Source organism: Arachis ipaensis, chromosome B2 (assembly GCF_059453495.1).
Source record: "Arachis ipaensis isolate K30076 ecotype BB chromosome B2, ASM5945349v1, whole genome shotgun sequence".
Classification (NCBI taxonomy): domain Eukaryota; kingdom Viridiplantae; phylum Streptophyta; class Magnoliopsida; order Fabales; family Fabaceae; genus Arachis; species Arachis ipaensis.
Window position 1 is genome coordinate 4,967,377 of NC_142437.1, and position 71,861 is coordinate 5,039,237.

Below are 71,861 nucleotides of genomic sequence, written 5' to 3' on the forward strand. Positions count from 1 at the left end.
TTTTTGTCATGCCCGAGAGACTTGAGAGGAAGATGTGAATGACACCACGGCGGAACAAAGCGAATGTTTCAGAATGGCGCGGGCCGAAGATCGAACATGGCAGAGCAGAGCAGAACACGATGCGAGAAGAAGCACATGACATGAGCAGAGCAGAACGTGATGCGAGCATAGCAGTGAAGAACACCACGACGGCGAGAAAGAGGAACGCAGAAACGCGAGTCAATTTACATTACCCCCAATTTCTCATATGCAGCAACACTAATCATCCAATTAAAAGAGAAACTAAAAATCATAGTGGCGTTATAAACCTCCATAATAAACTAAAACGCCACAAAAATATGAAAAATTATGGCAGAGGCTAAAAATGCCAAAATTGGCCAAAAAAAGGAAGTTTTGTGTAACCACCATAAAACTATTGTCATTTTAATTCATTTTTTTTGTAGTGCCGGAAGGCTATCGCCGTTAGACGAATCTGTCCCCTATTCAAATTTGCCTGTTAGTGACCGACGAAAGTTGTCTGCGTAGAGTGTTAACTATACACATTACCGTTAAGTGCCACGTGTATCAAAGCAGACATTGTAGTCCATGTGCTTATGTCAAGAATGACACCGTTTTTGAGTTTCAAAACGATGCGTGCAAATGAGTCAAACCCTATTATAATCGTTTCTTCTTGTTGCTTTGATAAAAAGACATCAAACCCCAGTCCCTCCATTGGGTTTTATGGAGAAAAACCATGGTGGAAGTCTGATTCATCTCCTAACTCAACACCTTCATAAACTCCATTAGCAATATTAATCCATCTTTCCCATTACCGACAGTGTTGTCATAACTCTGGTTGAAGTAAAAGGAAAGAGGCGAGGAACTTTAACGAAAGTTGTTGATACTCGACGTTGACAAATATTAGAAAATAATTTATTTGACTTGTAGATTTTCATGTGACCTTTGATAGCATTCTATAATTACTCCATTTTATATTTATGGTCCCACTTGAGTATTAGGATTTCTATTTCTATAGAACACAACTAGAACCATTAGGCTAATGTAGTATTAAAATATGATTGAGCTTTTTCATGGAAAGTGATAGTTTTATTAGGTGATATGTTAATATTAATGTGATCATATACCATGTAGGATTTTTAGTCAATGTTGTTAATATTATTGTATCCAAAATTTTAACAGATGGATGATTTTGTGGTCTCTGCTTTTAATCATGGAGTCATTTTTTATGGGATAACAAAAATGTGCTTGTATATATTGATGGAAAGGTTGAGATATTTTTCAAGATGGATATTAATCATATCAACTTCTTTGAGCTGGAGACCTTATTTAAGGAATTAGGCTACCATGATTATAAAGTCATGTACTGGTTTGACAACACTGCATCTGACTTGGAATCTGGACTGCATCTTGTTAAAGGAGATGTAGAAATTAACGAATTACGGGAGAATAAGATGATGAACAAAGAGACAGATGAGTTTTATCTGTACTTTGATTACCTTATCTTGGATGCTTCATTGTCTGATTCAGACTTTTAACATTGAGGATGATGATATTGTTGATAGATCTTCAAGTGATGATGGTTATGAGAGCACAGAGGACAAGCCATACAAACCACCTCCACCAAGATTTGAGGATAATGATGACAGTAAAAAAGATTGTTATTGTTATAGAAAAGAGTGCCCAGAAGAGTTATGTGGACAGGAAGTGTAAGGGGAAGGCACCCAAGAAAACTGTAAAGAAAAAGAAAAGCAATCACATGGGTGGACCACAAAGTGCTGCAAGACCCGATTTTTCTGGGTCTAGCTCTCGTACAAGGTCTAGAACTGGTGAACCATAAAGTGGTGTAAGGCCCAGTGCTACTCGGCCTATTTCTGGTGCAAGTTTCAGAGATGGTTGTGGGCCAAATTCTACTCCAAGGTTCACACCATTTTAGTCCAATTCTGATCTAGAGTAAACACTATCTGAGCTAAATTCTGGTAGATCAAATCCTCGTAAGCCAAGTTCAGTGCCAGAAAGTGTTAAGAATGATGAAGGAAAGGATGGTGAAGAAGAAAAAGAGGATCTTATCTTTGAATATGAATCTGAAGAGTTGCTGACCCCTTAGAGTTCTGAGGATGAGAGAGAACATTATGAGTTTCCACAATTTAATGAAGGAACTGATTTTGGAGAACTATATTTTCAATTGAGATAGAGTTTTCAACAATTGAAGTTTTCAAGATTGCACTTAAAGACCATGTGATATATGAAGATAGAAAGATTAGGTATGTTAAGAATGATCAGAGGAGGGTAAGGTGTGATTGTGTTCATGGAGTAGAAAGAGTAAAGAAGCTAAGAAAATAGAAGAAAGACAAGGAATGAGGTGACTCTATTATCTCAAAAGAATCTAATGAGCCTACATTCACATAATCTTGAGAATTGTGCTAATATTGATCATGGAGGGAATGGTGAAACTATTCCCGAGAAGGCTACTGATGCCTCTATGAATAAAGAAGGTTTTAACTCTACCAATGTTAAAGCTTCAAATGATCAAAGCTTGGTTGTACATGATGGAATTGGAGGAACTCAGCCTCCCAATACTCACAATGTGCGAAAAACTACGATGCTACATTATGAGAAGGATGACTAAGTATAAGATGGTTTTAACAACACACACATGTACTGACTTAGCACATGTGCAACAGAAGAAACTTGATGATCTTGTGAAGGATGTTAGGTATTGGTTTCCAATTTGGGTTGGTGATGATGAGCGCAAAATTTTTGAGGTTCAACAGGGATATAAGAAGTTATCCATACACTTAGGCCAAAATAAAGGCACATGCAATAGTTGGAAACTCACAGGTCTTCCTTGTGTTCATACCCTTACTGCCATTGCCTGGAGAGGAGACTGCCTTAAAACATATGTTCACCCCTTGCTGAAGATGGGTGAAATTAGAGCCACATATCAATATTGTGTTCAACTCGTTAATATTGAGGAGTATTGGATTAAGACAGGTTTAATGAGTCCAATTTCACCAACCATAAAAAGGCCTGTTGGTCGCCCAATACAGAGGAAAATAAGAGATCCTAGTGAAAATGAGGCTGATAGAACAAAAACTAAGAAGAGATTTAGAGTTACTTGTAATAAGTATGGAGAATCAAGACATAACTTCAAGACTTGCAAAGGAGCTCCAGCCCCAAGGAGAAAAACTGCAAAGTTGAAGAAAAGAAACACAAATAAAGGGGCAGAGGAGATCCAACTAACACAATCTGCCCCACAACCACAGGTGATCATTCTTTATTTTAGTTTTTGAGATTCTTGTATTTTTAAAAAGTTGACGGGGACTAAATCTAGGTTTTTAAGAAATAGTTGGGGATTAACTTGTCTTTTTTAAAAGTTGATAAGGACTAATCTGGTTATATTTGACATGTTTATTTGGTTGCAAAATGGAGTTTCTAGTGGTTCCCAGCCGCACTCATCTGCTAATACTGGAAATCCAACCCCTAATTTGGTTAGTTTTATGTACATCATACAATAATACGTGTTAACCATAACTCTAGATTATAGGAGATTGCTTGACTTATGTTGTACAATGCTTGCATTGTCTTTTAGAAAGCAACCACCAACGTTAGACCCATTGTTCCAACTATGCCAATATTGGAAATATCAGAGGGCTAACCACTAGTTTAGTAAGTTTAGAATGCCTTTACTCAAATTGCTTTCATATGCTTCTTATATAGTTACAACATTTGAGATATTATCATTGATGTTGCTTTAATTTACAATTTTAGCCCACTACAAGTCATAGCAAAACAACCTGTTGTGAGGCCACACCAACCTGGACCAAACTTTTCACTAACTACTTCTGGCACTCCACCACCCATCTTCCCACTTAATTCACAGGTTCAGCAACACCATGGAGTCTCCATAGAAACAATGACTACTGCAAGCAAGGGCACTGCCTCCAAGATGTTTCAGTTCATTCCAAACCTAGGATTCAAGCACCCAAGAAAAAAGTAATCTACCTGAAAAGTCATCTAGCTGTTGATTTTATTTTTTGAAAAAAACTAAGAACATATTTGTCTTTTATGTGTTGTGTTGCTGGATGTGATTGGATAAACTTGAATTTGTTTTTTGATGAGAGATGTATAGTACTCTCTTAGGAGTTCATGCACTACTGTATGATTAACTTTGGTTGGCATTTTGATTGTTCATCCAGTGAACTTGTTTGTTTAAAACTTATGTTTAGGTACAAAACCTTTTTAATGGTGGTTGATATCTAATTTGTTATATGTGTTACTTTATCTTTTAAAAATTTTTCGTTCAAATAAGTTTCATTTTATTCAATACAAACAAATAGCAACCAAACTAGACATTTTCAACATTATTCATTCGACTAAATCTAGGCCCCTATATCACTTACAAAACAGCAATGGCTACTGCTCGTGTCAATATTAACACTACAAAGACAATAATAACAAACACTATACTAGTACATATATTCTTGCATTCAATCTTTGGGGCACCATTTTCATGAACATCTAACATGTCAACTCTGCTTTGCAGCTCCATGAGTTTTTGTTGCACTTCATCAGCAGCAGTACACAACGAACTAACATTAGCAACATCAACACCACCCAACATAACATCTTCCACAGCACCATGATTATTCTTGATATTAAAAATCAGGTCAACCCATGCAAAGAACTTTTAGTGAGAAAGCTTTTCCTGTTAATCACATGAACAACTCACTCGAACAACTTACTTATACATGGAAATCAACAAAAATTGAAGCTGCAATTTACCTTGTATAGCGGGCATCCGGAAAACAACCTCCTAGGATTTTCTAAAGTCCTTGAAATGGTGATTACAATATATAAACCACATAGGCATTTGGGGTATTCTCCTTTTGTCAACGTGCCCGAAATCACTACAGTTAGAACCACCATGTCTTCCACGACATTCGAACACGATGAACTTCCTTTGTTTGGAGTCATTCGACCTGAAACTGGGGTTTTAGAACCATGATGATGATGATGAAGAACAAATACGGTTTTAGCAGAGTACCTTAGGCTATCTTCCGCACGACTTGGAACTAAAAAAACGGTATCGTTCCTAACATAACCATAGGGACTGCATTGTCCGCTTCGATACACATGGCACTTAACGGCCACGTGTATAGTTAACGTTCCATGTAGACGACTTCCGTCAATCATTAACAGGCGAATTTGAACGGGAAATGGATTCATAATTAATTGGGTATTTAAAAGGCTCAGGGACTAGAGTGTTCATTGTAAAAATCATCGGGGACTGAATTGGGTAATTACTCATTTTTTTTAAACCCCTTCCATACGATGTCGTTTTATTATGAATGGAAAAAAAACCTAATTCAACGGCATCCCCAAACCATTCCCAACCTCACCTCACTCTGAAACACACTCTCACCTCTCTCACTCACCGCACGGTTGCCGCCGGTTGTCACTTGCCGCCGAAGCTTCGTTCTCTCGAATGATAAGGTACTCTCTCAACCTTTGATCAAATTTTAAACTTAACTATGTTGCAACTTAAGTGAAGTCTGGTAGTTCCGTGAATAAATGCAGATAGATATAGGTGAAAGCAATGAAATAAAGATTTAAATATCCACATTGGATTTTTGTGTTTTGTCTCATGAATTGATCTCTATTGTTTTGTTTCATCCATAGTTTTGAAAATTGGACCGGACCGATTGGTCAGACCGAACCGAAATCCAGTCGGTTTACACAAAAACGGAAGCTCCTTCATTTCTTTCTCCCTTTCTCCCTTTCTTTCATTCATTCAGAAAGAAATCACACAAACCCAGCCAAAAAAACCCCTAGCACTGTAAGCCTACACCCCCGCCGCAAGGAGTGGCATACTGCCGCCATCCGTCGCACTCAAAGTTCGGCGTCCGTCCGTCTATCTAGGTTCCCTCGTGCTCCAAGTCTTCAATCCTGTTCGCTTTCACCGATCGCGGCTGCTTCCTCGAGCTCGGCGTCCGTCGTCTTTGTCTGCTCAGCCGCGCTTCCGTCGCCGTTTGTTTGCCGTTCACGTTCGCGTCTTCGTTCAGCTGTCGTCTTCGTTCGCGTTCTTCGCCGTTCACGTTCGCTCGGCGTTCACCGTTAGAGTTCACTCGCCGTTCACCGTTCGAGTTCGCATTCGCGTTCGTCTGGAAGCCACGTTGCTCTGCTTCAAACTCTGCGACCAACCCGCGCGCTCCACCTAGCCGTCGAACTGCTCTCTTTTGTCGCCGCCGTGAGTTCCCTAAACCTGCCACCAGACAATACACTCACAACACCAATACTCTGCTTCAAACTCTGTAACTTCTGATTTCTATTACAATAAGTAACTATTTGATTTGTTAGTGGTTTGGATTTTTTCATAGACTGAATTAAAGTTACAATAGTTATGTTCTCTTCTCTATCACATTGATATTAAGCTTTGAATTCTCTTATTTCATTTTAATTTTACCGCACTCAACATGTTTGATGAAATGCTTTAACCATATTTCTGGTTGGTTTTATAATTTCTAGCTTTCAGAAACTTAGTAAGTCGATTGCATGTGAAATTAGAATAATTGGATCTTAGTAATTAGGAAATTTTAGCTGCACAAATAGCATCTTTGCTGAAAACATATTAGCATGATGATTCCACTTGCATTAGTGTTCTTCTGGTAAATTTTAACTGTTATTGTGAATTTGTTAATTTGCTAATTGTTCGTATGTTGTTGTTCTATTGTTCTTCTGTTACTTGTTTTTTTGTTTTTGTTGTGATTTTCTGTTCTTGAACTTGTTAAGTTGATAATTTGCTAAATTGTTGGGCTGCTATTGTTTTAATTTGCTAAATTGTTAGGTTGCTGTGATTTAATTTGTTGGATTTTCTACTTAGGTCTTGTTCTTGTTTATTTGCTAAATTGTTGTTGTGTATTTATTGTTGTCTTTGAGATTATTGCTGGATATTGGTGATCATTGATTTATTATATGCTTCATTTTTCATTGTTTTGTTGATTGTTTGTTTTGTTTCAGAAATCAATTTTTTGTGATCAATGCTCAAACTCTGAATATTGTTATGTTGTTTTTGTTTTGTTTCAGAAATCAATTTTTTGTGATCAATGCTCAAACTCTGAATGTTGTTCTGTTTTGTTTTAAGGTTGTATTTGGAAGAGGTGATGATTTCTGAGTGTTGTTTTGTTTTTGTTTTAAGGCTGTGTGTTGGGTTCAATTTTCATTTTGTAGGAAATTCTTTGAGGTATATAAGAATACGAAGGAAGACTATTTCAATTGTATTACTCTGTTGATTCTGGGCTGCTACAAGCTTGAACATAGAATTGAAGAGAGAATTTATTTCATTATTGACCTATTTTTGGCATTGCATATTATTGTAGTTTGTTTATTCATAGAACTAGTTGTTTATGATCCCCATTTGAAGTAAAAAAATGCTGTAGAAGAGTGTTTAGAACCAGTTGCTCTATTCATTGAATTTTTATAGAATCAGGTGTTTATTATAAAACGGTTTTTTTGGTTGAACTACGGTTGAACCGGTTGAACCAATGAATCAGTAACTAGAGCGGTTAGATCACCAGTTCGGTTTTTAGAACCTTCCTTTTGTTTGTTAATATGGTTCGAAAGTGGGAAGGGGTGAAGGCTCTGTCACTGGTTTTGCTTCTTAATCATGATGCTGTTTTTTGTGTCTGCTGCTACCGCAATTGTTGATTCTGGTGTTGATACATTATTGAATTTGACAATACCAGTTATCCAACACTAACTATTTTCTATTGTACAGAAAAATAAGACCTGTAACAGCTGCCTTAGTTATGAAAACTTTTTGTGTAGGTACTAAGAATGTACTCTGTGTGTTTGTTGTGCATAGTTATTTTTGGACTATGAACGGGCCATAGAATGGCATTTGATGACATGGTTGTAGCTGTTCTGCTTGCTTGTTCTCTATTTGTAAGCATGGAAGGGTTGTTTTTTACAATAAGTGGAGGTCATGTCACCACACTTTTCATCTTTTCAGTTGAAATGACTTTAATGAACTTTGCCTTAGAAGTTTAATGGAATTTGGTGTTACCCTTGTGTTCTTTTAGTATGTAGTGGAGCCTGTCCACTCTGAATTCTGAAATCTCAAGTGTGATGTCTGAAATAGTAGTTCCGATTCAACAAGACTCAATTGCTTTTTTGAATTTATTAGTATAAACTAGTTATTTTGTATCCAAAAACATGAATGTTTGCCTATGGTGTTTATTGAAATCTAATATAATAGATGGTGATGGATGTTGTTGATACTGTTATTCTAAAGATGCGCCTATGGTGTATACAGTATATGCTATAGTATTTACTAGACATTTTTTATGGTTTGGAGTATTGAGATCAGGTTTTCTAATATAAATGTGTTATACGTTAGGCAAAAAGGGTAAAAAATTGGTTTTATAATAGCAAAAAAGGCTAAACTGGTTTTTTAATTTGTCAAAAATTGGTTTTATAAGTTAAAATTGATTTTGTAAAGAGCATGTTGACATGTTCCTTTCAAAAAGTCCCTTGTTAACAGCTTAGCTCAAAATCCAACAGGAAGAAGCCAATAACAGCTGCTTTCCCACTTATCAATTTGTTATTCACATTAAAACCAAATCCCCTGAATTCTCATCAACAACCATTCAACCTATAATAAAAAACACAATGGAACAAATAAGTAAAAAACTATAATTTGCATGGATCCAAAACTAATTAACTATAAAAGTAGAATTTTAATGTTGTTCATGTTGCACTGTCTTGATTATTTTTATTTTTTTTCTCCCTTTTCAGGTTGCAAGCTTCCCTTTTATAGATCAACACATTAGGTTGGCAAATAAAACAAAGGTGGTATATCATGTGCACATTGAATGGAGTAAGAAGAGTTGATCTTCAATAGAAGTAGGTGAATGGAGTTAGAAAAGGTGATAATTTTCAACAAAAATAGATGGCGAATTGAATATTCTTGATTATCCATAAAGATTCATTCCACGAATTGAACCTTATATCAAATTGTAGATCAAAATAGTTTCATACCTAACACTTACCCCCAATGTCTCAACCAGAAAATGAGTCCCAATCTCCACACCGCCACCACCATCAACCTCACCATCTTAAAATCCCTCTTACACCGTTCAATTTCCCTAAACCACTTCAACCAGATCCTCTCCCAATCCATTCTCACTGGCCACATCCACAACACACTCTTCTCCACCAAACTCTTCACCTTCTCCCTCCCCTCCTTCCCCTTCCACCACTCTCTCCGCATTTTCACCCACTTCCTCCAAAACCCTAACCCCTTTGCCTCTAACTCCCTCATGCGTGCTCACGTCGATCGCAACCAACCCCACCATGCCATTTCCCTCTACAACTCCCTTTGCAGAACAAGTGCTGTTTTTGATAACTACACACACCCCATCCTCCTCCGTGCATGCGCCTCACGTACCTCTGAGCTCGAGGGGAGGCAAGTGCATTCCCATGTTCTCAAGATGGGTTTTGGTTCTGATCTTTATGTCAACAATACCTTGATTAATTTGTATGCTGTTTGCGGGAACATGGAGAGCGCTCGCAAGGTGTTCGATGAAAGTCCCGTGTTGGATAAGGTTTCGTGGAACACTTATTTGGCTGGGTATGTTCAATTGGGTGATGTGGAGGAAGCAGAGAAGGTTTATGCTATGATGCCAGTGAGGAACACGATTGCTTCGAATTCGATGATTGTGCTGTTTGGGAAGAGTGGTTGTGTTGAGAAGGCGCGCCAACTGTTTGATGAGATTGAGGAAAAGGATATGATCTCGTGGACTGCGATGGTTTCATGTTATGAGCAGAATGGGATCTTTGAGGAGGCCTTGGGTTTGTTTGTTGAGATGAATGCTAATGGGGTGGTGGTGGATGAGGTGGCCGTGATTAGTGCTGTGTCTGCTTGTGCACATTTGATGGTAGATAGGACTGGGAAGGTGATACATGGCTTGGCTACAAAGGTAGGGATTGAAGGTTATGTTAGCTTGAAGAATGCATTGATCAATTTGTACTCGACTTGTGGGGAAATATTGGATGCTCGGAAGGTTTTTGATGGTTGTTTGCTTGTGGATCAGATATCTTGGAACTCAATGATTTCCGGGTACTTGAGATGTGGCTCGGTTGAGGATGCTGAGATGCTGTTTGATTCTATGCCTGATAAGGATGTTGTGTCTTGGAGTGCTATGATATCCGGTTATGTGCAGCATGAACGATTCTCGGAGGCCTTGGCTTTGTTTCAGGAAATGCAGGTTCATGGAATTAGGCCTGATGAGACTGTTTTAGTGAGTGTTGTCTCGGCATGCACCCGTCTTGCTGCTTTGGATTTGGGCAAATGGATTCATGCTTATATAAGTAAAAATAGATTGAAAGTTAATTTCATCTTGGGCACAACACTTATAGATATGTACATGAAATGTGGTTGTGTGGAGAATGCATTGGAGGTTTTCCATGGATTGGAGGAAACGGGGGTTTCTACATGGAATGCGCTCATTCTTGGGTTGGCAATGAATGGTTTAGTACAAAAGTCACTTAGCATGTTTGAGATGATGAAAAAATCAGGAACTTGTCCTAATGAAATTACATTTGTGGGAGTTCTTGGGGCTTGTCGGCATATGGGACTAGTAGACGAGGGGCGCTGCTACTTTAATTCCATGATTGAAGAACACAAGATAGAGCCGAATGTCAAGCATTACGGATGCATGGTTGACCTGTTGGGGCGTTCGGGTTTGCTTAAGGAAGCAGAGGAAATGATCGAGAGTATGCCGATGGCACCGGATGTTGCTACATGGGGTGCTTTGCTTGGTGCATGTAGGAAGCACAACAACAATGAAATGGGAGAGAGGGTTGGAAGAAAACTCATTCAGCTTCAACCTGATCATGATGGTTTCCATGTGTTATTGTCAAATATATACGCTTCGAAAGGGAATTGGGGCAATGTTCTTGAAATTAGGGATATTATGGCACAACATGGGGTGGTGAAGATACCTGGTTGTAGCATGATTGAAGCAAATGGGATAGTTCATGAATTTTTTGCAGGGGATAAGACACACCCAAAAATCAATGATATTGAACATATGTTAGACGTAGTGGCCGCAAAATTGAAGATTGAGGGATATACACCAAGCACAAATGAGGTTTCACTTGATATTGATGAAGAAGAGAAGGAAACTGCACTTTTCAGCCATAGTGAGAAACTTGCGGTCGCGTTCGGACTGATCACTATTCCTCCGCCAACCCCTATCAGAATAATGAAGAATCTGCGAATATGTAATGATTGCCACACCGTGGTGAAACTAATCTCAAAAGCATTCAATCGCGAAATTGTGGTGAGGGATCGTCATCGCTTCCACCACTTTAAACATGGATCTTGTTCCTGCATGGATTTTTGGTAGAAGAATTGTTGCAGACAATTGAATTGGTTTGGAGCAGCTTGCAGTCATAAAACATCACTTGGCTTGAACTCCTCTTAGTTTTGCTCAAGCTTGATCCTGATCATGAATTGATTATTGAGCTTTTGGATCCACAACTTGTAACAATTCATAAAAACTTGCTTTCACTAAGATTCATGAGGGTTCAACAAAGTTGATTCATCTTCTTACCAGATTAAACCTGAGGTAATCACAACATAAGTTCATCTAAAATTATATTGGCATGGCAGCCCAAAGTTCAACACAGCCATGAAAAGGATATGATGTGATTGGTATAAACTACAAAGGTGTCACTGAAGACTATGAGCCTGCCATTTCTGCATGCTTCGGAATATTGGGGTACCACTTTTTATTATTATTTTTTTTTCAAGAGAATGATCAATTAAATGTGGACTACCACAATGCTTGATTATCTCATATATTATCCATGAGCCTAATCAACCTGCTGAACATTTTTTTTAAGTGCATAGTGTATATTTGATTATTTGTAGTCAAATTCTTAATAAAATAAACATCAGAACAGCTATATCAAAATTATTTAAATTTTTAACATGTTTATTCAATCTTTTATGATTTGGACTCGATTTTTTCTCCTTGTCTAAAAGTTTGGATGCTTTTTAATTTTGATTTCTCACTGTAACGCTTGCATCCTCTGTCTTACCGCGGCTGCTGGCACAGAGTTAGCCGATGCTTATTCTCCGGATACCGTCATTGTTTCTTCTCCGGGAAAAGTTCACGACCCGTAGGCCTTCTACCTCCACGCGGCATTGCTCCGTCAGGCTTTCGCCCATTGCGGAAAATTCCCCACTGCTGCCTCCCGTAGGAGTCTGGGCCGTGTCTCAGTCCAAGTGTGGCTGATCATCCTCTCGGACTAGCTACTGATCATCGCCTTGGTAAGCTATTGCCTCACCAACTAGCTAATCAGACGCGAGCCCCTCCTCGGGAGGATTCCTCCTTTTGCTCTTCAGCCTACGGGGTATTAGCAGCCGAACAAAACAGGATTCGAACCCCGACACTTGCTTAAACAGGCTAGTGAGCTAATCAACTAGACTAGTCCAATTTTTTTTTTTTTTTTTTTTTGGTCGATGGATTGGACAACCCCCAATCCTAGGTTACACACTCATACACACCACACCCACACACACATGAAATCCCCTTTTTTTGTCAAGTTTGCACTAGTCGAGGCTCGAACCTGAGACCTCTTAGTAAAGAAGGGGGACTTATGCCACATGAGCTGAGGCTCAACGGCAGACTAGTCCAATTTGGTTGATGCTTTGTAATTTTGGGTTATTACGAAGCAAGAAAAACAGAAGAAATATGTACAATTAAAAAAAAATACTGGGCCGAATATAAACAACAGATTAATTTAAACTTGGAGAGCCCATTTGTTGTGTCGTATGCATCTTTCTTTTTGGTGAACAGTATGCATCGTTTTAGTGTTGGTAATTGATCAAATGAACAATACAAAAAATTAATTTGGAAATATATAATACCGGACCAAAAAAATTTTCGTTATGGTAGATTGGCAGTGTAGATGCTTCTTTCTTATATGCCTAGTCAGTCATTAAATATTTACTAATATTTGCCACATACTAATTAACTTGGAATAAACTCAATCCCAAAAGACAGAGATATCATAGTAATTCAATTGGCAATTGCAAACATGTATTTAGAATTTGAATTTGGCGTTGTCGACACCTGTTTTATTTATTTATTTATTATTATTATTATTGATGAAAATTACATAACTTGAATTCAACCTGAAAAATCTTTCTTTGCCGTTGGTAAGCATTATATGCTCACACTTCCTCACTCGTAAGTCGTAACTTTGCTTTAGAAAAAGAAATAAAAAAAAAAATGTTCATTTGAAAAGCAAGCTTATAGTTGACACTTGACATCTAATTCTATGAAAAAGGCATTAACAATTCATAACTTGTTCAATGTAAAATCTGCATTCTTTTCCAAACATGTCAATATTCAAAGTTTTTCAAACATCCTAGTCTTTTAACGGAAAACATTAGATTAAATAAAAAATGGAAATAAAAAAATTGATGTACTTAATCAAAATTATAAATAATTTCCCTAAAGTATGAAGCAACTGTGATGCTAAATGCTAATCCACTACGGCGGAATAAAGGAATATCTTCAGTTAATCCAATTTCCCATTATTTTCTCAACACTCTGATCCATGAATCCAACATCATTTGCACTCAAATCTAGATGACCCAAACCTAAATTACCAAAAAATAAATAATAAAAATAATTATTACAATATATACTCAGCATAACAAACAATTAATTTACAAAGTGTTTTGCTGTTTAACTTATCATACTTCACATCAATTTAGATTTATCGACTGAACAACTCACTCGTCCGTTTAAATAAAATAATAAAAATTTAAATCTCATTTTATATATACAATAATTCATTGGCCAACGATTGACATAAAACTCAAATCTATCGCACATTAGTATATAGAAAATAAAAGAAAAAAAAATTATATTTTATTATATCAAAATTACTTTTGAGATTCTATCTCCAAGGAATAAAGATTATATTAATTTAGATTTTGATTTAATTTTAGACTCTAAATGCGTAGCTATATTAAAATTTATTTAAAAATATGAGTTTAATTTGATACATTGATATTGTAAAATATTTTACACAATCATCTAATCACATCTATTTTTTTAGATGATCATTCGCACGGTCAATATAAAAGTAATTATTTTTACTGACATAAAGTTACATAATTGGATGCACGTATAAAACTATTTTATACTGGCACTATATCAAAACTAAATTATAAAAATAATTTTTATTGCCTAAATGATCATAACAATTTTAATGGATCAAAATTACAGAAATGACCTCTAGTGAAAAAAATGGAAGAATGGACAAAAGTATACCTGAAAGTTCGCACGCTGGACACAATTACACTTTAATCATCTAATGAGTCACACGTGCACACTATTTATACACTCCGGTAGACACATTTATCCTTCCGACCATCAGCATGTGGCGGCGTTAAATGATTGAAGTGTAATTGTGATCAGTGTGTGAACTTTCAGGTGTATTTTTGTCCCTTCTTCCTAAACAAAATAAATACGAAAAATACTGTGTCCGCCGGAGTGTATAAATGGTGTGCACACGTGACTCATTAAATGATTGAAGTATAACCGTATTCAGCGTGCAAACTTTCAGGTGTACTTTTGTCCATTCTTCCGAAAAAAATAAAATAAAATACACGTACCTTATTATAAGAAGGAGGAAAAAATGTGACCGAATCTAAAAGTGAATGTCCCTATATATGTGTAACTTGTACGGTCTATAGGGAAACCAAAAAACACAAACTGAATTGGTCTACACAATAGGGTGTGCTGTGCATTCAAATCACTAGCCCCACCAACATTATTATAGTTTCCAAATATTTTATGTCCCTAAATTAAAGGCAACCAATATAGAAATGGGAAAGCTAGTTAGGTCAACTCTGACTCTCTCTCATCTCTTTCTCTTCCCTTTTATTTGCATGTGTGTGTGTGAGAGAGAGAATGAAAAAAGTGTCAATTTTGTAACACAATCCATAGTCATGGTTAGGGTAGAATTGAGAAGATTCTAACCAAGATACTTAGCTTTATGCTAAAAAAATAAATATTAATAATAATCATGGTGGAATAGAATCATTATTTATTAGGTCAGGTCAGGTCAAGAGGACAAAATTGGCTGTATTCTTAAATTCTTTGGAAATTGCTTCCAAATGATCCAATCTCTAATGTTTGATTAATGGAGGAATCTGATCCCTAATCTAAATGGAACCTACATATATACTATAACATAACATGAATCATATGAAAATGGTTGTATGTTGTTATTACTATTTAAAGTATTTATTGATATATGTTGCTATTTATATATATGTACATTAATAAGTAAATATAATTGCAATAATTAGTATGTAGCAGTAGACTAGTCTTTTTTTATTAAAAAAAAATTAATCTCTTATTATTATTATTATTATTATTATTATTATTATTATTATTATTATTATTATTATATACTCAAAATTTTTTTGGTGACTATATACTCAAAATTTAAACATGTTTAAATTCGTCAATATAATAAAATATATATTTAGATTATTTTTAAATATTTATAAAATTGTTATAAAATAATTTAAAAAAGTAACTGTTATATTGATATTATCAAATATAATACTCTTTTTCTTTCTCTAAAATTTATAATATTTTCTAATATTACATTGGTTCTGAAAATAGAATCAGATCAGTTAATTAAATTGAAAACTCGCTAGGTGAGAGTGTAAATGAAAAATATCTAATAAATATTACAATAAATGTGAAAAAATAAGATTATATATAATATTAAACAAAAAAATAAGAACTTAAAGTAAAAAATTAGGCTAATTTTTTTTATATTGGAGGAGTGTGTGAGTTGTGTTTGGTTATGGTGTATATAGGTGTTAGACACAGGTGTGAGACAGGGAGAAATCGGACCATTCGAGTTCTTTGTTAAAAATTTTATTAACCACAAATCGGACCATCCAATTAGTTTTTGTTTTTTTTTATATTTGAAATCAAATCGGACCTCCGTTTTCAGATTTTTCTTTTTTTTTTTCCTTAAAAGAAAACGGAGCCTCCGTTTTCAGATTTTTCTTTTTTTTTAATTTTTTTAAATCAAAACGGACCCTCTGAGTTCTTTGCTGCAGTTCTCGCACAGTCCGATTTTGCTTTGGCAAGTCTCTCGGTCTGATTTGCATGTAAACTGACACTATACAATGTAAAGCTCTCCTCTTCTCCATAACTCCGTCCAGCACCAATATTGGTTCCATAATAAAATTAATTTCCGAAAAAATTATTGTGAACTGAATTTTTTTATTCATTTAAATTCTCCAAGGCCACAATTGAACTCCCCACAGAAGAAGCAACCCAATGCACCTTATTGACCGATGAGTCCCAGTTAGTTCTTGTGACAGTTATTATTTACCAAACATTTCGGAATCATAAATTATTTTTATTTTGATATCATTAATTTTACAGCATCAGTCATAGACACGAGGAGAGCTTTCTGTTGGGAGCACATTGATGAAAAAGTCAAAATATATTGTACCCAGAAAAAGAAGGTCCTAATATATTTATGAATTATGATTGTTCTTTGAGGCTTCCCATCAAGTTTTCATTGAAAACACTAGGTTGTTAAAGTATTTTTATTGGTCAACTTATATTATTATTATTATTATTATTATTATTATTATTATTATTATTATTATTATTATTATTATTATTATTTGCCTCAAAAAATTAAAAATTTTAAAATACTTATCTATTTTAAATATCAAGATTATTACAAATGTTTAATCATTTAGAGATAGTTTCATCTTCAGTTTTATATTATATATTACCGAAACCTATTTATTACTTTAATTTTTAAGATAATTTGTGTTTTTTTTAAGACAAAAATTATAAAACGAATAAAACATATTTTGAACCCTACTTGAAGGTATAAACCCTACTTAATTGTTAACAAAAGAAGATTTTCAAATCATCTCTTCAGCTTAAAATAAAGATATATATTATAATTTTAATTATTTTGTCAGTTCTTATAATTTTATTGAATTTTTAATTAGATTTTTGTATTTTTTTTATTGAATTCTTGCACCATATCAGGTTTTATATTAAATCCCTGCGGTAATAAAAATATTAAAATTAATAGAATATTTCATTAAATAAAATGAATATATGTAACATTTGATTGAATATTCTGTATAATTTAACAGAATATTTTGTTAATTCTAATATTTTTGTTACGGTAAGAATTTAATTATAAAATATAATATAATATAAAACCCAATTAAAAAATATATAAAAACCTAATTAAAAATTTAATAAAATTATAAATAACGACATAATAATTAAACATATATTATATTTCCTACCTACTCTGGTAACATTCTATAAAATTTTAATAAATTAAACTATATCTATCAACGATATGAATAATCATGATTAGGATCAATAAATAATTATCTAGCATCATATATGAGTATGTGTGTGTTACACATGCATAATTTAATTTACATAATATATATAATTAGGAGTACAAACAATTAATTTTTTCTTAATTGAATTAGTACTAGAAATAGTCAAAAGTCTATCATCATCTCTATTTGTGGCAAAAGAAAAAGACATTTTATGTACGGCTTGTGACAACTTTTTATATATGAAAATCAAATTCTTTTATTTTAATATATATTAAGGTATAGTATTTTAGATTTGATATCTAGCTATTTTGGAATCAATTGAATATTTTTTTTTACATAAAAAAATAAAGAAAAAATTAATATATTAAAATGACATATTTTAACTTTTAACACTGACTTCTCTTGTATGAATAATAGTAGTGTGAACGGATTAATATCTATTGGGTAAATACCTGAATCACGTATGGCATCTACAACTTTATATGCTAAAAGCTTGAAAATAATTATAACTTAAGACAAGATATATTCCATAAGATAAAATTTCTTTCCATGCAGGATTACCGAATTTATAGCATCTAATTCTAAAAAAATGTATCGGATCACAAGTAATAAAAAATAAATAAAATATTGTCATTTTTTTATTTTTAATAAGTGTCAATTCGCTTAGACTAATTATTTTTTAGGAATTCAAATAATAAATTGAGTAGATAAATAAAATTTAAAATCTAAAAAAATTAAAAAATAAAAATACGGTGTAGGATATGGTGTTAATCCTAGATGTACTTTTTATATCTTTTTTATCCTATCGCAAATTATTTTTTTATATTAGAGGTAGAAATAATATTTTTGAAAAACATAGACCATAAAAATGTTAATATTAGATGTAGATTTAGAGTGTAAAAATTGACCATCTGATTTCTAAGAAATAAAAATTGGATCCTTCAATTTTTAAAAATAAAAATTGAACCATTCAATTTGTAAATTTCAAAAAAAAAATCACAATAAAAAAAATAGACTCTCCAATTTAATATAAAAAATATTTAAAAAATTTCATTGCAAAATAATAGGACCAATCGTTTACACATCTCCGTACCACAAAAAAATACCAACAACGTCAACATAATTGGATTGCACACAATGCTCCTGCATTATAGAAAAAAGAATAAATATTATTTTGTTCTTTAAGATTTAGAATCAAAATTAAATTTGTTTCTAATTTTATTTTAAATTTAAAATTATTTTTAATATTTTATTTGGTATTAAAATCGTCCTTTTAATTTTTTCGGATAAAAATATCATTTCCTAATCCTGTTCACCACCACCACCACTACTTTTAGTACCATTAACTATTCCTCTTCTCATACCTATTTATTTTAATCCATCAATAACAACAATACAACAAAAATTCATTATCAACAACATAACATTCAAGTTTAAAAACTTAATCAATTACAAAGAAAGACAAACGAGATCTAAAGTGAAGTAGAGAAGCAAGGTCGCCGATTTGTTCCGCCACTGCTGTTGTCGAAGAAGGTCGTCAACAGCCGACAAGATAAATGGTGACGGCGCTGTGACCGACGCCGAAGAGAAGGGCGACGATAGCGGAGAGGATGTCCTTCAATGGCGAAGGCGAGATGAGAATACGGCACAGCGAGACAAGGATGTGGCGTGGTAAGGCGAGGGCGACCGTCAATCTCGACAGCAGCGGAAGAGTTCTCAATGGTAGATTTCTGCCGTGATTTTTCCTTTCAACACATGCAACAATAACAACAACAACACAATTACAATAACGACCCTATTTTGAAGAGCACTGAAATTAGGATAAGGATGCTCACGAGAAAGAAGATGAGTAGATTTAGAGGGTGGTACAATTAAGAAGAAGAAGAGAAGGAATTGGAGGAAGAGAAAGAGGAATAGTGTGAATTTTTGTTGTATGTATTGCTATTGTTGATAGATTAAAATAAATAGACATGAGAAGAGGAATAGTTGGTGGTAATAAAGGTGGTAATAGTGGTGAATAGTAGAATTAGGAAAGGATATTTTTATCCGAAAAAAAGTTGAAAGGACGATTTTAATATTAAATAAAATGTTAGGGATGATTTTAAATCCAAAATAAAATTAGAAACGAATTTAATTTTAATCTCAAATTTTAGAAAACAAAACGGTACTTACCCTACAAAAAATTTAGCCAAACAAAAATGTGTGCAAAGATTATTTTCCTTTAATTAATTTCTTGACTTAATGAGATTCCGATCAAATTACTTTTAAGTTAAGTGAAATTTCCGAGCAATTGGACTTTGAATGATACATATTATTGACCCAAATCTAAAATGATATTGAATTATTGATACATATTATTGGACAAAAAAAAATATCTCTAAGGTAGGAAGACACATACAATTCATAAATTTGTATTCGGTTATTTATTTTCTTTTATTTTTTAATACAAAATAAGAGATAAAAATTAAAATTAAATAAAAAATATATATTAAAATTGAAATAAAAAATAAAAAAGTAGATATTAAATTTAAATATAAAGAAAATTACTATATGTAGCAAGAAAGAAATTCATTCCATTTAATTTATTTACGTCATAGTTTAAAAATTAAATTAAAAAAAATTATTCATTTTTTTATCTAATTTTTTGATATAATAAAAAAATAATTCACTCAAACTTACTTGTCTAGCTTACAATTTAATTACGAAACCAAAAAAAAAATTTACACCTCTAATCATTCAATAAGAACTACAATAGTTTAAAAAAATATTCATTCTTTTGAATTTTGTAGTTGAAAAAAAAATATATAAAAAAGATAAAATTTTTTATTGTTTTTAATTGAAAAGAACATCAAGACTCGTAGTTGATAACAAGAAAGCAAAATTAAAGAACACTAACACTTGTACAAGACGACAAGAAAATCAACACTTAGACACTTTTCTTTGTTTGAATTAAAAAATATAAAAGCAAAAAACACAAGAATAAAAGGACATAAGAAAAATAAAGATAGATTAATAAGAATTAATTTAATATTTAAAATTTAATACTAATTGATATGAAATAAGGGATAAATAAATTAAAAATAAAATAAAAAAAATAAAATAATAAATTAAAATTGAATATAAAGATAATTATTATACTTTTTTATTTAATTTTTTATTTTTTAATGTAATAAGAAAAGAACTCATCATTCAAACTAAATTATCCACACAATAATTTAAGAATTGAATCGAAAGGAACCACTCAATATCTCAATTTTCTACGAAATTTTTTAATGCAACAAGAAAGACTCACTCAATTTGATTTGTCTACATTATAATTTCATCATGAAACTCAAAAAAATTTTACACCTCTAATTTATCAAAAATAATTACAATAATTTGGTAGATATTTATTACCTCATAATAAATTAAAATAAAGAAAACATTCGTTCACTAACATAAAATTCAATCTACAAATTAAATAAATAAAATTAAAATACATAAAATTAAACATACTAATATTTAAAAATATAAATCATTAAATAATATTTAAATTTTTCATATCACAAATATTTAAAATATATATATTTTTATTTTAGAGAAATACAAACATGGTGTAAAAAATTTATCTTCAGACCATTTTATAAATACATCACTTTTTTTGTAATTAATATATATGGACATTTTTTTTAATCCACAATTGAAGTATTTACTATTGAATATTATTATTAGAACTAATTTCGGTGACCAATACTTATGGGAACCTAAATGGATGAAATAGCTCGATTGAAAATTTTAAAATTTTTATCTGTTTCAAGTAAAAAAATTGAATTTACAACACTTAATTAATAGAGGATAAGTCCTTTTCTCTCAACTGCGTTCTTTGAATTTGTAATATTGCAACATTTTACGAGTATATAATATATTGATTATATATAAATTATGAGTTTAATTTTAAATACTAATAATATAAAATATTTTATACGATCGTTCATTTATATTTTTTTTAGATAATTATTTACGTAATTAATATAAAAAAATATTTTTAATGATATAATATTACATAATAATTAAATATATACAAAATTATTTTACACTAATTTTTTATTTCTTACGGTATCTTTTAACTTGGTAGACCAAAGACTAATTTATCACGATACTAAATTTTATTTAAAAATTTGTTATTAGTCAATAAATAAAATTATTTTACCCTAATAATACATCAAAATTATATTCATTAACTATTTCAAAATTTATGGATGGACATGAATATTGGTCAATTTAAATAGATGGGCAAAGAAAATGAATCCAAAACCTTCTTAAATAACATTTATTCTCACAAAATTATATTTATTTGCATTCAATATTTTTTCGCTCAATCAATAGTTGTTTCTAAAATTTTATTTAATGTTCATGTAAATGACAATTAAATAACCGATGCATCGTTTGGTAATTTGGAACTATTGTGTGTGTATTCTAAATATCTACTTGACGCTCATATAAATTTATTTAATTTATTCTTTTTACCAGATACATTTCACATATTTCTCTGATAAAAATAAATGAAATTAAAATTAAATAGAATAAAATATTATTTTAATCTATAACCTTTGGATAAAGTCTTAACTTGGATAAAGTTTTAATTACAGGCTGAATATAGTAATCTGCTTATGTAAGAGGAGTTGTTTTGGTATCAAAAATCTCGAGAGCACTGGGTCAGATTTGGAGATAGAAATACTAAGTTTTTTCATATGCAAACCATTATGCGGAGGAAGCATAACAAGGGTCAGGGGTTGTTTTTGGAGGATGGAAGATGGAGTATTGATCTGCAAGAACTCGAAGAATGTGCAATTGGATTTTATAGAGATCTTTTTTGTAATGTGGAACAGGTAGAACTTGATGTGATGGGGGATCAGGAATTACCTTTTTTATCTCGTGAGGCTATTGAAAGTCTCACAAGAAATGTTTCTAAAGAAGAGGTTAGGAAGGTGGTTATGGGCATGAACTCTTTTAAGGCCCCAGGTGCCGATGGTTTTCAGGCTTTTTTCTTCAAGGAATATTGGGAAGTGGTTGGTACAGAGGTATGGGAACTTGTTAAGAAGGCTTTCGCTGGGTTTGATCTGGATAGTGCTCTGTTTGACACTTTGGTGGTGCTGATTCCTAAAGTTGATAACCCGTCTCGCATGAAAGAGTTTCGTCCTATCAGCCTCTGTAATGTCATCTACAAGATTATAACTAAGGTGGTTGTGGAGAGGTTATGACCTTTTCTACAAGATATCATTGGTCCTCTGCAGGGAGGGTTTATTCCTGGAAGGGGTGCCCCAGACAATATCATTGTAGCCCAGGAAGTTCTCCATTTTATGAAGAAAACCAAATCAAAAAAAGGTGTTCTTGCTTTTAAAATTGACCTAGAAAAGGCTTATGACAGGGTGAGTTGGGAGTTTTTGGAGCAATCTCTCCTAATGTTTGGCTTTCCAGGTACTATTGTTTCTCTTATTATGAAATGTGTAAAGTCTTCCTCCCTTTCTCTAATGTGGAATGGTAACCGGTTGGATGATTTTCAGCCAAAGAGGGGTTTGAGGCAAGGAGACCCGATGTCTCCTTATTTATTTGTTATTTGTATGGAGAGGTTGAGTTGCCTCATTGCTAGGCAAGTGGAGGTTGGTAGATGGAAACCAGTGACTGTGTCTAGGGGAGGTCCTGTAATCTCCCATCTCCTTTTTGCAGACGACCTTATCCTTTTTTGCAAAGCGAAGAAATCTCAAGTGCTTCATGTTTTGGACACTATGGCCACCTTTTGCAGAGCATCTGGTATGAAGGTGAATTTTGACAAATCTCGTGCTATCTGTTCTATGAATGTTTCTAGACAACGCAAGGATCTTTTCACTGGTATTTCTTCTATCCGATTTGCTAATTCTCTGGGAAAATACCTTAGTGTCCCCCTTAAGCATGGCAGAGTTACTAAAGCTGATTTTAATGATGTGGTTGATAAGCTTACTAATAGGCTAGCATCTTGGAAAGGTCGCTTCCTTAATAAAGCTGGTCGGATTTGCCTTGCCAAATAAGTTTTATCTTCTATACCTATTTATAGGATGCAAGTAAGCCTTTTTTCATCAAGTGTGTGCTCTAACATTGATAAGTTTACTAGAAGTTTTATTTGGTGTGGTAGTCATAATCACCGTGGTCTTTATTTAGCATCTTGGAGAGTTTTGACGACTCCGAAAAAGTTTGGAGGTCTTGCTTTGCGGGAGTCGCGGTTGGTCAATTTTTCTTTATTAGGAAAGCTAGTTTGGCAAATTTTGATGAATCAAGAGAAACTGTGGGTCAAGATTATGCTTCAAAAATACCTCCAGAATAGAAACCTATTTGCAGTTAAAGCAATGGGTTCTTCATCGTATATATAGAAGTCTATTGTGCACACAGCTTCCGTATTAAAGGAAGGGTTTGTTTGGGAAGTGGGAGCTCTTTCTAAGAATTTCTGGTTTGACTCTTGGTTGCACTCTGGGCCAGTAGGAGCGAGGGTTGAATTTCTTGATATTTGTGAGGCTGCTTTGACCATTGAAGATGTTTACCGTGATGGAGTTTGGCATTTGGAGAGGATTTACTCTTTTATTCCTATGGACTTAAGGGAAGACATTCTTAGTTTAGTACATATTTCGGCTTCTGGTCGTGATTTGGGTTGGAGTTGGGAGCACACTCTTTACTCTGCTAAACAAGGATATTTATGGTTAATTCAGAATAAGTTGAATTGGGATAGGAATATCAATTGGCTTTGGCTTTGGAAGGCGCGGGTCCCTGAAAAGTTGAGGCTCCTAGTGTGGCTTTGCCTTCATGATGCTGTACCAACTCAATATCTGCGTTTTCAGCGACATCTCTCCCCCTCATCCTTATGTACACGTTGCAATCAACTTCTGGAGACAATTCTTCATTGTTTTTGGGATTGTGAAGTGGTGCGATCAGTTTGGGTTTCTCTAGGTTTTTCTGATGTGTGTTTCTTTGGCTCTCACGAGGTGCATGATTGGTTCAAGCATGGCCTCGTCAATGAAGGTTGTTCCAAATTTGCAGCTATAATATGGTCAATTTGGCAAGACAGAAATATGGGTAATTTTCAGGAAATTTTTGGATTTGCTGGGTCAATTGCATACAAGGCTCGCAGGTGCATGGTGGATTTTGAATATACAACTCAGAATCGAGTGTGTTGTATCCAGGGATTAAAATCTCTATCTTGGTCTCCGCCAGAACCTGGTGCTTGGAAGTTAAATTGTGATGGGAGTGTGAACTTGGGAGATGATTGTGCTGGTTTTGGATGGGTAATTCGCGATAGCTACAGTCAATGGGTAATGGGATGCTCAGGAAATTCCTTTGGATCTAGTGTCATTAAGCTTGTTGTCTGTGAGACAGATTGCGCATCAGCTTTTGAGCTAGTGACTAGTTGGCAAGTTCCACTCTGGCATCTTGAAAAAGAAGTGATACAACTGATCTTTGACTTGAAGTTAAGAAGGGATTGGGATATTCGTTTTGAGCTTATCCCGAGAGAAGCTAATGTCGTGGCAGATCGGTTGGCAAAGATGGGATCTGGAGGTGGCGGAGCTGATGAGTTCACCTTTGGCACCAGCCGCCAGAGGTGGTTTGTCCTCTCTTGCTGTTAAAAACCTGATTTCTTTTCTTTTTCTTTTCTGCTCTTTTGTTTTTTCTCTTGGTTGTTCACCAAAAAAGTCTTAATTTGGTCTTTAATGTTTCTTACGTCTTATTTCAGCCTCAAAAAGTTCCAAACGTCGTATTTCAATCAAAAATGGTTTCATTCAATATTGTCCCACCGTCAAATTTGACACGAACAATTAGTATATCGAAGAGTTAATAACGTTTGATTTTATTAAGTAAAATTGATCTATCAACGATCACCAACTTAAAAGTTTTTTCTTTGATTATATTTTGGATTATTGATGATTAATTGATAACATTTTAGAATTTTTTTTAAGAAGGAGATCAAGAAGAAAGAGTGTTAGTAGAAAAAAAATGTTACAAAAAAATTTTGATATTATATTTCAATAACACAAGGAAGAAAATATGACTTAACAACAATATTATTAACATTTACGTCACTTATTTTATTAATTATTTTTGTCAAATTTAATAGTAAAATAATATTAAATTATTTAAAACTTTTTAGAATAAAAATAAAATATTTAAAATATTAAAAACTAATTAAAATTTGACCCAAACATTAAAAACTAAAATAATACTTTATCGTAAAATTAATCCTTTCTATTTTGACGTGAAGGATGATAGGGTGAAAAATGAGATATAAAATGAATTCACTTGCTAATTTGTTATATCAAAATGTGAATGCATTTTTTTGCGCTGTGTAATTAATTATACTTTTGTCATTGCGTGAGTATATATGTATCATTTTACTTAGAGAAACATTGCATCAATTATTGGTTTATTCCGTAGAAATTAAACTCAAGTGCATTGAATTTCATGTGTAGTTGATATTTGAGAGTCATTAGATGATTTGACTAATTTGACTAAATTTTTATTTAACGGCTCTCAGATATCAACTTCACATGAAGTCGACTTCACCTGAGTTTTCACCAATATATATCTATTTATATATCTTTTTTAATAGTTTAATTTTTTAAAATATGTAATTTTTTAATATAGTAGTATTAGAAACTTTTCTTGAGATAGTGTATATGAAAGGAAGAAGGTTCTTTTCTTTCTTTCTTTAGATATACTTTTAAGAATGTAATTTTAAAATTATTAGGATAAAAAAATACTACCAATATAGTTTTCATGTTTAGTTTTTACATAAATATTTTACAAGAAAGTATATATTTAAGAAATTAATAAGGATATGATAGATTTGTATTTGTATTTTTCTAATTTCAATTTTAATATTTTTGGTTCTAGAATTAACAAAAAAAATAAAAGTAAAATATAAAAAACAATAAATTTTATTTTATCTTGTATTTTTATTTTTATACAACATTTTAAAAATAAAAAAAGAAACAAAATGAGCAAGTTGAGATTTAGACAAGACAAGTTTAATGTAACCTAAGTGCTAAGGCCTAAGCTGAATCTATAAAGTAGTGTAGCTAGCTTGGATCTAGGAACCAGAAAATCTGTAGAGAGAGAAAAAAGTGTTGAGGGAAAGACGCTTTCTATTTTTTCTGTGAGAGAGAGGTGTATTACAAGATCTTCTAAGGAGAGAAGTGTTTTACATTGCTATAGGTTATATATATAGGAAGCATAATTTGTTTGTATTGTTTTATTTTTTAAATAAACAATCACAAATCGGATGATTCGATTTGTATCTTTAAAAATTTTTTAAAATTAATATTATAAATCTTATATTTTTTCTAATATTGTATAATTTTTATACAGAATATTTATCTTTTTTTATTAATTATAAATCTTATATTTTTTCTGTGATTTATAAGTGTCATTTGATTTTTTTATGAAAGTTTAAATTTTTTTCTTAAAAAAAAAAAACCAGGAAGACTAATATTTAAAGTTGTATAAAGTTAATAAATGCATATAAGATGATATAATATATATGAAATGTGTTTTAAAAATATATAAATTCTTTAAAAATATGATTTAAAGTTGATTTCTTTGTAAATATCTAAAATAAAAACATTATATCGACTCACATATTAATACAAATCCAATGTAGTTATAGTCTACATTGCATTCGATCATTAGACATTAATATTGTGTAAGTCGTGATGTCATCTCAAACAAACATAATATTAACACATATTTCTACAATTATAAAATATTTTTCTACAATTATATTAACTAATCATGATATATCTATATGAAAAATCAGTTATTACTCAGACACTACGTATAAATTCGTATTTGACATTTCATAATTTTTTTTATTATATTACTCTGAATAAATTTAGTTTTATTCAATTGCATATTTGATTATTCTACTATGTCAGGTTTTGATTATTCTAGCAAATAATTATTTAGTTAAATAAAATATATAATTAATATGTATAAATATATAAATATATAATAACTAATTTAATGTCTAATTTTTAGTATATAAATAATAATTTTTTTAAAAAATAATACTAATATTTTTTTTTGGATACTTTTGTCCTAATATCTTATTCTAATATGTACTATTATACAAGAATGTTTACGAATATGAATAACCAAAGTGATTCGATATGATTACATTAGTTTTAGACTTGATGAATAATAGGGTATTATCGAGATATATCCAATCAAATTTAACTTTAAATAAGTATTAGTTTTGAAATCGTCAAACCCAAACCAAGCTGATTATTCGATTAGTTTAATATTAATTAAAAAGAGGTAAATACTAAATTAATACTCAAAAGATTCTGATTCTTAAAAAATTTTAAAATTTGACAAGAATACTTATAAATTCGTCAGAGCACATTTTCAACAAGCACAATACTAACATCAGTAATATATTTGAATCAATGATGTATTATTATTATTATTATTACTACATATTTATAGTATTTAAATTTTTTTTTAATTTTTTGTTTTTTTACTTTTATTTTTAATCGGGTACTGAATGATCCGAATTGATTCGATTTGAATTTCATCTGCTCGGATTAATACAGATCCATTCACTAAAAATTACAAATCCAAACCAATTAAAATTTATTCAGTTAAGTTCTTATTTTTATCAAATTTGAACAAATTCGACTAATAAAAATTCTTACTAATATTCAATCATTTTAGATATACAAAAATTCACTTATTAAATTAATCATTTTTATAAAATATATTAAAATATAAAATATATATTAAAAATAAATTAAACAACATATATTTATTTATATATATTATAATTTATTTACTGACTGACTTCTAGTAAATTTTTTATTAATATATTATGAAAAAAATGAACATGTTTTTGTATGATGAAATGGAAGGACAAGGAGCAAAAGAAAACAGAAAGAGAATTTCAGAAACTCCTCACATAACAAGAGAGAGAAAAAAGTGTGACCCTTTTCTCTTGCAGCTTCAAAGTGAAGGGGCCAAAAAAGTTATGATCCCTTGATATTCTTCGGTTTTGGTGACACACCATAAACAACACAACCATGCTTTCTGTAACCGAAACTTGAAGCAGCTCCAAACAAACAAACAAAGAAAAAAGAAAAAGAAAAACACATATATAAAGCAGAACAATTCACAGTCATCAGTTACAGAAAGAGAAGAAGAAGCAAGAGAGAACACAAAGGAACACATTATCATTCACTCTCATTTAACTATCATCATGGCTGGTTGGTCTCTCTCTCTCTCTCTCTCTCTCTCTCTCTCTCTTGTTTGCTTTGTGTTTGTCTTTTTTTGTCTTTGGTCTTTGTTTTTCTGTTGTTGGTGTTCTTTTTCCTTTTTGTGCTTCTATGGTTGAATGGCACATAAGGAAGAAGGTACTAATCTCAGTGGTTTCTTGTCAAAGGAAACAACTTCAGTGTGAGGTTATGGTTGGAATTTCATGTGTTTTTGTTGTTACCATGTTTGGTTAATGTGAGTGTTGAGCTGAAAAAGAGTAATGTCTGTGTTCTTTTAGCAATTGACTAATGTTGTTGGGACCCTTCATTTTTAATGTTTTCCTTTAATTTTTCAATATGAAGTGAATGACCCTTTTGCCTTGTGAACATGGAGGTTACTAAGGAAGAGCTTAATGCAAAAATGAGAGAAAAAAGTTTCCAACTTTGGTCTGAAAAAAACCATGCAAAGTTTCCAACATGTCTGTGTTTTGTTTTGTGGCAGATGGGGCTGGTGATGATTTGTTTAAAGAGCTATGGAGGTTGTGTGCAGGGCCATTAATGGATGTTCCTTGTGTTCAAGACAGAGTTTTCTATTTCCCTCAGGGTCACATTGAATTGGTAAGATATATACTTCTTTACCTTGTTTCTGATTTTGTTTGTGAATTTCATTTTTTCCATTTTTGTGTCAAATTTAGGCCTTAAGGGGTTTAGTTAGTGTTATATAATTTTGATTTTTTCTTTTGTAGTTGCCAGAACCTACAGAACAAGAATTGAGGCAGATGAAGAACCAGAAATCTCCCAAATACGATCTTCCGTCGAAGATCTTATGCCGTGTTATCGATGTTAAGTGTCTGGTAATGTTTATCTTTTTTTGGTTCCTTATGTTGTGTTATGTGTTCTTGATTGGCTCATTGGAATGATGGTTTTTCATGTACTGATTATAGAATCTTGTTAATTTTGTTTTGTAGGCCGAGATGGAAACCGACGAGGTTTATGCTCGAATCACTTTGCAGCCATCTTCAGATGTGAGAATTTGATACATTTTCCGAACAATTAATTCCCTCATTATTGAAAATTGAAAAATGTTTAACTGATTTTTCCATTTTTTTTTTCTGGTTTTGTTCTATGTACAACAGAATGATCCTCTAGATCCTAATCCAATTTGTTCCGAGAAACCGAAACAGAAATTTTACTCATTTTGTAAGACACTGAGTACCTCAGATACTAGCACACATGGAGGATTTTCGGTTCTTCGGAAGCATGCTAATGAATGCTTGCCTCAATTGGTGTGTTTTCTTTAGCCGAGAATGATCGAACCAGAATATATTTTCGATTACAAGAAAATAATTAAGAGTTTATATGTTGTAGGATATGACAATGGAAAATCCTACTCAGGAGTTGGTAGCAAAGGATATTCATGGGGTTGAATGGAAGTTTAAGCATATATATAGAGGTAACTTTTTCTTGGTTTATAATATTGGAAAATCTTCGTTGTTTTTCTTTGAATTTATGTTTTAACTGCGAAATCTTGCTTACTGTTTTGCACAATTTGTTAAGGACATCCGAAGAGGCACCTGCTTACAACTGGCTGGAGTGCATTCGTTGCGGCCAAGAAATTGGTTGCCGGAGATTCTTTTGTTTTTCTAAGGTACTTGAAATCATGATAATGCATTCTATAATGTTCTGCTTTGACATAATTAGTCCTTATGCCGCGAATTTCCGTGCTTTAATCCTTGATTCTTACAGGGGAGAGAATGGACAACTGAGGGTAGGCGTTAGACGTTTGAATCCGCCGCAGAGTCCTACGCCTTCGTCCGTGGTGTCGACACAAAACATGCGCCTTGGAGTGATTGTTACTGCAAGCCATTCTGTTATGACTAGTACCATGTTTGTGGTTTATTACAAGCCAAGGTTTGTAAGCATCTTTTAAACATTTTGTGTAACTCTTACTTGAAACATTTATGCTTTTAACTTTTGAATTCAATTCAGGACTAGCCAGTTTATTGTTAGTTTAAACAAATATATTGACACGATGAACAATGACTTCAAAATCGGCATGCGATTCAAGATGAGACATGAGGGTGAAGATCCACTTGACAAAAGGTATCATTTTAAATGTGCATCAAGAGTTTAATCTACCTTAGTCTCTAAGTTAATCTTAGATTAATGTACCATTATTTTGTCAGGTTTTGTGGTACTATAGTTGGAGTTGGAGATGAATCTCGAGAATGGCCGAATTCTCAATGGAGGTCATTGAAGGTTCGACTTCATTCGAAATCACTCATTAAGTTCATCTAATTTTCTCATTAGTGTATAATTTTTTGTCTTTGTTACATAGGTTCAATGGGATGAACCAGCAACAATGCAAAGACCAGATAGAGTTTCATGTTGGGAGATTGAACCTCTTGTTACTTCGCCTTTGAATACGATTCAACCGATGGCGAAGGGAAAAAGATCAAGGCATGCTGAGGCTTCATCTTCTGGTAGGAAAAAGAATGTTACTTTGGATCATGTGCACTTTACATCCTAAACTTTATAAATATGCAATTTACACCTTGAAGTTGTTGAACTGCGCAAAAAATGACTTCTCTTAACTTTTCTTCCAAAATGACCCTTTCACGTGATGCATTTTATTAATAAAATAACATCTTACTAGAAGGGTAATTTTGGAAGGAAAGTTAACAAGAAGCCGTTTTTTTACCGGTCGACAACCTTAAGGTGTTAATGAACAAACATTGTTGGATTATTAACTTAATGATGATGTTAATCTCCGAATTCAGCTGCTTCAGGTAGCAAAGAAAGCCAAGTAGCTACAATATGGCAGCCACCACATTTGAATGGCAATGGAAATTCTTCTCAAGATCCCGAAAACAACAAAGCCGTCGTCCCGGTTGGTCCAGCTGGCGAAGGCCCGGCACGCGACCACAACGAAGACAGGAAGAAGGGCATGGATTGCTGGTTGTTTGGGGTGAATTTGACTAGCAGCTATAGTAATGTTGTTACCCCTTTGGAGAAAGAACTTTGGTGTGAAGCTTCAACTATCCTTCATTGTGGTCCCAAAGAATCTATTATTGTTGGTGCATGTGAGACTGAGAAGGTTCAGAGTCTCAATAACCATTCACTGTCCAACAAGCAGGGCCATGTACCATCCATGAGGACTAGGACTAAGGTACCTTTATTTTATTTTTATTTTATTTTTTATTCTTGTTTCAGCCTTAAACCTACATATGAATATATAAAAAGTTTCAAGTATATCAGGAACACTGGTGTTTTAGTACTTTTAGTCATTAATCTCAATCATGTATATATTTTATGATCGAGATCAACGGGTAAAACGACTGAAACACCGTTATTCTTGGTATACTCGAAACTCTTCATATGTGATACATGTAATGTCTTCAAAGATTCCTTCCACATTTTTATGAGAGGTTGGGTCAAATAATGTAAAAAGGGGAAGGAAATTTTTCAGCCTTTGTTTTGAGTATGACAGTGTTTGGTAGCTAGGAATCTTTGAAGGTGACAAATTAGTGAAATACCTAAATAGTCCCTATGAAAGCTTACTTGGTTGACAAAATAACCCGTAAAAGATCGAATATTTATTTGATATGTTCTAAGAAATTAGGTGGTCTGACAATTGGATCCGATTGTCGATTGGGCCTAAATGTCATGAATCATGACATGGAAGCCCAACTGACATCGGATGAACTCGTTAGACGAGGATAATTAATATTAATGTTTGGTTGGTTATTTTATTAGGGAAGAGATATTTCGGGTGTTATTTCAGTAATTTTACTTGTATAAAATTCTCTCCTGAATTTTTTCCTTCATAATTGATTATTTTATTTTTTATGTTTTGAAGGTGAAAATGGAAGGTGTAGCAGTTGGTCGAGCAATTGACTTGACCACATTAAATGGTTATGATGAACTCATAGTTGAGCTTGAGAAAATGTTTGACATTGAAGGAGAAATTATATCTCAGAAGAAATGGGCTGTTACTTTCACTGATGAAGAAAATGACCTTATGCTTCTTGGTGATGATTTATGGCAGTGAGTAACTTCAACTTTCTTGCATAGTTTCTTCTGTTTTTCAAATTTTCTTTTTAAAGATATGTAAATGCTTTATTATGAAAACTTTCTCAAGACTCATCAAGAAGCTTTTCTTTTCTGATTTTCACAAAAAAGATATTTTGTAACTTGATATTTTTTGTATAGTCCAAAAAAGAAAAGCTATTCTATTTGGTTTTTTATTTATTAAAATTTTGATTATTTTATAAAAGGTTGGTTTAATTACTCTGCTAGTCTCTATAGTTTTGCAAAATTTTCAATTAGGTTCCTATAATTTTTTTTCTTTTAATTGAGTCCTTGCACCAAATTTTTTTTAATCGGGTCTCTACACTTTTTTTTTCCTTTTATTTAGGCCCTGTATCAATTCTTTTTTTTTTTAGTTGGATCCCTATAAAATTAAGTCAAATACTACTAAGAGAGACTTAATTGAAAAAAAAATTTGGTGCAGGGACCCAATTAAAAAGAAAAAAAGTATAGGGATTTAATTGAAAATTTCACAAAATTATAGGGACCAACAGAGCAATTAAACCTAAAAGGTTTTACAATTATATGAAATTTTTTTTAGTAATAACAAAAAGTTGGAACAAACCCTTTAATCTATGCTATGAAATTTTGTAGGGACTTCTGCAAAATGGTGAAGAGGATTTTCATTTGTTCAAAGGAGGATTAATTAGTCATTTGTTGAATGACTTGACTCCATGTTGTGATTCATAACATCACTCAACATCTATCAATCTAATATAATATGCTTTGAAACCTTAATTGACCTTTTTCTTTTATTTTTAATTTTTATTTTTAAGCATTAATAGGTTTAGGAAGGGAAGGGAATCTGATGGTAGTGTGCATAGCAACTAGGTGGATTTTAATTTTTAGGTACTTTATAATTGTAAATATCCTAGTTTATTTTAATTTTTTTAAATTTATTTTTATTTTGTGTTTAATATTGTGCAGTAATTTTCTAAATCTATAAAAGTTCTAAGTCAATTTGGGGCAATGTTTAATTTGGAATATTTAAGTATGATTTTGTTAATGAGTATTCTAAAAATACATGACATACACTACAATAATTCCGGCAAATAGCGACGAAAATTTTGCGGCGGTTTTATTTAATAATGTCAAAAGTATATTATTACATTACATGTTAAGAAAATCAAAATTAGTGGACCCAAAAAAAAATCAAAATTAAAACTACAAGACAAAATTTAATTCCTTGAAAAGGGTTTAATTCACCTAATATAATAATAGAAGATCAATAAGATTGATGCACTTTAATGCACACATATGAGCTCTGTTGGTGATGCAGATATTGACAATGACATGATGGAAAGTGACATATAAGTGTCTTTGGAGATACACAAAACAATGATTGCCTTAGTATCATCAAAATCCACTTTTGGATACCTACACAACTGGGAAAAAAAAAAGTTTAATCACAATTTTAATTTTTAATGACTCACAATTTATTTAGATAATGCGGATTTTTTTTTTTGTTAAAATTTACGGTTTTTTTCTTTCTAAAAGGTCATTCTAATCTACCATTACATTTTTTAATATTTTAAAAATATTTTTGTTATTTTAGTGTTTAGATATATGTTTGTCAGCATTTAAATATTTAAAAAATAATTTTTTTTTTTGCAATTTACTCTTTTTTTTTGGGTTGAAAACCAAGTATTATTACTTATCAGAAAAAAGTAGTTTTAAAATTATATATATATATATATATATATATATATATATAGTGTTAAGGGGATTTAACTAAATAATAAAAAAATTATGTATAAAATACAAAATATAGGAGAAAATGATGAATACTATTATGCAACATAAATAATTACTAATTCAATATACCATCAATAATATTATAACTTTCAAATTGAAACCTAAAACAATTTTTTTGTTTGTTTGTGAAATTATAGTTTCAAATTGACTTATCTTAACTTTCATTATTAGCTTTTTTTTTCATCAATGGTCAATTTTGAATAATTTTAAGTACCTTTTAATGAAGACTATTGTTGTTGTTGATTGGGTTTGGTTTGATGTTTTTTATCTTTTTACTTTTAAAAAGAAAAAAGCCAGGTTGTACATAATAGGCTATTTTTTTATATGAAAAAAATATTGGTATTTTTGTTGAAAATAAAATTATTTGGTGTAATTAGAGGTAAGTGAATTTTGTAGGTGAGGAGTCAACATATGGGGGCCTATTGCCCACGTGTTAATATCCTGTTCAACATGCGGGGAGCGTGTTAAATACATGACAACATGCTGACCAACACGCATGGCATGTTGAATAATTTTCACGATACTGTAATATACTTCAAATATCAATATTCAAACAAAACATCATCTCTATTCCTATATTAAAAATAATTTCCGTACATAATACATATATCTTTTGATTTGATATTTTGATGATTCTCAAAGCAAATATATGGTTGCCCAAAATGTGGAGGCAAAAGTTGTTTTCAACATGATTCTTGTTCTTCTTACCTATAACAATCAAGATGATTTAATAAACAGTCCATGAAAACAGTCAATGAAAACAAGAGTAGTTGGTACACCAACTATATTTATATAAATTAAAGTGATTTTATCTATCAAAACTATAATGGCCATTTATACCATTCTTAATCAAATAGTTGATGAAATTATTCACAATTATCTCTTTCAAAATTTGATTAAAGTGAAAAATATAGAATAATTTTTAGATTGGAATTCATCTTATGATGGAAAATGGACTTCAATTACTACAAAATGATCATGAATATTTCATTATTATGAATTTATTTATTAAAATTACTTGTAATAATTGATGAGATGTGGACACTTAATTTTTATTTCATAATATATATATATATTCAGTATTGTTTTAAGACTATCATGTTAAGGATTATTTTTAGACTTGCATGGAACTTAAAACTTGGAGATTTTCTTGAAATAATTTATTCAAAAAGTTTACATAGTTAAATAAAAATATATAAATAATTATATATTTGTTTTATATATGCACCCTTTTATGTAAGAAATTATTTTTTGGTTATGTGAATTTTATACAAACATTTTTCTGTTAATTTTCTTATATTTGTCTTATTTTAAAATTCGATCCTTTTTTATTTTTGAGTAACAAAAATTGATTTTTTTTTATAAAAATTTCGATATTATGTCATAAAATTACTTATGTCAAAAGTTTAAATTATTAAATAAAAATATTTTAGCAGAGATGTATGTATGTATGTGATTATATATTTTAAATTTTTTGCTTTTTAAATAATGGCTTCCACTAAGATAGGCTTAGATCAGATCGGTTATGGCTTTTATTGACTTTTATTGACTTTCACCTACCTATCTCTTGCCTTCTTCCACTACTGCTAGAGCTAACAGCATGAGAGTTTTGAATGAAATGATGAATGCTATTGCAACTATTTAATAATAGGGTTTTTTAATTTTATTTTTGATCTTTTAAAGCAAGGGTCCTTTGAGGCAAGGATTTTATTTTAAAGGATAAAACAAAGAACTTACTTTTTAATAAATAAAATAAAACATTTCTAAAATTCTCTTATTTCGCTTTTTAAGGTGAAATCCTTATTTTAAAGTATGGTAAAGTATATTTTTTGTCCCAAAGTTTGGCAAAAATTTCAAAAATACTCCTAAGTTTTATTTTGTTTCAATTTTGTTCCAAAAGTTTTCGATTTGTATCAAATATACCCTCGATGGCTAAATTTTCAAAAAATTTAAGACTAATTTAACTATAATGCATGAAAATTATGCTTGATTTGTTTGTATTGAGGGTTGTTTTTATGAAATTGTTGTTGAATTGATCTTAAATTTTTTAAAAAGTTAGTCGTTAGAGGTATATTTGATGCAAATCGAAAACTTTTGGGACAAAATTGAAACAAAATAAAACTTAAGGGTATTTTTAAAATTTTTGTAAAACTTTAGGGACAAAAAGTATACTTTACCCTTTAAAGTATTTAAATTAAATTCCTTCTTTTCCTTTCTTTTAACATCATATATTGAGATATTCCTTTTAAGGCAGACAATGATGCAATTCAAATAAAAAGTTGAGAATTTCACATGGTAAAGAGCCGGATAAATAACACTCTTTTCTTGTACCAACTACCATATTTTGTTGAGTAATCATATTTGTGTATCCAATATATTTTTGGACATAACATTCGTCTGATATGCGTGTTTGTTGTGTTTAATTATATTTTAATAAAAAATAAATTTTTTTTTGGACATGTTTGGACACACTTAAATACCATCACGTATCAACATGTCTAGTCTTATTCTTAAAAATAAATTTAGAAATAGTATATATATTATTATATATTAAAACAAAAAATATTTTAAATACTTTATATAATTAAAATAAGACATTAAAATAATTAAAAAATAATTTATGTTTTAATATCAATAAATATCAAAATATCATTACAATTTATCTGAAAAATGTTTTATATTTTATACATAGGTATATCCCCGTATTTTATAAGATTTTAAAATTCGTGTATCGATGTATCCCATATCGTGTTGTGTCCTATGTCTATGTCAGTATTCATGCATCATAGTATTTTCATTTAAATTTAGATTTTGTCCACCCAAAAAAATAAGTTATTATTTTTATTTTTAAAATTGAAGCTTTCCTATAAAAATACTTTAGAGATAGTTGGCCATATATGAACCTCAATTCTCAGCTTGTAACTTTCACATGTGCTTCTTGGTGAAGGAAAATCATATGGAATTTATGGCAAATTGAAATTACTTGTTTTTTAGGGCACCTATGTTATGTTAATTAATGTTGTTTTGGAAACCAATCACTAGTGCTATTTCATGCCCTATGCATGCTTCTCAATTCTCCATCACAACTTGGCATCAACCACATACACCAAGCCACACTAGGAACCAACCATTAATATTTGAATAATAAACTTCTAACAATTTCATTACACATAAATATTTTCAGATTGGTATTTTTTTTCCCTCTTATCTACTCTCTATAACATGAAATATTGGAAGTTCAAAAACATTATTGTACATCAGATATTGTTAAAATCCAAATGAAATATAAAAAAAATTGGCAAGTAGTTATGTGATCAAATCAAATTTTTTTTTAAAAAAAATTAAGTGTAAGATTCGAACTCGAAAACTCTAGATAAAGATAAAAAAAAACTGTCATTTGAGCTATAGTTTGTTCGAATGCGATCAAATCAATTGATTATGTCAAAATTAGGACATTTATAATAGAAAAAATTATGTGAAAGCTTGTGAAAAACATGTTACTACATTTTGATAATATATTATGTGTATATAAAAAATTAACTATCAATCAATCACCGTATAAAAATATCATATTTAGTGTTTTATAAAACTTTTATTATCCTCCTATAAATAAATTAATTATTAAACTATTACAGATTTGATAGCTAATTATTTAATTAAAAAATCTATTAATTAATTATTAATATATAAATATACACAAATATACTATGAATAACTCAGTTATTAATTTTAAGCATGCAAATTTTACATACATAACAGACATTTTATGCATGTTTCTACGAATTATGTTTGTTTTATGGAATGATAATGTATGAAGGAATTGAATTGCCTACAATATACGCATATTTTGAGAAAATTACATGTAGCAATGCAAGATGGAGAACAAATAATAAGAGCACATATGATTATTGATTATGAATGGTCATTTTGTAACTTTTCTGCAGAGAAAGCAACATTTTTTTTTCGTGGAGTAGCTTCACCTTTGTGGCACTTTCTTTCCTTCATTATCTCATAAAAGTGACACCAAAGTTTGTTGTGTATTCATAAATGTCCTAAACCCTACATATATAAGTTTATTTATAATTTATAATAAATTATATTATTAAGAATTTAACTAATTATAACCATTTTTTAGGATGAGTATTTTATTTCATAACGTAAATTAAGAACATTTAAAAAATAATAAGATCATCTATTAAACTACTATTCAACCAACTGAATATTAGTATTTTACTACTTTAATTTTAGATATTTTAAAGAAAAGGATTAAAACGTTATAGGTTAAAATAGGATTTATTCCAAACGTTGGAGACCAAAAGAGCACTTTATTTTTAAAAGAAAAAATAGATATCTATATATTTATCAATCATATTAGGTGTACACTAAAATCAGTTAGTAATATAAAATATATATTAAAAATAAGTTAAACAACACATATATTTATACACAGATACATAATAGCTAATTTTAATATTTTTGTATATTTATTTATTTGCACTGTAAAAGCGGGAGGTATCTTATAATATATTAGAAATATTTTCACTAGATTCACATAAAGATAATTGAAATCTCCAATATTAATGTATGCTTTTATATATAAAAATACGATAAAAATAACTAAATATTAACTATATCCTTAAATATTAAATTATTTTACAAACAAATTGAGGAATAACCAAAAGCTTCTCTTGTTGATACACAAATAAGAAATTCCCTTTTTTTATTTATTTATTTACATAGAGGATTTGGAATTATATATACCCTGAAATTGATTTGGTTATTCTCAAAATAGGACCACAAGATTAAAGAGTCTTATTATATAACAAACACAAAGAAGGGAGAAAGCAAAGATGAGTGGTTGTAAAACAGAGTCAGAAACAGAGCAAGAACAGAGTAACACATCAATTCTTCTACCAATATTCAAGTTCAATCCTCAAACAACAATGGTGGATTATTCTTATTCTTATTCTTCTTCTCCTGAGAGGTCAGGGATTGTAACTCCACCACTTTGCACCTTAGCTTCAGTACCATTTGGTTGGGAAGAGGAACCTGGCAAGCCAAGAATAACTTCTTCTCCTTCTTCTAATACTAATGCCATTGTTACTTTGACCAACTCAAAGTCAAAGTCAAAGTCGTTGCAACTTCCTCCAAGGTTGCAACAACTAGTTCATGATGAAGGTGATGATGATGCAACCAAAGTTCACTCACCAAGCAGTGTATTGGAGGGTCCTTATTGTATCTCAAGAAGCAACACTTGCCACCTTCCTCCATCTTCTAAAGTGAGTATTCGAGTCGAACAAAGAGAAATGATATTTGTACTTTTTTTTCTTGTAAACTTTTTAATATATTTTTTTTATAGTATAAAAGTGTTATTTATTTATTTATTTATTTTTTATCGATCACTTTTAATATAAAAGAGATGTTACAAAAATAGTACATGTAAGGTTTTTTATCTATAATATACTTTAGTAACTAAGATTGTTTGTATTAGGCTCTAGACAAAGGAATGAGAATGAAGGAGAGAGGGTGGTTTGGTTCATTAAGGGGAAGGAAGGGCTTCAATGTCAAAAGGGAAGTGAGTAGGGGCAGTTATGTCTTTTCTTCTAATTCTACATCTTCTGCTGATGAAGATTATCATGACAATAAGGTGAGAAGTGTGACAAAGATGCAACGTTCTAGAAGCATTTCCCACCTCTTCCATGCCAAGCCATGGGTAAGTTTTGATGTTTAAACTCAGGTGCAGTCGATTTTACGTGAAGTTGGTAGTTGAAAATCCTTAGATGAAAATTTAGTCAAATTAGTCAAATAATCTAACGGTTCTCAGTTATCAACTTCACGTGAAGTCGACTGTACTTGAGTTTTCACCAAGTTTTGACTTCTAAACATTAAAAACTTGTGTTATAGTGATAATTTCCTTTCTAGGGTTAAGTGGTTATTGGTTAATGAATATTAGTACTTATTACTTCTTTTTATAGGAGTGCATGTAAATTCAAAGCGGTTGATTTATTTTCATCTAAGAATATCTCATAGGAAATTCTTTTGAATTTTTTATTTTAATTTTTTTTTAATTTTTATTTTTTAAGGATATGGTGAATGAAATATGTGAAATTGGTGTTGTAGTTGTTATTTGGTTATAAACACTATGGAATAGGTTGAAAACTATCTTGCACTTATGAAAATTATGAAGATTATATTTTCAATTAATGTGGCTTTAGACTAGAAACTATTTGTGAGTATATATAATACATGTTTTAGAAACTTTTATAACCATTCAAAATAAAAATTAGTAATTTTAAATACATATTAAATATATTTTAGGAGCATCTATCTAACATAGCCTTAGATCTTTTACAAAGTTATAACATTGAATAAGGATATGGTCCCTTAATAATGTTATTGCACTGCTTTTGATTTTTATAGACAATGATATGTGAGAGCTTCAAGCAAGTGGTTCCATGGAAGAGTCAAAAGCTCAAGGAAGTTGGCTATGGTGCCCTTAATCTCTAGGACTTTTTACCATAGTCAGGTCAAAATCAATCATAACTTATCCATGATCCACCTGTTTTTTCAATTATTTAATTTTAATATTATTATTCTTTTGGTTTCATCTTTGTACTGAATCCTGGGAGTGTTGTTTTATGTATTACAATACTTATATAATTTTATAGTTTAAATATTCAATGTTTATAATATAGTATAGTTGATATTACTTTTATATACTCATTTATTTAATGTTGAAAAAATAATATTTACTTGGTCATAGCTTAAAACACATGATACAAGCATAATTTGTACATATTTAAAAGATGCATATTTTGAAGCACTTTACACACTATTTCAGCAATTAAATTTGGTCAAGTTCCACAGTAATTTAAAGCTTTTTCACCCATTAATAGTTTAATAAGTTGTATTGCAACAATTAGCTGTGTAAATTTAGCTACTAATTCATTTGTGAATGATCGACCTTTAAATAGTGTTCAAATTCATGATCGATTAGTCCTTAGTCTGAAGAACCGGTAGATATCAAACGACAAGTTCTATTTGTTCTTGATTCTTTATTTATGTCATATTCTTAACATATGTTATCTGCACAATTTTGGTAAACAATTTCTTCACAAAAGGGATTACAATTCAGAAAATGTGCACTATGTTAAGAACACAAATATACAAAATTCCCATACACATTCTCTCTTAACCATTTCCCATCAAACATGCTCATTTTCTTCAAGTTCTAAGCATGCAAAAATGGATCTTCAATTTCTTAGATCTAAACCCTACGACGCGGCCGCGGCCGCTACAAACGCGGTAACATCCATCCAACACTCCATCCTAAGATCAAGCCAGCACCAACAAGACTCAATCCTAAAGCAAATGCCACAGCATATGTTGTTGTGATATCACCTTTTGGTTTATGCCTTGTCTTCCAAGGTTTCGCGCCACATTCAAAGGACGCCGGAGCCTGGAAGAGACCAGAGATTTGCTGATCCTTGCTATTCTTGAGCTGAATGTGAAGATTTTCTAGAAGCAGCAACTGAAACCATTGCTTATAGGCGAAGAGTTGTGAAGCCTGTTTGAAAAACAGTGTAATAATGTGCTCTTTCTCGGCATAAGCCTGTTTCGCAGCCTCTTCCGCCATCCTCGCCCTTGTTTGAGAGCGACACAGTGCTTCTATCAGTTGTGTTTTGCTATGGTTTCCCTCCAAAACTTGATCCATATCATCCTCATGGATTGAGCTATAAATGCTGCAAAAGATGCAAGTCCAAACAAAGTCCAACATGTTCAAACAACCTAAATTTAATTAGAGTAATACTCCAAATTAGTCCAAAGAAATTTTTAGTCCAACATTTTAATACTCAATAAATTTTAATCGCAAAATTACTTTCTAACCTTTTATTTTGTTAGAAAAATCAATCTTCACATCAAATTTTCGTAAAAAATTTACATATTACTTCCTATCATTATTTAATAAATGAATTCCGCTAGGGAGACAATGAAATATTTGTACAATGTGATAATATCCAGAATAACTATCCGAGTACTAGAGATAATAAACATCTCATATCATAAAAAGCTAATTTAATTCTTGACCTTTCAGATCTAGAACTCAGATACCATGTTATGATACCACTCATCCCAAAAAGTGCGCTATGGAAAAAGATAACACCAATGATTATATCCCTAATACTTCCTAAACCTCCATTGTACGCATTGTACAAAGAGAAAATCTAGGGGGCCAGCACTTAACCATCAAAAGAAAAGTGAGTGATCTCCCACCATTGGATGTAATCTCACACCATTAAAAACATTATTGATGACCAATTGATGGTTACAAAACACAAAAGTTGCTGCCTCCTAGCACTCCTCTTATACAAATATTCCATTGACTCCTCATACTTTCCCATAATAAAAACATAACAGTATAACGACCCTTATACTTTTAAAATTTTCATACTAGTCCTTCCATATAGGTGAATAATCTAATGTGGAGACAGATTTGTTTAATGAAATAAAAATTTGGAAATTAAAGTGTCTGACTAAATTTTTTAGGAACTAATTAGGGTATTACTCATGTAATTATATACTAACACATAAGACCTTAAAGGGAAAAAGTAATGAACACTTGAACACTTGAACATGTAGCAACAAGAAAAATACCTTGAAGACTTGTTAGAAGCAAGATATACATGCCTTGTATCGCAAGAAAGTTCCAGTAAACTTCCCTTCGATCGAGCCGTCGAATCGGCAGAGCCACAAGGCTGCCTACTAAGATACTTCTGCGGCGGAGGAAGGTCGCAATTCTCAATGTGGTTCACCGATTTCTGCGAAACAAAGGAAGCTAACTCGTCTCTATCCGAAGTTCGCCACCAAGGCCATGACTTACCAACTTCAATCCAAGAAAAATCTGATTCTAAGGACATCGAGCAGTCAACAAAATCATTCTTATCACTAAACTGAGTAGCATCATTTCTTTTGAACGCTTTAGTTTCATCACTAGCTTTCAAAATCTCAATGTCATCCTGTAATGAAATTAACTCTTCATATGTTAAACCTTTTCGAGATCCGGAACTCGGCTGCGGGTGCAACCACCATCTTGAGTCAGGTGTTAGATTGGAAAGTGAAGATTTGTTGTTAAAAGAGGTGGCACTAACAGCAGCATGATTAGATTCATCTGCTGCATTGGCAGTTCCGGCATCGACCGGTTTCGAAGCTGTGCAGCAAGGTTGACAACATGCTAACTTGGGAGCTCTCTTTGCATCTTCTTGGACAAAGCAACGGTTAGCCGTTCTTTGCCAAGCCGCTCTCACTTCCGCCGCCGCCGCCGCCATCATTTACCTATTCTTTCTTCATAATTCCTATGGCAAAAACATATTGTTAGTTGTTAAAAGTGTAACCTGCTAATTTGTTTGCAAAAAAAATGAATCACTTTAATCGGTGATTTCAATTAATATATAATATACATTTTTTATAATTGAGATCAACAACTAAAAATATTGGAAAAATTGGTTGATAAAATATGCTATAATGCTGCAGAATTTGAATCGGGAAATGAGAAAAGAGTGAAAGTGCAGAGTGAACTAGAGAGAGATTCAAAAATGGAATTGTGATTATGGTTAATCTCATTTACTTGCAAATGACTAGTTCTGTATTTGTAAATACTAGAAAAAATAAACCACACTAATTTAGCAGCACTTTTCTAACTAACTTAATACTATGAGTTGGCAGCCTCTAACAAACTTCAGATTCTAACAAACTTACGTAACAAATTCTACTAATTTGAAGATATAACTAATTAGCTATATGAGCTGCATAGCCTTATCATCCAACATTGGTTCAATTGGATAAAAATGAAAAATGAATCTGGACATGATAAAGTCTATATGAAATATATAACTTCATTTTTGACTTAGTCTTCACAACCTAAAACATAAGATAAGAAAAGATAAAATGGTTTTGCTACTATATGCAATTGGATTTATCATTCTTTTTTCTTTAAGATTTTTCTTCGTTTTTCGACCACGCACCGTCGGATGAATACCTTCAGTATAGTGTTTTTGGGAAATTCCCACCTTTTATTATGTTATCCTGCTTTTGGACATCTTTGTATTTCATTTTTTAATAATTAATGAAATATAACCTATTATCTTTGAAAAAAAAAAACATGCAATGTAAAGATTTTATTATTATTTTTGAAAAATTGATCTCAATTTTCACAACAAAAAAATGTTATATAATGAGATTTTGGATTTTCTCCACACATTTTTCAGATCATAGATAAATTCAAAGAAGCAAAAGGAGTAGGAAGACAATAAAGAAACCACAAATATCTCTTCAAGGGTGGTATTGTAATTGTACTTCATGTCTCCATCTAAAGATGTGAAATGATTAAAAACCATCTTCCTCAAAAATCCAAACAGAGGAAAACAGAGTGAACAGAAAGCCAAAAAACAAAAACAAAAGGGAAAATTCCAGCAACAAAAGCATAAAAAAGAATCAAATAATCTCATGCATCAGATCAAACACAAGTTCAAGTACTTGAAATTGAGATTATAATAAGAATACTTTGCAATTTGCATACAAAAAGAAGCTGGAAGTTAAAAAACAGAGGAAAACAGAGGAAGGGGTGGCAGAATTTACCTTAGAGTGACTCAGAGATTGTTGAGATGAGAAACAAGGAATCTGAGAGATGATGAAAAGGAAGAGGATGAGGATTGTTGTGTCAGAGGAACATGGCTTTATGTTTATTATGTTATTGTTAATGTTGTTTGTTTCTGTTGTTTTGTTTATCATTGAATTTCAATTCAATGATGATGGGTCGGTTTTCAAAAGAAGCCTTTTCTTTCTTGCAGGGTCACTACTTCCTTTGGTTTTACTCTGTTGATTAAGCATATTTTTTTTGCACGCCCATCCCCTTAAACAAATGTCAAAAATTCAAATTTGACATATAATTATTAATTTAAATTTTTTTTAAATAAAATTTATATTCTAAACAAATTAATCTTTAATTTTTAAATAAAAAATCACAAAAATCACAATTATTTAATTAATTATATTAAATATATATAAAAAATTAATTATTAAATTAATTATTTATATAAAATATATTAAAATATAAAATACATATTAAAAATAAATTAAATAATATATTTATACATAATATATAATATCTGAATTAATGACTAAATTTTTATAAAAATAATATTTTTATTATTTAATTATATTTTTATTTTAGTTGACTATTTAATGATATTGAATTATTTTATTAATATAATATTGTATAATTAAATGCATGCACAAAATTTTTGTATGCAGTGAATATATTAAAATTAAATTTAATAAACTAATGGATTAGTGAATAAATTTGTTTTCATATTTTTCGGCTTAGGTTTTAGAATAATATAAGCTGTGTGAAAAATAATTTTAATTTAAAAAAATAAATAAATTAGTTAAAGTATGTGAAATCAATTGTTACTCTCACCTGCCAATAAATTATTATAACTCAAATAACATAATCTCTCCATATTCAATTAAAAAGTTGCGGGTTCGAGTCTCCTATTCTTAATTAAAAAAAAAAAAATTACTACTCTCACCTCAGCCGTCTTTGTGAAATGGTGGGATCCACTGAAAAATATATATGTATCTAATATTCTAAACTAAGCTGTCTCTAGCATCCTCAATTTATTTTAGGATTTGGTTACTATTAAATGTTTAATGCAATTTTCAATGAGATTAAATAAATAAAATGTGTGATGCAATTTAGGAAACAAATGCATATCATAATGCCAATCTTTGACGAGAAAATAAATGGGTTGCGTCATCATATTTTTCTTATGATTGATAAAATATTTTTTTCTCTAATCTTTATAATATTTAATTACATTTAATTTTATTTTTAGTATTTTTAATTTATATTAAAATTATTTTTGGGCATTAATTTATGTAAAAAAATTTTAAAAATAATTTTAATACAAATTAAAAATAATAAAAATAAAATAAAATGAATTAAAAATAAAATTAAATGAAATTAAATGTTAAAAATATTTTAAAAAATTATAAATATTAAAAAACAAAAAAGATATTTTATTATGAATGATTTGTTTCGTTGATGCGATGATGCTTATATTATACAAAATATCAATTTGTTGTTTTTTAATTATTAAATTGATGTATGAATGAATCTTAAATATGAAGAGGAATTCATGATGAATATGCACTGGTGTGTAGCTTAGTCATACACGTGGCATGCAACACAAATTTGGATGGCTATTGCCGATCCATTTAATTCTCAAAAGATTAGAATAAAACTATAGAACATAATATCAATTTTTTACCAATAGATTTTTTTTTGAGAAAGTATAGGTAATTACTTTATGTCTAGTCAATTTGAACAATTTTTTCAAAAATTTGATTATGAAATTTTCAAAAATTAGGATCGCCATCCAACTTCAATTTCTAGTGCGATTCTTTTTACTAATTTTATTTTTTTTAAGATCTTTTAGATGTATTTTTGTTATATATGTTGTATGTTTCTTCTTCGTATATTTTGGATATTTTTTTTTATTTTAAAGGTTTTTTTTTAGGTTTTGAATTTTTTTTTAATAACTTTAAATATTTTTTTACTTAGTTTTCAAATATTTTTTTAATAATTTTAGATATCTTATTTTATTAGATTTTTTATTTTTTGAAATAATTTTAAATATCTCTCTTGAATTAGGTTTTAGATGTTTCTATATTTGAAAGTAATGCGTTTTTTTATTATAATTAAAAGAATTTTAGATAATTTTTTACAATAATTTTAGATAGATGTTTGTTTTATTACGAGTGTTTTTTTTTTTTGTGGTTAGCTTTTTTATTGTGAATGGAAGTGAAAGTGAAATCAGGCGGTTGGATTGGGATACTATTTTTTCGTTAATGGACTCTTTTTTTTCACTAGTTTTAACAGTATTTTTTTATTCGGGCCTGCTACACATACAAGTATCCAAGCATCCAAGTTGGCCCAGCCCAAATCGAAGACACGCGCATAAGGAAGCATAACATGGCGCGTCAAAATCACGCGCTCAACACAAACGGTTACGTATGGCAGACTCTTCCACTTCCTCCACTTCTTCCACTTCTCAAAACGCTTCGAAACCAAGGAAACGCTCCCATTTTCGAGCAAAAATCAAAGTTCAAAATATACAAATCGTTGTTCGAAACCTCCATCAAAACAACATCAAACTCTCCGTGAAGAATCTGAAGAGAAAACGAAGCAAATACACTCAACGTAAGTTCATCAAGATTACTGTATATTTTAGTTTTCTTCTACATCGTTCTTCTAGGGTTTACTGTGCTATTATTCTTGCTTCTTTGTCACACTGTTCTAAGTTCTACGTCATTCTTCTAAGTTCTACGTCGTTCTACATTCTTGTTCTAAGTTCTCTTGCTACTGTTGTTGATTTTTGGGGCTTTATTCCGTAGATTGGGGGTTGTATACTGTTTGAAATTGTAATGTGACTTGATATTGATGCATGTTTGAGTGATATCTCACTGATATATATGAATGTATCTGAATAATATCTATCTCACTGTTATCAATGGGTGTATCTGATTCTTACATATGGGTGTATCTTACTCTTATCAATGGGTGTATCTGACTCATATATGCGTGTATCTTACTGATATCTGAATTAATTTGATATTGAAGCATGTTTGAGTGATAACTGACTGATATATATGGATTTATCTGAATAATATCTATGGGTGTATCTACCTGTTAACAATGAGTGTATCGGATTCTTACATATGGGTGTATCTTACTGTTATTACACCTTGTAATGTTGCTTGATATTGAAACATGTTTGACTGATATCTGACTGATATATATGAATGTATCTGAATAATTTCAATGGGTGTATCTCACTGTTATCAATGGGTGTATCTGATTCTTACATATGGGTGTATCTTACTGTTACTAATGCGAGTATATTTGTGTGTATTTTTTGTTTCAGACAAAATGGCAGCAAGAAACCAAACGAAAGACCTTAAGTGTGCCACACATCTCCTGAGTGATAAGTTCAGAAACATGGCTGAGGAGAAGAAGGCAATTGTCAGGGATCTTGGATTTGGTGGGTTGATGCACGTCCCACCTCTAAGGGTGGATCACCAACTCTTAAGGGAACTGGCAAACAACTTCAAACTTGGGGAGAACAGACTGAAGACAGGATATGGTTCTTTCCAAATAACACCAAAGACAATAGGTGATGCGCTTGGCATCAATGCAACAGGTAACTAGCTCAAAATTATAGGTGTATATTAACTTGATGCTTGGGTGTATTTAAGGTTGATGCTTGGGTGTTTTTGAACCGATTTTGATACTTTGTTGTTTTCTTTTTTGTAGGAAATCTGTTTCCTGAGAAAGTTGAGTATAAGCAACTTTATAAGCAACTTTCTGATGATGACAAAATAATTTATAGAAGATTCCAGGGTAAGACCCTCAAAAGTCTTACCGATGAAATGATGGAAATCGGCGTTGGCAGCGAAGAGGAACGCCTGATGTTCAAGAGGATATTCATCCTCTACATACAGATGGCGTTCCTTTTGCCAACGACGATAAACAAAATATCGCCCGTGCACCTCGCCCCAATTTTTAAGATGGACGGCATATCGGAGAGAAACTGGGGGGCGCATGTTTTGACCTTCTTGATCAAAGGCATCACAGACTACCAGGAGAAGAAGAAGAAGGCAATTGATGGCTGCCTCTTTGCCCTCATGATAATATACTTTCATCTTTCTGAAAACAAAGGCAAGAAGAGGGCCGAAAGACCACCAAAGCCTTGGATTGCCAACTGGACTAAGGAGAAGTTGGTGGAAAGAATGACTGCAGAAAAAGAAGAAACTTTGGTAAGTAAACATAATATGTTGCTTGTATTTTATTTACCTGAATGCTGCTAGCTAAAATATCTCATGTTTCAGGGGATTGTGAAGATGGCGGAGACAAGAGCAAGAGAAAAAATGAAAGAAAAAGAAAAAAAAGAAAAAAAACAAGAAATCAAAAAAACAAAAAAAAGGAAGGCGAGTCCAACATCGTCTTCGGAGACAGAAACAGCTACTGACAGTGACACTTCTACCTCTGAGTCTGAGACTCAACAAGACTCAGAGGATTCAGCAAGAAAACACCCCATCAAAAAGGGGAAAAAGTAAGTACCATACTTGGGTGTAATTTCTTTTTCAAGTTGGGTGTATCTTGTTGATCACGTTGGGTGTATTTTTAGTATGTTCTAAATAATCACTGTTTGCCTTCCAGAATGGACTCCAGAAAAAGAAAGCAGAGGCAAGAGGAGCCAGATTCTGATTCAGAATCTGAATCTGAACAAAGTGATGAGTAATGTCCTCAAATTATTACTCCTTTCTTTTGGCTTCATTATAAAGATTTCGTGTATTAACTGAAGTGTCTGTTATTAACTTATAGGAGTGAAGAATCATCACCTGCAGAGAAGGAGAAGGAGAAGAAAAAAACAAAAACAACACCAAAAAAGTAAGCACTTCTTTGCATAATTTTCTGTGATAAAATTAATTTTTTATTTCTGATTGGTACTCTTTTTTTTCCACCCAGAACACAACCAAAAAAGAAAAAAGTTCTCGTGGAGGATTCACCTCCTAAAGAAGACCAATACTTTGACGGGTACAGTACCTCGTAAGCTATATTACCGTCTATCATCGTAATTATTTTTGTTAACATCTTCCTTTATGAATGTAGTGAGACATATGAAATATCAAGTGACGAACTGGATGAATGGCTAGGGCAAAACGTTGATAAATCTGCTGCAGAGGGGTATGTCTTGATGGGCTGTCTATTTCATATTTTGTTGTGTTTTGCATGCTAATAATTGTTTCTTGTTTCGCAGGGAGAACCAACCTGACCTGCGATCGACAGAAGGTCGCTATGTGTCGTCTGAAACGTAAGAAGCTTTATTATTTAATAAAATCTTGTTATCATGAATTGGGTGTGTCTTGTGGTACCATTTGGGTGTATTGAGTGGATCAAGTTGGGTGTATGTTGTCTAATAAGTTGGAATATTAACTTTGTTGTGTTGCTTGGATCAAATCTATCTTAGAATACCGGCTGTGAACTTGGGAACTGATGCTCCTTCCTCTCAAGGAAACACAGAACAGAGTAGTGTAAACCAGCCGTCACAGAGCATGTAATTTCTCTTTCAAATAACCGTTACTTTTGTTCTTCTATTACCCTTCTACTTCTAATTCTGTATATATTTTTTTTTAGAAAAAAAAGCCCTTTATTATTTTATTCAAGAAAAAAAAGGCAGGAAAAAAAAGCAAAAACTGCAAGTATGTAAGTTCTCAAAAAAACAAAGCCTGTCTTCTTTTTGAATTGTTCGGGTGTATTTCTTGAATTTCTTTGGGTGTATTTTAGGTTGAGTCCGTCTGATTCGAATATGATGGTTGTGAGGGAAGAGACACCGTCCGAAGCGCTTGCAATGTGAGTTTTACAATAATATTCAACCTTATAACCTTATTATTTTCAAAGGCGTTGTTAACCATTCATTTTTCTTCTTGTTTAGAGTCCCGATTCAGGTTTTTGTGCCGACATCCCAAACAACCACAGAGACAGATTTTGAACCAACCCCTATGCTACAGATTGAAGGGACTACAGAAACGTAAGAAATAGTATTGAGTGTATATTTGTTTGGAGTTTGGGTGTATATTAGCTAACAGTTTGGGTGTATATTGTTCCTGATTAGTTTCTTTTACGCCGTGATTAATTTTTTGTAACTGTGCAGCACTCCTGAAACCCCCAAACAACTTCAAGAGACCACACCCACGGTTCCCCCAGCTCCAACTAAAGTGTAAGTTCATCAGACTAAAATCAATCTTTGCTTATCATCTGTATATTCTTATTCTTATTCTTATACATGATGACGCAGTCATCCAGACGCAGAAGACGCTGCTGCCCTGTTGATGATGGCACGGACAGCTTCCTATGTTCCTAAAACAGATCCAGGGGTGCCATCATTCAGCCTTGGATTGACTGATTCAAGCCAGGAGGGGGCATCAACGCAGGAGACAGAAAGGGAAAAATCTCCAGAAGCTGCGAATTTGATAGAACAATTGGACAGTTTGGTCCAAAGAATAGCAAGCAGCGCGACGAAAGGAAAAAACACAAGTCCACAAATTCTGAGGGAGACTGGGGGAGAAAGTTCTGCAAAGTTTGAAACTCCTCGGGGATTATATCAGATTACGGATGATATGAAACAAAAGTGCTACATCTGGGGGACGAGACTGAAGGAAGATGCAGATGGCAATACTAACGAGTACGAGGAGATGTGCACTCTGATCGGTCAAGGAAAATACATTTTGATGAGAATGCACCTTGCTTCCCTCCAGGCAAAAAGTGATATAGAATCTCAGGTAATATTAGAATAAGATTACTGTTTTTACACCAAAGTCAATTACAATGCTTATTAATGTAAAATTGATTTCGGCATATATTTCTAGATTGTATCTGCCATCTGCCTCATCCTCAACAACAAAAATGAAAAGAGATTTCAAGAACAAATATACTGTCTCCCCCCCGATATTGTGGTAAGTCTTACTTCTACGAACTTCGGGTGTATTTTCTGTATTGATTTGGGTGTATTTGTCACGTTCCATTGGGTGTAAGTTTAGTATTTCATTTCTCGTTTCCCATTCTTGCAGTGCATGGCGCTTTCGGATCACCCAAAAGGGGAATTCGTATCACCAAAAACGAAAAAGGAATTCAGGGTGGAAGCCTACCCGAGTTTCATTCCCTTCATAGATAGAAAAAAATTGACTTCGCACCCATATGTAAGTTTTCGTTTGCTAAATTTGTTAGTACGCTTATTTACTTATTTGCAAAATAAAATAACACACTGTTCATGTGTGGCAATCCTTCAGATTTTTGCCCCTGTCTGCTACGCCGGGCATTGGTGGTTATGGCTGATAAATACAAGAAAGCGTAAATGTCAAATACTTGACCCGCTACACAAAATAGCTCCCACTGATGAAAGAAAGACCATTAATAAATTCACTGTAAGTTGCCTCTGTCTTCTTTACTTTAATAGCTATAGGTCTATTTCGTTAGTTGTGATGGGTGTATATTGTCCATTCAGTTGGGTGTATCTTGTCCATTCATTCGGGTGTATTACTGATTTGTTTTCGTATTTAAGGGATACGTATTTTCAAGATTGATAACATATGCCGGCGGCAAACCTCTTCAGAAAGGGGAGAGGGAGAAGGAAATTAAATCACCATATGTTAAAATATCAGGCCAAAAAACAAGGTATAAAATTGAGTCTGAACATTAAATTTTTGTAAATGAGTCTTGTAATTTACTTTCTTCGTTTTCAGCTATGACTGCGCTGTGTACGTTATGAAGTGGATGGAGATAATTGAGCCGGAAAACATCAAAAAGGGGAAGTATCAATGGGATAATTGGCCACAGGTAACTGTCTTTAAAACCATATAACTCTGTATTACTTTACTGAATTAATATTGCTGTTTAAACAGAATATACATTTTTATTGTAGGAGGAGGTGGACCACTATAGAGTGGAGTACGCATCCCGGATACTATTCAGTGAGATGAATACACAGAGAGATCAGGCAATTAGAGAGAGTAGTGCTATAAGGCTGTCGAAGCCATCCTCTATATTATTAAGTCCCTTTTGTCAGATTAATTCTGCTGATATAGAAACTGGGTAATCCAACTGGTTGGTAGTTTGTAAATTGAACAAATGATGTAAATATTTGCCATTTATCAACAACTTCTATTCCATGTATATTTTTTCCCATAGTTAAACTATCTGTGCTGGTAAACTGTCTGTGATGTATTCAAAAGCTGTATTACAGGTGGTAAAATATGAAGGAAAAAATCAAGGCATATATAAACACAAATTATAAACTGCTACACCCAACGCAAGTCTAATAATACACCCAAGGTTGTATAAAATATACACCCAAACTGTCTGCGCTGTATTCAAAATGTATGAATTACATGTACTAAAATATGAAGAAAAACATCAAATCAAATATAAACCCATAACCTGAGAATTTTTACAGCTTTTGTTTTATATATATATCTATATATGTGTCTATATCTAAATTGTGAATTAACGAAAATACACCCAAAATAACGGTGCTTTTACACCCATATTCTGCAAAACTATACACCCAACGAGTTATCCCCTGCTGCTGGTACCCTGTACTGATAACTCATAACGTGTCCTTGATATTGGCTGCAATTTGAATGCGCCGCTGATGCAGCATCAAACAGGTTTATCTGAAATATAACACACACACATTACCTAAACTATTAACGAGAAAAATAAACTCAATCGCCACAAATTTAAAGAACATTACTTTTACCTCGCTTAAAACTTTCGTCTTCTTCTTCTTTGTGGCATTTGCGATCTGTTTCTCCAGCTTTGAACCTAGCCTGTTTTTTGGACGTCCTCTTGTTCGAATCCTTGGCGGGCTTTGAAGCTCGTTAACGGATTCCAAGTTGGCGTCTTCGTGGGATAAAGAAGATGTCCCCTTCCTTTTGGCTTTTAATGCTTCCATCTCGGCCATGACGTTATCGTACGCACGGTGCAGAATTGCAGTCAGCTCCTCCGATTCGGAGGCAAATTCGCATATATTTTGCGAACGAAAAACCAATTGGTCGAACCTCTTGCTTCTTGGCTCCATTAGTGGCTCGTCGTGGCTGCTCTTGATGTGTGTGTGTCGCCTCTTTACCTTCTTGCTCCATCGTTCCAGTATGTATCTCGGTGACACTTGGCTTACTTGTTCAAAGCTTAACACGCTTAGTGCGTGACGGCACAGTATCCCTCTCGACTCGAATAATAAGCAATGGCATTTTACCTCGGCTGCAACCGAGTCGTAAGTAACCGCGAACTTGTTGAATATTGAGCTGGAAACTTGTTCTCCGACTTCGTATACTGAATAGCCTAGAGCGGAATTCTTTAGTCTGGTGATGCAATTCGCCTTTCCTCTGAATTGCGCTTGGACTTCCCTAAACTTTGCGTGAGTGTACGCATCTTGAAACTGAGCTTCAATGCAGGATTTGGTTGCACACGGTATGACCGTATGAAAATCTGCAGCGTCTGATTCTCTCTTTGCTTGCTCCCTGCTTCCGAGGCAATTATCGTATTGTTTGACGAACTGAATAAGCGAGCTGTTCCGGGTGATATACTTGTTAAAAAATGAATGCATGCTCTCGCTCCTTTGTGTGCTTCTCATCCCTGCCCAGAAATGGTGATCCAGATAGATAGGAACCCATATGTGACGGTCTTCGTACAGATCTGCATAATACACCCAAAGACAGTCTATAAATACACCCGAAAAAACATGCAATTTACACCTCTGATGCAGATTTTAAAAAGACATTACCTGAAAGCCACTTGTTGTCCCCAAGACCAAAATTCAGCAGAAAATCGTTCCAATTCCTATCGAATGAGTCTTTGCTGTGAGAGTTCCAAACAACTTGGCTCATTTCTTGTTCGATATCGGCATGTCCCTTGTACCCGTTTAATTTGCTTGGAATCTTCTTCATGATGTGCCAAATGCACCAGCGGTGAACTGTTGTTGGCATACAGGCCTCTAAAGCCCTTTTCATGGATGCGCACTGATCGGTGAGAAACCCTTTCGGAGCGTTTCCTCCCATGCAACGAAGCCAGCTTTGAAATAACCATTTGAATGATTCAATTTCTTCGTTCTTCATCAAAGAGCATCCGAGAAGTGTTGATTGACCGTGGTGATTCACCCCGACAAAAGAACCACAGACCAAATTATACCTGAAACAAATTACCATGGTCCAGAATGCAAAATCATTATCTACACCCTAACAAATGCTTCGCATACACCCAATGAAACAGCCAATATACACCTCTACTGCGGATTCGTAAAAATAAATTAATTTGGCATCATAAACAGGGACAGTTTGTTACCTGTTTGTATTGTAGGTGGTGTCGAATGAAATGACGTCTCCGAAATACTCAAAGGCGGCTCTGCTTCTTGCATCGGCCCAAAAAGCCAGCTTAATCGATTGATCATCTTCGAGTTGGAGCTCAAAAAAGAAATTCGGATTCTTCTCTTTCATTCTTAATAAATATTTCCCGAATTCCTTTGCATCTTCTTGTTCGGAAACATTCCGCACTTCCCTGGTAATGTAATTCCTCACGTCCTTTTCGATAAAATTTAACTCGCGGTGACCCCCGGCAGCCGCAACAAATGATTGGTAGGTTTTGCTTGGTCTGATACCGGCCTCCTCGTTATTCTCTATCGTACGACGAATGGACATGCTTAGTTCCCTGTGCTGTTTGAGCATCTCTGCTTTGCTTGGGCAGCAGGGGTGTGAATGATCCAGCACAACCTTTGAAATGATCCAAGCACCGACATCCTTCAATGTGTGTATATAAATTCTTGCAGGACAGTTTAGACCGGCTGTCGGATTGGTCTTCTCGGTCGGAGATATTTTAGATTTCCATTTTCCCTCTCTGCTACATGTAATCAGTTGGTTCTTAATCTCGTTTCCCTTTCTATTTGTGCACCGAACTCTTGTAGAGAAACCTGCAGCCTTGGCGTAGTTCCTATAAAATTTTCCAGCATCTTCAAGGGTGGTAAAGGTCATTCCGACCTTTGGAACAAGCTCGTCATCAACAACTGAGAGAGGCTGCAAAATACAGTGTCAGAACTGTAAATACACCCATAGATATGATTCAAATACACCCAATCATGTCTAATACGATACACCCTAACCGCAACAACTCAACTACAGAATGACTTTTAAAGCCATAAACTGTAAATACACAGCATGCAGATATAATACAGTTCTAAAAACACACCTAATCATGTCTGTTATAATACAGCTGAACAACAACAAGTAAATTAAAATAACAAAAAACCAGTAAAGTGTAGATACACCCACACTTCTAGCTAAAATACACCCAAACAAGAATTGATCTACACCCGAGCGTCTGCTACAAATTTCAGGTAATTAATCACAACTAATACATTGAATCGACAAATTCAGGTAAACGTGTTACTTTCACAGTAATGTTCAGCAATTTTTCAACTACACAATGCTATACAAATTACTGAAAGAAATTTCATACTAATCCTATGTAAATCAAACCTCAGGGACTTCGTTAGATTCTGACTCATAATCCACTTCGCCTGCATTCATATAACAATCTGAGGTTGAATGATCCATTATCTTCAAAAGGAGATCAAACTTTGATTTCGAAAAACAACAAATCAAAAATAGAAAACGAATATCGAGTTGCAGAGAGAGACAAAGGTAACCTAAACGAAGAAGATGCTAGTGAGAAAAGGAGAAGAAAAGAACAATGGAGAAGAAGGAGGGTAAACGCGGGAGAAGAAGAAGAACGAAATCTCAAAATAACGAAAACGAAAAGGGAAAGAAATATTTTAAATCTGGTAGTTAGATATACGCGCGATGTTATATAGCGCGTGTAATCAACGTACCTGAAGCAGCGCGTGTTTTGATCTTATTGTTTAATGAACTTGTATGGCATACAAGCCATTAGGGCTTGTATGCAGAGCTTTTCCGTTTTTTATTTAACAGATTAAAGACTAATTTGTTGCGGATCAAAGCTCCGTTTAAGAGTCGCTGACTAATAAATTATTGCATATACAAAATAAGATTCGAATCCCAACACTTGCTTAAGCAGATTAAACTAACCATTAAATCAATCTAAATTGGTCCCAATAAATTTATGAGTATAATATTGATGCACTAACAGTACAAAATATTTTATACAATCGTACAATTATATTCGTATTTTTATGACAATTCACACGATCAATATAAAATATAATTATTTTTATTGATGTGACATTATGTAATTAAATACAAGTATAAAATTTATTTACAGATTTACCCTATATAAGTGCATCTTAAATTCTAAATTCATTTAGGCACTGCCATGTCTAGTATTAGCACTTCAGGAATAATTAATTGAATTTAGTAGATTAATTTATTAATAATAAAAGTGGTGACTCGTTAACATTTTCTTATAATGAATGCCTTTTTTAAAATTTTCACGTTACTAATTTTTAATGAAAACCTAGCATCACATTTTAGTATATTATTTGAGAGATGGTATATAGATTCTAAATTTTTTTCATATGTATTAATGACTTATTATAGACACTTGTTAAAAGATTTCTTTTAATTTTTGAAAATTAATAAATAGAAATAAGATGTGGACAAATCTACTTAAAATGTACTAAACTACTAACCTATCCCCACAATGTGAAAAAAAGAATGCAACCTAAAACGTAGTTTGAGGCAAACTATATGGTTAGTTAGGTTGGAACAAAAGATCATAATGAAACAATGTGCTTGCCCATGGTTTTATTTCTTTGATTCCAAAATTACAATGGGTTTGATAGGAAATGATGCATGAAAATTAGGTTGTGGGGCATAATCTCAAATCCACGTTTCACTTTTTGGTTGCTGAAATTAAAAGATGAAGAAAAGAAAAAGGCAAATTTTATGGTGCCTATAATTTTGGTGTCAAAATTATCAAATTTATCTTTTATGATAAATTTTAAATATTAAAAAATTATTTATTTTTATATTTTTTAATTTAAATATTAATTTTTATTTTTTTTAGTAAGTTAAGCAAATATAAATAGGCACCGTAGAATGCACCAAAGAAAAATGTGTTTGTTTTCTTTGGTAGGTAGGTGAAGGATAGCAAGCTATTTATTGTGAGCATGTATCTTTTTAAAGAAAAAAGGTAGTTGGGAAAATTTTGTTACTAACAAAGTATACGAGTGAGTGTGTGAGTGTCTATTATGATGTGTATATACTAACCTATTTTGAGGGATTGCGAGTTTAATTAGAGTACTATAAAGTCTTTAATTTCTTCCTAAACGGAAGTCGCATTTATGGTATACGACTTTGTCCTACTTTATACAAATTTTAATAATCATTGTCCTTTTGCTTACTTGTTGGTTGATTATTGTTCTCTTTAAACAAAGTAATGATTTTTGACTTTTTGTTCTAATGTAGTTATTTTAAACTAGAAAATGATGGGAACTAAGGTTGTAAGATGTACTTTTTTTTTTTTTCTTAGAATTTAATTGATATATCGTCAGTGTAAAACAATTTTATACGTGTATTCAATTACGTAAAATCATATCATTAAAGATAACTACAATTTTTATTGATGGCGTGAATAGTCATCCAAAAGAACGAATGTAATTACACAACTGTGTAAAATATTTTATATTACCAGTGCATCAAAATTAAACTTTAATGTTTTTTAAGTAAAAATATAATATTAATCTAAGAAAAGGAGATATTCCCATAAAATATTTTCACATGAAAACAACATTGTGAATTGTTAGATGATTCAGTTAAATGAGAATGGATTCTTTCAAAATTTTTTTAATTGAGGGGATAAAGTGTAATTTTTAACCTTTCAATATTTTTTCTTAGTTTTACTTATAAAATGTATAGTGAGAAATCACACTTTACCTCCTCAAGTAAGAAAAAAATTAAGAGAATCTCATCTTCAGTCAAACATATCAAACTATCTAACGATTTACCATTAAATTCTAGAAAAAAAAGGGATAAGTTTAAAATTTGAAAACATGAATAGAGATATTTTTAAACTCAAATTATTATTTGAAACAAAATGAAGACAATATTAAGAAACACCTGGTAAATTTTTTTTTAAAAAAAAAAATCATTTTATATGATACATAATGTCATTAACTATATGCTCAAATACTTATGTATAATTTAATTAGAGCACAATGGTTGGAATTGATATGTCAATTATTTTCAATAAACACTACTAATTCCATTTTCTGTTTGAGAAGTAAGTTGTTAAATTTTTATTTTGTACAAAATGATAAAAATTAAAAATCTGGATCAGAATACATTGTCACAAAGCATATGCTTTATGATAGGTGCATTTACCATTTAAGATATTATTTGACAATTTTTTTTTCCAATGATAACATTTTGGTTAGGCAGTTTATGAAATTCTATGACAAATTATAAGATACCAAAAAAAAAAAAAAAACAAATTTTCCATAAAATGTATAATTAACAGAAGAAAAATATTATTCATACATTAAATACTTCTAAACCGGCATGAAAACTCGATTATTACTAATTAATTACGTATTTAAATTATTTTTTGACTAATTAACAAAAAAAATCTGTATACAGTTGTTAAAAAAATACTAGTATAAAAATAATATTTTTCTTTCGATATTAGTATAAAAATAATATTTATTATAAAAAATTTACAGGTAGCGGTAGCAAGATTGTTAATCCAATGCCATCGAGCTATAGCTCAAATGATATTGTCTCTTCATCTCACCTAAGAGGTTGCGGGTTCGAGTCTCTATCTTAGTAAAAAAAAAATTTGTTAACCCAATAATTTTGTATCATAATTGAACCCTTATTATCATGAATAAAATACAATTCACAAAGTACACTTGGCAACCTTTTTCCCTATGCATTTTTGCAATTTTCAAGATATATATATATTTTTTACCAAAGATATGAAGACTCGAACCCGCAACCTCTTAGATGAGTACGGAGAGATTATGCCATTTGAACTATTACTCATTGGCAGATATAAATATATAATTGCATTTGGTACAATGTTGACTTTTTATACACCTATAAGCTGTGTACCACAGGACAATGCATTAAATCTTAATTTTACGCAATTAACTTACATGACATCTCAATTTCAATTTACTAATATAACACATGATTGAATAAAAGTGTAAATTGTTTTACACCATCAATATTAATAAGCAAAATTAAATTCCTAATTCTAACTAGACATGCAAGCATGACTTTCTCATCTCTGATCACATTTGCATTTGAATATATGAATAAAACTTTTGGCTATGATTTATTTAACACAACTTTACACTAATTGTACTTCTCAAAATCAATCACCCTGCAAATGGAACCTAATAGAAAATTGAACCCACACAGAACAATAACCATCTCAAAAAGTGATTAAAAAAAGACAAAAGGACTGTTATTTCTGGATGCAGATGAAGTTATGCTGACCTCTTCAACACGTGGACGTGGACGCGGACGTAGTGATGAACTATCCTGTTCAAAATCGATGGCTGCTTCAACAATCTGGAAATCAATCGCAACCACTCATTTCATGAAAACCTTTGCAGTTTTGCAGTAAGTTATGCTTAAATGAGAGTAGATCATCATAGTTTGACTCCATGGCTATCAAGGTGACCGCTGAGCCGTAGCAACTTCACAGTTCCATCCCCACCACACGAGAGGAAACCTTGCGAAACAACTTGTATATCCGTAACAGCAGCCTGTGATTTTTCAAGCTATCAGTTTAATGCATGAACTTTTAGGTCTCCAATGAATTACTAGTTCCCTAAAACTAACATATTGTTACAAAGCTAATTAACTAACGATTATTCTTGTTAAGAAAAAGACCCAAGAGTTAAAATGAGGATGTTAGAATGCTCTTAACACTTGTTTTAAAACGATATAAATATAATAATGAAGGGAACCCTTGGAGCAACGGTTGAATTGTCTCCGTGTGATCTCAAAGTCACAGGTTCAAGCTGTGGAAACATCTACTGATGTAATTATCAGGTTAGGTTGCGTATATAAGGCTTTGTTGTTGTTGTTATGAAAGTCATTGGTACAAAGTTACAAACACCAAATGAATTTTTCTTATAGGGTAAAACTCCAATCTCATCCCCGAAAAACACACTCAAAACAGTATCTTTCATCCCCACGCCAAAACAAACTTGTCCAGTAAGAAAATGGCAAGGGACAAGACTATAGTTTTATTCATATTTTTAACATGTAAATGTAAACAAATTACCCGAACAACACCACCAAATCCACGGGAACTCGGCTGCACGAAGGTGTGCTTATCATGTATCCTGGACCAATGATGTACTAACTTTGTGTTCTGAGCATCCCAGAGTTTGACATCTCCATCTGTGCCTCCAGTTAGAAACAAACTTGTATTCGGGATGGTAACGACTTTTGTAACAGTCCCTATGATCATAAAATTTAATAAGAAACAGCCCTATAAAGAATAAACCAAGCTGAGAGTTAATAATAAACTTTATCTTTACCTGAGTGAGCCTTTGGAATATACCAAAGCATACCATCTGTTTTCTGGTCCTTATCATGAGTCGAAGACGCAGTAGGGCTATGCCCCATAGTATCAATACGCCTGTGCCTTTTCGTCTTTCCAGTCGCTATATAGCGGAAGTCGTGGAGACCAACATCACCACCTTTACCACCAGTCACGATAATTGGGGAAACAGAACCGCCGCCTACATGGCTATCGAAAACAGAAAGGGAGTGCGCACCACCTTCACAATACAAAAGATTAGGTTAGTAACATGAAAATATGAGGAACAAACCATCGTTTTTAAGGAAAAACATCATATAAACCTTAGAATTATTCACCCTTTACAAAATTTATGTATGAACATTCATTAGTACATATATTTAGGGTAAGACCTTCATGACATAGAATCGAAGCACGGGAAGTTGTTGGTGGAGCTAAAGTGTCCCATATAACCACATTAACAGCATTAGAGCTATACCCAGCTACAGCTATAATTGATCCACTTGAAGACAAGTAGGCGACATCCCTGAAATCAAATATAGAATAGTTTTTGCAATTATGAAGAGTAATCGAGAAACAGGCGATGAGCGAAAAATTCAAACTTGTTGAATTCCACCATACACATTAATCAAAACCTAAACTCACTATGTAATTGGCTTGATAGATATTCTAAATCAACAGTAAAAGCACAACCAAAGTCAACAGTAACTAAATATGTAACTGAAAAACAAACTACATACGACGCATGACCGCTAAAGCAGAGTGATGATTCTGTTGGATGAACATTGCTCCTTCCTCCTACCTCCAATTGCCACGTACAGACAGTTCCATCTAATGCAGCACTAGCGAACCGATGTCCGAAGTGATCAAACTTCAAAGCTGATATTGATGCAAGGGCATAAGGTGGAGGTACATTGGCGGCGGGTAGCACTCCATATGTAGCCATAGCTTTGTTCTTATTGAACTGTATACATAATAATGCTCCTCATTAGATATAAACTTGAAATATTGACTGAAACAGACAATTAACTTTATATTTTTATGATAGAATTATTTAGATTACAAAAGAAGTCGAAAGTCCGAGAAAATGAAGAGTCCCATACAGTATATAACACCTGGAAGGGGGAATTATACATAGAGGAAAGATGACAAAGACGAGGAAAAATTAAGCTAAGAGAAGTATCTCCTACCCAATTATCTTCCCAAAATTTAAAACAAGAACATCACCTACCTTCAAAGAAAGCATCGGTTTAAAAGCATTAAAAAAAGGACTTTCCAGAGGCTCGAATGAGTAGCATGTGCAAAACATACAATTAATTAATACTTAGAAGAATCTAAATAGAATGACAAGAAGTTCAAATCTTATCTTCAGTTTTCAAATAAAATAATTAAGAGAGGGGGACCTATTTTTGAAAGAATCTAGTGGGCTAGTCCTACAAACTGTTGCCTCACATTACAGCTTCCTTCCAAGTGACAAAGAATTGCGTGAATATATGTACATGATGCTAGAATTGTAACATGCCATTAAGATACCATATGATAAGAAGAGAGAAAGCCATCACTACACTTGATTCTATACAAATACAAGTGCATTCAGATATATCTATCATGTATGTATAACAATTAACAAGATAATAATTTCTTACCTCCCACAAATAAATGTGTGTATTGCTTGAGCCAACCAAGAAGAAAGGTCTCATCGGATGACTAGACAAAGCCTTCGTAGTTACGTTCTCCATAGTCGCAGGTGGATCAACAACATCTTCAAAATCTTGTTGAATTCCCCAACCTAATCCATAGGCACCAATACCAGCAAAACCTTTAACTCCTAATGCTCCACCACCAGTAAAGTCTTTGCTAGGCCAAACTGAAGAACCTACGCCAACAGTTGCTCCACCGAGCCCAAGGTGTGCGCCTTTGTTGTTGCCAAGACCAACACCAGGCGAAACACATGTAGGAGCAGGAGTAGATTCCGAACCTGCCCACCCATCTTGTGGCCAATCAGCCTTGGCCCACAAGAAGTCTGATGACTTATCACTTGAAGGCATCCCATCTTCCATACGGAAGAATACTATACCCTGAGTTAGATGAAAAGAAATAAACCAATTTATAATCTTCCAGACATCTTCGACTATTGGATTAAAATATTCCTAGAATGTCAATCTGAATGTAGTGAAATTCATAACAAAGCCGTCAAAGAAGATAACCAAGCACATTTGTTAATTTGAAACTACCAAGCATCCATAGCTTCAGAATAACAAAAAATGAACAGTACAAACCTTCCGGTTGCTAGCAACTGCAGCTTCCTGTTGATCAGTAGAGTTTATACACAATGCCTGTTCAAATGTAGAATCGGTGTCGTTATTATACACATATGGGTTGCCATGGGTTTTTTTTTGTTGGGAGGGGGGGGGGGGTGGAAGATTAAAGAGAAGGGAAAATCACCTCCAAAAGTTCCCCATTTCTTTTGTACATTTCTCTGGGATTATGGAAAATTGAAATGTTCCTACTAGATATATCTTTCTGGTTGGAACTTGTCGAAGCATTGCCACTTTGGAACATTCCTTTAACAGGAGATTGAACTTCAGGAGTTTGTAATGGAATGCCAAGTTTAGATTCTTTATCACGCATGTCATCAGTTTTATGTTGCCCTGTCAGAAGTATATGCATGTCGTTCCATCCTTTAGTAGGCACATGATCCAAATAATTTGACCAATTGAGTTTTTCCTGAGCAAAGCATTCCGATATTAATTTTTGATCGGCACAGTGGTCCCACAGTAACTGATGAACTGAACATTCATCTTTCCCATTCACCAGTTCCAAGATGTCCAGGTTTTGTTTTTGACTGGATTCTGATTGACGTGGTTGTTTCAGCCATTCAAGAGTCATCACAGTCGAATTATTCTCCAATTTCTGCCACAAATATTCTGCAAGTTGCTTGACATGGTAAGAAGAAATGTGGGTAACTGTTGTTGTCAGTAAATCACATAAGCTAAACGAGAGTAATCGAATCTGTTCAGGCAAGCTGATGCTATCGGAATCAACACTTAAGAGCGTGAACTCCCTATGAGCAAAATTTCTGTGGAAAGAACCTGAACTGTTACCATCTTCAAGTTTATCAAGAACCAAATTTAAATTAGATATCATAAATCTAGACATATGTCGCCACAAGCAGATCCCTAGAATCTTCCATCTTTCATCTTCTGGAATTGAATGCTTTGTGTCATCAACTTTTCCATCTTCTGTACATTCAGAGACTTGGAGGTTTTGTACATTTGTTGTGAATGAATTTCGAGTCAACAACTCTGCAAATTTGGGAAAACGGTTCTTCAGATTCACCATATCAGCCTCATAATGATTACAACCATTAGCATTTGCAGTCAAGAATGGTTCCACCATAAATAAAAGTGCTCCTGAGTTTCTTTGAAGCCAAGCTAAGGAAAACTGTAAAAAGTACTCAAATAAATCAAGGATATCTAGATGTTCTTTGACATGATCTATGCTGATGGACCGCAATTCGATCTTGAAAATGGCTCTTAAATACCATAATGAAATCAGAACACCTCCAAAGTGAGACTTCGAAGCATCAGAAAACATAGATCGACTCTCCGTAGATGCAACTTTCTCAATAGAAGTAGAACTTTGTTCAGAATATCCCATGCTGCAGGCAGAAATGAATCTTGAGTAGAAAAAGGAGATTTCTTCTACAGTCTTAAAGAAGGGTTTAACCTGACAGCGATATAAACTGAAAGCATCAGACACATCACTCTTCTTTTGAGATAGTTCTCCTCGAGCGCATCCATCGGCGATATCATACCCAATGTACAATAATCCATGATGGCATAGAAAGAGTAAAATCTGCAGAACAAATGGAAATTTAAATAAGAGTTATGTCTAGGAAGTATACTGCTGAATATGAATATGTGAAAAAAAATGGAAAAAGATAGAATCGCCATTTAAGTAGCTGAACAGTATACCTTACTGATAAGAGACCTAGGAGGCAACAAAAACCTCCGTTCATATAGAGAAATCCCTGTGCATAACTTTTGCTTAAAACTTTCAACTGATTTCTCATATTGTATCATACATTCATCATCATAAGAAGCTTCCCCAACAGGTTCAGTGAAAGTCTCAAGCCAACTTGGATGCTCTCTTATCAATTTCAGTAAGTAGCGTAGTGCCAAATTCAATTTCTTATGGAACTCCAGATGAACAGACACATCGGAGGACAACCAGTTAGAAGATTTTCTTGGCAAAGGCTTTAATGGACTGGAAAGCACATTATGGCTGACATTCAAATCGCTCCCTTGATCTGCTGTCCCATGCATGCTCATTGAAGATGAGAAACATTCCAATGCCTCAACCTTGAAATGGAAAGACGAGAATATAACCGGGTTCGATAAAGAGAGCTTGCAACACATTCAACAAATCATTGAAGTAATAACATATAAACTTGGACTATATGCTTGTACTTCCAAGCATATCCACTTTGTTTAGTACGACTAGAAGAGTCAAATAATTGAATAATATGTAAAATAAACTTACAACATTGCCACATCGTTTTAGGGAAGTAACTGTCATCAAAGTAGCCCATCTTAAAAGAATTGCTGAATTTTGCTCCCCGACAGCATTCCTGAGGCTATTCTTTGTTGCTAACATATGGCAAAAAGTACCAACACTTGGATCCAGAAAAGGACCACAATTGGACATGACAGTGGACTCCTGAGCCACCAGAGTTATTGAAAACTCTAGCATTCTATGAAAAGATTGATAATAATTACCCATTTCCCACTGCGAATGAAGGAAAGCAGATTATAGTTAGAATCATATACAGAGAGAAGCCATTAGAGGAAAAGCATAACAATCTTTATGGACAAATGAATGCAAGTATTTGGGCACCTCCAGAAGGCTTGCAAGCCAGTAGTCTCCCTTTTCAATTGCAGAAGGAAGTATATACTTTGTTATTAAGTGACGCTCCAATGGTCCACCATGGCCCTCAACAAGGCGACAAATAACTAGTGCAAGTTGTTCATCCCCAAGGTTCTTAGCACAAATATTTACAGCAGAAGAATGATCACCTCCGAGCAAAAAAAACGAGATAGCTAATTCCACCTGATGCTTTCCCAACAACACATATGCATTTTTCAAAGCAGCAGCTTTATTTTTCTCATCCTGTAAATCGACTGATTATGATTACTCAAATAACAAATGCCATAAGCATGCTAAGACAATGTATGTAAGGAGTAATTCTGACACATCAATACACTCCATATTAAAAACAACTCAAATTGTTGTGTGTACATAACTCGACCAGTCTGATCCGTAGTTGATTTTTCACATTAATAAACTACTAAAATTTTTCATTCGGGCTATAATTTTTTGTACAAAACAGAATACCTGAAAATTACGCGAAAGAAAGGCCACTAAAGGCTTGTCTTTCTCATCCTTACTGAGTTTGAAAAGGCCAGCCAAAACTTGAATTCGGTTTAGTGCAATATATAGCAGTGCACAATCCCTAGGATTCTTGTTTTTCAAATATTGAGCTCTTGCCAATTTCTCCATCTAAAAATTAAGAATAAATAAAGCATCAAACCTACTTGAATTGGAAAAATAATCATGAACAATCAGATATTCTGATTTCTGAAAGGCAACAATCAACAGATGACAAGGACATAAAGGAAGAATTAAACAACGATCATTGAAATGAAAGCTCTCCATCCGCATACTGGTTTTACAAAGATGAGTAAATATATTTATTTTCTAGGAGTGAACACAATCCAAATTGACTTTGTAAAATCGTCTATCAGAAAAAAATAATAAATAAAGATTATGAAATCAAATTAAATGGTTAGAAAAATAATACTTTTTTAAATTAAATGACCAAGTTTAATTTATTACACTGCACAGCTGCAAAATAGCAAATTTCCATTCAAATAATGGAATAAATAAATAAAAGGATTTTATAAATTTCAAAGCCAAATAATAATAATAAATGCATTAAATTAAATAACAGTCTCCAAAATTAATGCATCAAATAAGTAGGAATCGTGTAAAAAATCAAAGAGAAAAGAGCAACTAAACATTTTGAAATATAACATAATGCTATAGCTATACTTTGAAGAGAAACTAAGATATATTTTCGTTCCACCTTTTTTTCTTTTTCTTTTCTTTTTTCATGAGCATAAAACCCTAAAATACCAGTGTGGAATTTAATTTTCTTTTTCCTATGAGATGCAGTCATAGCATTTCGAATGCTAAACACTGAAGATCACAGTATTCAAGATTTCTTTCATGTTAGTTTCACATATAGCACACAGAGAAGAGTGCAAAATAGGGAAAGAAACCACATTACCCTTGCACGTAATTGAGGTACACTAGCATACCAAAAGCCCACACCCAAAGCACGGATTTCTTGCCATGATGGTTCACTGGGTATGACAGAACCAAATAAATTTTCTAGGGAATCAGAGTGGTAAGCCCACACAAACAACCTTGAATTAACATTCAATTCTTCGAAAGACGCAGCTCTAGCAAACTTTCGGTGAAAAAACAGTTGCTGAAACCTCAACGCAACCCAGAACCTATAAATAGAGTAATAGAGTAATTGAGAAACTGCACAACTATCACCTACGTCAGATACTTTGCCATTGAAAATTCAACACAATAAAACTGGGGTGTTTGAAGTTCAAACACAATACAAAAGAACCAAGCTATAAATGTCTTGGATAGTAATAAAACTGGGGTGTTTGTATATCACCGAGTTCTATGGCAGAGATCCAGAGGCAGAAATGTTCAATTCAAGACATTATATTTAATCTTGTACTTTGTTCTGCACTACAAAATGTTCCATCATGGATTGTATTAATACAAAACTTACAATTTTCGGTTTTATCCTGGTAATTTTTGGTATTTCTTTTTTGTATACATTGATTTTGTGCAAGAAATGCTTCACGGGTATTTCAATAGTCAATATTCTACTTATCATCTTTCAAAATGAGAGCAAAACAGGACAAAAAAAAACAAAAGATGTAATCGAAAGGATCTGATAATAATCTGAAGATTACCTCCTGCCAGGTTCATCAAGACTTTGGTATGCAGAAGACAAGTGTGGACTACAAACTTCGCCAAGCAAATCAATGATTGCAAGAATCTCTGACTTCTCTACATTGGTCAAATGCAATAACTCGGGCGAATTCTCAATGGATTCAACAAAGCCATTAAGCTCAGACTTTGTTGAGGTAGAAATGCTACTTTCCATGTGAGAAGTTGACGTGATTGACGCAATATCTCCACTCCATTGGAATCTCCTGTCTTGGGAACCTTCTGACAGGCTTCCTTCTAGATAGTATGACAAACTCATCTCTGGAAGACCCTTATTTTTGGAGACGAACCTTATTTTAGGATCATTATTAGAAGTCAAATATTCAACAAAATGTTTCACAGCTACATAAGCACGTTTCCAATTTCCTGAAAAACATTACAAATAATATAACAAAAGCATAATAGGTTCAAATTCTAAATTACATGTTTACTTAAGTAATTTAGCCGAGTCATCTTTAAAGAAAAGTAGAAAACAACTTACTCAATCATTACCTGAACTTATATTAGTGAGGAGAATATCGGGGTGATATGTAGGCAAAGGCCTACTAATTGTCTCAGCTACTTCTAAGATGCTCCATAAGCCAATGTTCGTGCAAATTTCAGACTTCAATTGCTTCTTGGCCAGACATAAGCTACTTGATCGGTTATCATCCCTCATATTAATATTGGAGGACTGCATGGAGTCACAATCGGTAAGAACTGTAGGTCCGTCTTCATATATTTCACCCTTGCAATTAGCGGCATTTGGCTTGGAATCACGGAAATGAAAATTACTCCCTTGTTTTCTATCCTCGTGAAACAACCAGTGACCAAATATACTAAAGTAATTTTCATGAACTACCACTGCTGTAGCTCTGGGACCCCACAAGAAATCACGAATTGGAAGGGAAGTCTGAGCAAATGCAATATTAATCCATATATTAATCTTCGGAAACTTTACAGAGTTTGACAAAGTCATACCATCAAAACGCCTCTGCGCAAAAACTTGTAATTCATTTTCCAAGCAAACTCCAAGCAGCAACTGACCAGTACCTAAAGTTAACCAATTTAGACTACAAATATTACTTTCAAAAGTTAGCCTGTCTTCCAAAATAAAAGTCCCTTCACTGATCAGGTTTACAGCATCCCATATATGAATGGTATTGACGCCATTTGAATCTCTTCTGTTGCAGCAAGTAGCTATCTTCTGACCACAATCAGTGAAACATATATGATTGACCGGACCATCATGTGCAGTAAACATACCCACAAGCTCCCATGGCAAGTGCAGAGCTGATCGGTTGCCACAGTTACTTCTCCAAAGTTTCAAGCTACCATTGGAACAACCCGTGGCCATAATAGATGCAGGATAACCACTACATAGATCATCTGCAAAGCCTAACTCCTGCTGTCTGTGGCTTAGAGTGACTGCATCAACCACAGCAAAGCTGGTAACTAGATCATCAGGCGTTGGATACTCAGAAGAACAAGGATTTACAGCAATGAAATATCTTTTATTAGCAAATGTACTTTCAAATGCCCAAATATCACCATTATCGGGGATTTTAGCATCAATACCACATGCACAACAGCTTGTTGACATATCGAATGAGTGTAAGTTAACTTCCCATGATAAGGCCTGGAATCTCCCTATCCAAATTGCCAATAGCATAATTTTATTATTATGAAACGTTTTATTACAAGTCGAGTTCAAAGGAATTGCAAATATATCAGATGGGCCATGCTTAAAAGGACCATGACCATTAAAAGGAATAGTGCATAAGTAGTGGCATTCTACATTTTCTTCTTCAGTTCGACAAATATTGACTATGAAGCAATCAACCCCCCTGGCATGTCCCATAAATAAAACCAGGTTGTCATTAAGTACTGAAGGTGCCCACCTCAAACTTGTATACTTCGAGCATGAGCCTTGAGTTACAAGCTTCCCACAAAGTTCCCAAGAAGGAACCAAAGTTGGACATTTCAAAATGCAGTTTGAAATGTTAGAAAGTGACCAAAAAAGAATCAGCCCATTCTTATCAAGAGAAGCAGCAAATTGAACTTCGCATATATGAGGATGAATTGAAACCTTTAAAATTTTCTCACTGTGACCATCTAAGTTTAAAACTCCACCACTCAAATTGGAGATGTAATCCGTTTTGGCTTTATCAAGGGAGGTCTCAACAGTATCGTCTATTGCTTGAATACGCAAATATGACCAAACTAAAGAATTGCAATGTAATAACTGGAGTGGAGAGCAGACTATAGGTGGACCAGACAAGCAGTTCCTCAATATACTGACTTTATGCAGAAGTAATGCATTTTTAAAATCAGATGAATCAAACTTATGAGTGCTTCCTATGTCATTGGCCTGGAATTCATGTTTCCTCCATAATGTAATTCGAGGAAATCTAAGTGGCGAAATGTCATCAAGACAGTGGACAGCCCAAAAGCTTAGCAACATTCCAGGACCAAAACCTATTAGCCATTCACAATTTCTAACATCGTCCTTGAATCTTTCTTTGGAGAAATCTTGCTTCACTCCTTCACCGATTTTAAATATTCCCTCCATTTCTCTTCCCCATGATACAAATATATTTGAACCTAGGGTTCCATTCAAGGCTTGATTAATCTCAATTACACCAACAACACAAAAAGAGCGTTCCGTGATCTTTAGATCATTGGTATCCTTCGCATTCCTTCTAGCCTTCCCATGATCAATCTCGCTCCATAGCCTTGCAGTTCCATCTAAGCAGCAGGTCAATAATACATGCCTAACTGAATGCCCCTCATATCCGTTTGATAGCCTTCTTCTTGGCGGTCTCCACTGAATCATTACGACAGGTAGAGGATGCCGTAGATTGGCTGTTGAATATTCAGATTGTCCATTGTTTTGAATTACCAAGACACATTTGCTTGCCTGATTTGCTAATGACCCCTCAACTTGTCCTTTACCATGATGTGCCGTGGTTGCCGAAGGGCCCTCAATAGACCAGGTTGTGCAAACAAGAGTTTGAGGTTGATCCACTTTGAACTTCCAAGCTATTTCCCAACGCTTATTACTCTCTTTCCAGAAAACCACCTCGCTTCCGCCGGAAACTATTCC

At 32.7% G+C, this 71,861-nt stretch overlaps 6 protein-coding genes and 1 pseudogene across 8 annotated transcripts in view; 4 read left to right on the forward strand and 3 right to left on the reverse strand.

The window, feature by feature from the left end:
- The first annotated feature begins 5,785 nt into the window (after positions 1-5,785).
- LOC107623724 (pentatricopeptide repeat-containing protein At3g62890 pseudogene) lies at positions 5,786-12,014 on the forward strand (annotated as a pseudogene). The gene is made up of 2 exons (XR_015905253.1): positions 5,786-6,247; positions 8,794-12,014. The product of XR_015905253.1 is annotated as a pentatricopeptide repeat-containing protein At3g62890 pseudogene (transcript).
- Positions 12,015-28,387: 16,373 nt separating this feature from the next.
- On the forward strand, positions 28,388-33,752 carry LOC107623734 (auxin response factor 18-like). Its single transcript, XM_016326096.3, has 14 exons — positions 28,388-28,698; positions 29,189-29,304; positions 29,433-29,540; positions 29,655-29,711; positions 29,823-29,972; positions 30,055-30,139; positions 30,244-30,334; positions 30,433-30,597; positions 30,676-30,789; positions 30,873-30,945; positions 31,025-31,169; positions 31,467-31,855; positions 32,546-32,733; positions 33,370-33,752. Exons 1-14 carry the CDS (start codon positions 28,692-28,694, stop codon positions 33,419-33,421), a joined length of 1,740 nt encoding a protein of 579 aa, XP_016181582.1. The 5' UTR covers positions 28,388-28,691; the 3' UTR covers positions 33,422-33,752.
- Positions 33,753-39,333: 5,581 nt separating this feature from the next.
- LOC107628132 (uncharacterized protein At4g00950) lies at positions 39,334-41,245 on the forward strand. Its single transcript, XM_088505350.1, has 3 exons — positions 39,334-39,809; positions 40,022-40,243; positions 40,951-41,245. The coding sequence occupies exons 1-3, from the start codon at positions 39,381-39,383 to the stop codon at positions 41,035-41,037; spliced, it is 738 nt and encodes a 245-aa protein (XP_088361476.1). The 5' UTR covers positions 39,334-39,380; the 3' UTR covers positions 41,038-41,245.
- A 379-nt stretch (positions 41,246-41,624) lies between these two features.
- On the reverse strand, positions 41,625-45,373 carry LOC107623742 (uncharacterized). Its single transcript, XM_088506309.1, has 3 exons — positions 45,166-45,373; positions 43,186-43,883; positions 41,625-42,272 (listed from the first exon to the last, which is right to left on the reverse strand). The coding sequence occupies exons 2-3, from the start codon at positions 43,857-43,859 to the stop codon at positions 41,825-41,827; spliced, it is 1,122 nt and encodes a 373-aa protein (XP_088362435.1). The 5' UTR covers positions 43,860-43,883; positions 45,166-45,373; the 3' UTR covers positions 41,625-41,824.
- Positions 45,374-47,492: 2,119 nt separating this feature from the next.
- LOC148572884 (uncharacterized) lies at positions 47,493-53,246 on the forward strand. The gene is made up of 20 exons (XM_088505102.1): positions 47,493-47,791; positions 48,516-48,791; positions 48,905-49,407; positions 49,480-49,703; positions 49,811-49,888; positions 49,976-50,041; positions 50,120-50,188; positions 50,264-50,338; positions 50,412-50,465; positions 50,622-50,708; positions 50,939-51,004; positions 51,087-51,182; positions 51,306-51,371; positions 51,450-51,933; positions 52,021-52,107; positions 52,222-52,350; positions 52,441-52,575; positions 52,713-52,825; positions 52,894-52,987; positions 53,073-53,246. The coding sequence occupies exons 1-20, from the start codon at positions 47,605-47,607 to the stop codon at positions 53,244-53,246; spliced, it is 3,063 nt and encodes a 1,020-aa protein (XP_088361228.1). The 5' UTR covers positions 47,493-47,604.
- Positions 53,247-54,635: 1,389 nt separating this feature from the next.
- Positions 54,636-56,754, reverse strand: LOC148572885 (protein FAR1-RELATED SEQUENCE 5-like; the record flags this gene model as incomplete). The annotated part of the gene is made up of 4 exons (XM_088505565.1): positions 56,677-56,754; positions 55,490-56,214; positions 54,933-55,336; positions 54,636-54,844 (listed from the first exon to the last, which is right to left on the reverse strand). Coding segments are annotated over exons 1-4 (1,416 nt in total), but the record flags the coding sequence as incomplete, so codon positions are not given.
- A 3,518-nt stretch (positions 56,755-60,272) lies between these two features.
- Positions 60,273-71,861, reverse strand: part of LOC107623750 (transducin family protein / WD-40 repeat family protein) — a 12,572-nt gene continuing 983 nt past the window's right edge. For both annotated transcript variants that reach the window (XM_088504737.1, XM_088504738.1), the window contains exons 2-16: positions 69,269-71,861; positions 68,740-69,142; positions 68,028-68,256; positions 67,073-67,237; positions 66,575-66,847; positions 66,221-66,466; positions 65,653-66,039; positions 64,121-65,533; positions 63,955-64,011; positions 63,322-63,753; positions 62,416-62,639; positions 62,068-62,201; positions 61,674-61,916; positions 61,415-61,593; positions 60,273-60,890 (exon numbers count right to left, since the gene is read on the reverse strand). The exon at positions 69,269-71,861 is cut by the window's right edge. In XM_088504737.1, coding sequence (XP_088360863.1) covers positions 60,774-60,890; positions 61,415-61,593; positions 61,674-61,916; positions 62,068-62,201; positions 62,416-62,639; positions 63,322-63,753; positions 63,955-64,011; positions 64,121-65,533; positions 65,653-66,039; positions 66,221-66,466; positions 66,575-66,847; positions 67,073-67,237; positions 68,028-68,256; positions 68,740-69,142; positions 69,269-71,861 — 7,095 coding nt within the window. In that variant the 3' untranslated portion in view covers positions 60,273-60,773. The remainder of the gene's footprint in view (positions 60,891-61,414; positions 61,594-61,673; positions 61,917-62,067; positions 62,202-62,415; positions 62,640-63,321; positions 63,754-63,954; positions 64,012-64,120; positions 65,534-65,652; positions 66,040-66,220; positions 66,467-66,574; positions 66,848-67,072; positions 67,238-68,027; positions 68,257-68,739; positions 69,143-69,268) is intronic.

Excerpts from the sequence above, each read along its gene's own strand:
- LOC107623734 (XM_016326096.3), top strand. Across the intron at positions 29,541-29,654 it reads TTATCGATGTTAAGTGTCTG|GCCGAGATGGAAACCGACGA; the intron begins GTAATGTTTATC and ends TTTGTTTTGTAG. Across the intron at positions 30,598-30,675 it reads GTGGTTTATTACAAGCCAAG|GACTAGCCAGTTTATTGTTA; the intron begins GTTTGTAAGCAT and ends AATTCAATTCAG.
- LOC107628132 (XM_088505350.1), top strand. The coding sequence starts at position 39,381 with ATGAGTGGTTGTAAAACAGAGTCAGAAACAGAGCAAGAACAGAGTAAC. Across the intron at positions 39,810-40,021 it reads ACCTTCCTCCATCTTCTAAA|GCTCTAGACAAAGGAATGAG; the intron begins GTGAGTATTCGA and ends TGTTTGTATTAG. Across the intron at positions 40,244-40,950 it reads TCTTCCATGCCAAGCCATGG|ACAATGATATGTGAGAGCTT; the intron begins GTAAGTTTTGAT and ends TGATTTTTATAG.
- LOC107623742 (XM_088506309.1), bottom strand. The coding sequence starts at position 43,859 with ATGATGGCGGCGGCGGCGGCGGAAGTGAGAGCGGCTTGGCAAAGAACG. Across the intron at positions 42,273-43,185 it reads GCTTCTAACAAGTCTTCAAG|CATTTATAGCTCAATCCATG; the intron begins GTATTTTTCTTG and ends CATCTTTTGCAG.
- LOC148572884 (XM_088505102.1), top strand. The coding sequence starts at position 47,605 with ATGGCAGACTCTTCCACTTCCTCCACTTCTTCCACTTCTCAAAACGCT. Across the intron at positions 50,042-50,119 it reads ACAAAAACAACACCAAAAAA|AACACAACCAAAAAAGAAAA; the intron begins GTAAGCACTTCT and ends TTTTCCACCCAG. Across the intron at positions 52,576-52,712 it reads AGACCATTAATAAATTCACT|GGATACGTATTTTCAAGATT; the intron begins GTAAGTTGCCTC and ends TTCGTATTTAAG.